The sequence below is a fragment of the Bufo bufo genome, chromosome 6 (genome assembly GCF_905171765.1).
Source record: "Bufo bufo chromosome 6, aBufBuf1.1, whole genome shotgun sequence".
NCBI lineage: Eukaryota > Metazoa > Chordata > Amphibia > Anura > Bufonidae > Bufo > Bufo bufo.
The window spans coordinates 236,267,535-236,339,623 of record NC_053394.1 but is presented as its reverse complement, the minus strand read 5'-3'; the positions used below and the strand labels follow the sequence as shown (position 1 = coordinate 236,339,623).

At 42.5% G+C, this 72,089-nt stretch overlaps 1 protein-coding gene and 1 long non-coding RNA gene across 2 annotated transcripts in view; one reads left to right on the top strand and one right to left on the bottom strand.

Moving 5' to 3' along the window:
- Nucleotides 1-31,028: 31,028 nt before the first annotated feature.
- On the bottom strand, nt 31,029-35,400 carry LOC121005337 (keratin-associated protein 5-5-like). The gene is made up of 3 exons (XM_040438009.1): nt 35,068-35,400; nt 33,762-33,788; nt 31,029-31,216 (listed from the first exon to the last, which is right to left on the bottom strand). The coding sequence occupies exons 1-3, from the start codon at nt 35,333-35,335 to the stop codon at nt 31,164-31,166; spliced, it is 348 nt and encodes a 115-aa protein (XP_040293943.1). The 5' UTR covers nt 35,336-35,400; the 3' UTR covers nt 31,029-31,163.
- Nucleotides 35,401-61,171: 25,771 nt separating this feature from the next.
- The window catches only part of LOC121005965, a 19,526-nt gene continuing 8,608 nt past the window's right edge, over nt 61,172-72,089 (top strand). The window contains exon 1 of the long non-coding RNA XR_005779990.1: nt 61,172-61,305. This is a non-coding gene — a long non-coding RNA (uncharacterized LOC121005965). The remainder of the gene's footprint in view (nt 61,306-72,089) is intronic.

Sequence of the window (72,089 nt, the reverse complement as noted above, 5' to 3'; positions counted from 1 at the left end):
CTGGTATCGCCGTACTCAGGAGAAGTTGGGCAATGTGTTTTGGGGTGTCATTTTACATATACCCATGCTGGGTGAGATAAATATATTGGTCAAATGCCAACTTTGTATAAAAAAATGGGAAAAGTTGTCTTTTGCCGAGATATGCAAAATGGGGTCACTTGTGGGGTAGTTATCCTGCCCTGGCATTCTAGGGGCCCAAATGTGTGGTAAGGAGTTTGAAATCAAATTCTGTAAAAAATGACCAGTGAAATCCGAAAGGTGCTCTTTGGAATATGGGCCCCTTTGCCCACCTAGGCTGCAAAAAAGTGTCACACATCTGGTATCTCCGTATTCAGGAGAAGTTGGGGAATGTGTTTTGGGGTGTCATTTTACATATACCCATGCTGGATGAGAGAAATATCTTGGCAAAAGACAACTTTTCCCATTTTTTTATACAAAGTTGGCATTTGACCAAGATATGTATCTCACCCAGCATGGGTATATGTAAAATGACACCCCAAAACACATTCCCCAACTTCTCCTGAATACGGAGATACCAGATGTGTGACACTTTTTTGCAGCCTAGGTGGGCAAAGGGGCCCATATTCCAAAGAGCACCTTTCGGATTTCACTGGTCATTTTTTACAGAATTTGATTTCAAACTCCTTACCACACATTTGGGCCCCTAGAATGCCAGGGCAGTATAACTACCCCACAAGTGACCCCATTTTGGAAAGAAGACACCCCAAGGTATTCCGTGAGGGGCATGGCGAGTTCCTAGAATATTTTATTTTTTGTCACAAGTTAGTGGAAAATTATGATTTTTTTTTTTTCCTTACAAAGTCTCATATTCCACTAACTTGTGACAAAAAATAAAAACTTCCATGAACTCACTATGCCCATCACGAAATACCTGGGGGTGTCTTCTTTCCAAAATGGGGTCACTTGTGGGGTAGTTATACTGCCCTGGCATTCTAGGGGCCCAAATGTGTGGTAAGAAGTTTGAAATCAAAATGTGTAAAAAATGACCAGTGAAATCCGAAAGGTGCTCTTTGGAATATGGGCCCCTTTGCCCACCTAGGCTGCAAAAAAGTGTCACACATGTGGTTTCTCCGTACTCAGGAGAAGTTGGGGAATGTGTTTTGGGGTGTCATTTTACATATACCCATGCTGGGTGAGAGAAATATCTTGGCAAAAGACAACTTTTCCCATTTTTTTATACAAAGTTGGCATTTGACCAAGATATTTATCTCACCCAGCATGGGTATATGTAAAATGACACCCCAAAACACATTCCCCAACTTCTCCTGAGTATGGCGATACCACATGTGTGGCACTTTTTTGCAGCCTAGGTGGGCAAAGGGGCCCATATTCCAAAGAGCACCTTTCGGATTTCACTGGTCATTTTTTACTGAATTTGATTTCAAACTCCTTACCACACATTTGGGCCCCTAGAATGCCAGGGCAGTATAACTACCCCACAAGTGACCCCATTTTGGAAAGAAGAGACCCCAAGGTATTCGCTGATGGGCATAGTGAGTTCATGGAAGTTTTTATTTTTTGTCACAAGTTAGTGGAATATGAGACTTTGTAAGGAAAAAAAAAAAAATCATAATTTTCCACTAACTTGTGACAAAAAATAAAAAATTCTAGGAACTCGCCATGCCCCTCACGGAATACCTTGGGGTGTCTTCTTTCCAAAATGGGGTCACTTGTGGGGTAGTTATACTGCCCTGGCATTCTAGGGGCCCAAATGTGTGGTAAGGAGTTTGAAATCAAATTCTGTAAAAAATGACCAGTGAAATCCGAAAGGTGCTCTTTGGAATATGGGCCCCTTTGCCCACCTAGGCTGCAAAAAAGTGTCACACATCTGGTATCTCCGTATTCAGGAGAAGTTGGGGAATGTGTTTTGGGGTGTCATTTTACATATACCCATGCTGGATGAGAGAAATATCTTGGCAAAAGACAACTTTTCCCATTTTTTTATACAAAGTTGGCATTTGACCAAGATATTTATCTCACCCAGCATGGGTATATGTAAAATGACACCCCAAAACACATTCCCCAACTTCTCCTGAATACGGAGATACCAGATGTGTGACACTTTTTTGCAGCCTAGGTGGGCAAAGGGGCCCATATTCCAAAGAGCACCTTTCGGATTTCACTGGTCATTTTTTACTGAATTTGATTTCAAACTCCTTACCACACATTTGGGCCCCTAGAATGCCAGGGCAGTATAACTACCCCACAAGTGACCCCATTTTGGAAAGAAGACACCCCAAGGTATTTGCTGATGGGCATAGTGAGTTCATGGAAGTTTTTATTTTTTGTCAAAAGTTAATGGAATATGAGACTTTGTAAGAAAAAAAAAAAAATCATCATTTTCCGCTAACTTGTGACAAAAATAAAAATTTCTATGAACTCACTATGCCCATCAGCGAATACCTTAGGGTGACTACTTTCCGAAATGGGGTCATTTGTGGGGTGTTTGTACTGTTTGGGCATTGTAGAACCTCAGGAAACATGACAGGTGCTCAGAAAGTCAGAGCTGCTTCAAAAAGCGGAAATTCACATTTTTGTACCATAGTTTGTAAACGCTATAACTTTTACCCAAACCATTTTTTTTTTTACCCAAACATATTTTTTTTTATCAAAGACATGTAGAACAATAAATTTAGAGCAAAATTTATATATGGATCTCGTTTTTTTTGCAAAATTTTACAACTGAAAGTGAAAAATGTCATTTTTTTGCAAAAAAGATCGTTAAATTTCGATTAATTAACAAAAAAAGTAAAAATGTCAGCAGCAATGAAATACCACCAAATTAAAGCTCTATTAGTGAGAAGAAAAGGAGGTAAAATTCATTTGGGTGGTAAGTTGCATGACCGAGCAATAAACGGTGAAAGTAGTGTTGGTCAGAAGTGTAAAAAGTGGCCTGGTCTTTCAAGGTGTTTAAGCCATGGGGGCTGAGGTGGTTAACATTATACACAGGTTATATTATACTCCATTATTGCTTGGTAGGTTTAAAAACAGCGCTAATGATAAATATCCTAAGTGTAGTTATGAAAAGGCAGACTTTAAACATATGTTATGGAATTGTCCAGCTATAAAAAATAAATTGGGAACAAATATATTAAGAATTATATAGAGTTACTTCCCAGAAATATCCAATGGAATTATCATTGGCACTGTTGGGACAACCACCAGGCACCATGATCAATAAACATCGTAAATTACTGTGGTTGAAAGGACTAATGATAGCTGGGGTTATTATTACTAGTGTCTGGGGCTCTGAAAAATACCTGAAATATGAAACCTGGAAAGGATTAATGAATAAGATCAAGAGTTATGAAAAGATATTATTTGAAGGATCCCAAAAGATACTCGATTGGGAACGAATCTGGGAAGATTGGTGATGGGCTCCAGGATAGATGGAACCCGGGGAAGGCGTGGGAGAAGCCGTTCTTTTTTTTTTCTTTTTTGGCTGTGCGGCGCTCCTGGCGACACAGGGGCTACAATAGGGCAACAACGAGCAAATGAAGGGGGGGGGGGGGATATATGGGTTTAAAAGCCTATGTTAATCTATATGATGATTGATTACTTTTCTTTTGTACTTTATGAATGAATTGACTGTAAACTTGTGTTGGTTGTGGACTGCTGTGTGGTCAGCACTAACATTTGTTGCTATTTTTTCAGCATAACTTTACGGTACTGTTATCGGTGTTAACTCATGTTGATGCATGCATGTCTTAAAGTGTATATATTATAAACACTGCATGTGGTTCCTACATATATATTGTTGGACACCCGCAGTGTACTCTTAACTGCATCACATGTGTTTATACCTGCTGGCAATATAGTACGGTTTAATAAATCTTTTGCTGATTTGACTTTTTATGCATTTGCACTTTATGTAATGCCTTGCTGACCACGCACTCCCAGCTAACCAGGTCTTTTAACTGTGTTTTTATTTAATGTGCCATGTTAACCATTATATTTATGTGTTATGTCAATCATGTGAAAATTAAAATTAAAATAATTTAAAAAAAAGGCTGGCAACTAAATTTTATTTTGCCCAAACGGCTGTTTCTTTAATAACTGAATTTAACAGCAGTATATAACCCTAGAATTTCACACGTGCTTATGCTGCAAGGCCTGAATAATTGTGTATTTTGCACAAAAAAAATTTGCTTTATTAATAAAAGAATCAAACCCCTGTATTTAAAGGGTGTATCTCACACGCCCTGAACCAGACTAGGCCTTCTTTTAATTTTGTTTGCCCAAAATGGCTATATTTCAAATACCTGAGTAGAACCCCTGTATATACAGGGTGTATCTAACACGCCCTGATCCACACTAGGCCGCAATTAAATTTGTTTGCCCAAAATGGCTGTATTTCAAATACCTGAATAGAACCCCTGTATTTAAAGGGTGTATCTCACACGCCCTGATCCACACTAGGATGCTATCAAAGAATTGTGCCCAAAATGGCTTTATTTCAAATAACTGAATAGAAAGACAGTATGTAAAGGCGGTATCTCACAATGACATCTGCAGCAAAGGCTGCCAACAATTTTTTTTTTGCCCAAACGGGTGTTTGTTTAATAACTGAATTTGAAAGCAATATATAACCCTGGAATTTCACACGTGCTGATGCTGTAAGGCCAGAAAAATTGTGGAATCTGACAAAAAAGTGTGTTTTTAAAAATCCTGAAAATTATGGCTGTATTTCTAGCTTGAATTGCACACTGACTAACACAGATGTTGTATATTGCCAAAAAAGTTTATTTTTGTAACAGAATATGAAAGCTGTATATATTAAACTTGAATTTAACACTTGCAGATCTGGAAAATAGTGTTTTTTGGCAAAAGAAGTGTGTTTTTAAAAACCCATAAAATAATGGCTGTATTTCTAGCTTGAATTGCACACTGACTAAGCCTGCAAATGCACCAGATGTTGTAAATTGCCCAAAGAATTTTGATTATTTGTGCTGTTTTTAAAGCTTGGATTTCAATGTACCAAAAGCTCAGATGCAGTGCTGGTGCACTGAGCTTGCATAAAATGGCCCCCGCCGCCGCCCACCTAACTGACTTATAAAAGTTTTTTTTTTCGGTCACTGGGCTCAGGGCAGTGTATGTAGATCGCTGAGTTAGATTCACGTTTTGAGCAAAGATTCTCTCCTATTCTCTCCCTGAAATCACCAGCAGCATCCTCTCCTTACACTAAGCACAGCAGAGTGACGTGCAGCGCTACGTGACTCCAGCTTATATAGAGGCTGGGTCACACGCTACACTGGCCAATCACAGCCATGCCATTAGTAGGCATGGCTGTGATTGCTTCTAAGGGCACACAGTTAAACGCTTGTTGATTTGCTGCTCTGCAGCCTTTCAAAAAGCGCCAAGAAATTTTACAGAAATTTTACTGAAATGTTCGGGTCCGGGGTCCAAAAATCCTAAAGTTCGGTACGAACCCGAACTTTACAGTTCGGGTTCGCTCAATCCTAGTTATATTCAGATATTTGAAATACAGCCATTTTGTGCACAAATCTTTAATTGCGGCCTAGTGTGGGTCAGGGACTTGTGAGATACACCCTTTAAATAGAGGGGTTCTATTCAGGTATTTGAAATACAGCCATTTAGTGCACAAATCTTTAATTGCGGCCTAGTGTGGGTCAGGGCGTGTGAGATACACCCTTTATATACAGGGGTTATATTCAGATTTTTGAAATACACCCATTTTGTGCACAAATCTTTATTGCGGCCTAGTGTGGGTCAGGGCGTGTGAGATACACATTTAAATACAGGGGTTCTATTCAGGTATTTGAAATACAACCCTTTAGTGCACAAATCTTTAATTGTGGCCTAGTGTGGGTCAGGGCGTGTGAGATGCACCCTTTATTTACAGGGGTTATATTCAGATATTTGAAATACAGCCATTTTGTGCACAAATCTTTAATAGCGACCTAGTGTGGGTCAGGGCGTGTGAGATACACCCTTTAAATACAGGGGTTCTATTCAGGTATTTGAAATACAGCCATTTAGTGCACAAATCTTTAATTGCGGCCTAGTGTGGGTCAGGGCGTGTGAGATACACCCTTTATATACAGGGGTTTTATTCTTTTCTTAATAAAACACCCTTTTTTGTGCAAAATGCTAAATTTTTCAGGCCTTGCAGCATCAAGACGTTTGAAATCCCAGGGTTATTTACTGCTGTCATATTCAGTTATTAAACAAACACCCGTTTGGGCGAAAAAAAATTATTTGGCAGCCTTTGCTACAGATGTCGTTGTGAGATACACCCTTTATATATTTGGGTTATATTCAGATATTTGAAATACAGCAATTTTGTGCACACATCTTTAATTGTGGCCTAGTGTGTGTCAGGGCATGCGAGATACACCCTTTAAATACAGGGGTTCTATTCAGGTATTTAAAATCCAGCCATTTAGTGCACAAATCTTTAATTGCGGCATAGTGTGGGTCAGGGCGTGTGAGATACACCCTTTATATACAGGGGTTTTATACTTTTATTAATAAAACACCCTTTTTTGTTCAAAATACATAATTTGTGGCGCCCTTGCAGCATCAATACTTTGAAATTCCAGGGTTATATACTGCTGTCATATTCAGTTAATAAACAAACACCGGTTTGGGCGGAAAAAAATTATTTGGCAGCCTTTGCTGCAGATGTCATTGCGAGATACACCCTTCATATATTTGGGTTATATTCAGATATTTGAAATACAGACATTTTTTGCACAAATCTTTAATCGCTGCCTAGTGTGGGTCAGGGCGTGCGAGATACACCCTTTAAATAGAGGGGTTCTATTCAGGTATTTGAAATACAGCCATTTAGTGCACAAATCTTTAATTGTGGCCTAGTGCGGGTCAGGGCGTGTGAAATACACCCTTTATTTACAGGGGTTATATTCAGATATTTGAAATACAGCCATTTTGTGCACAAATCTTTAATTGCGGCCTAGTGTGGGTCAGGGCGTGAGAGATACACCCTTTAAATTCAGGGGTTCTATTCAGGTATTTGAAATACAGTGATTTAGTGAACAAATCTTTAATTGCGGCCTAGTGTGGGTCAGGGCATATGAGATACACCCTTTATATACAGGGGTTTTATTCTTTTATTAATAAAACGCCTTTTTTGTGCAAAATACACAATTTTTCAGGCCTTGCAGCATCAAGACGTTTGAAATTCTAGGGTTATACAGTCAGGTCCATAAATATTAGGACATCGACACAATTCTAAAATTTTTGGCTCAATACACCACCACAATGAATTTGAAATGAAACGAACAAGATGTGCTTTAACTGCAGACTGTCAGCTTTAATTTGAGGGTATTTACATCCAAATCAGGTGAACGGTATAGGAATTACAATAGTTTGCCCTTTACGCCTTGGAGGTGCTGGACTGCCCTGCAGCCAGTGTATTATCTGAACGTGTGTTTAGCACAGCAGGGGGCGTCATCACAGACAAGCGCATCCGCCTGTCCACAGCCAATGTGGACAAGCTCACGTTCATTAAAATGAACCAGGATATTTCACACTCTTTTGGAGTGTACCCTAATTTTAAAGAATAAAATTAAAACCAAAAACCTGTGTTGGCTACCTCGTCCTCCTGCACCGCCGCTTCCACCTACACCGCTAAGTCCACTGCCTCCTCAAACTCCTACTCCATATGGAACTCCACCTCATAAATCAAATTTTTTTTTTGATTTGTACGCATTTTTTTTTATGTCATTTCAATACTTTGTCAGTTAAATTTTCGGGTGAAATTCACCAATTTTTGGGTGTGATGTACCACTGCTATACCTATTATACTGTTAAAAAAATAAAATAAATTTGTCATTTACATTTTTGGGTGAAATTCAACATTTTTTGGGTGTGATGTACCACTGCTATACCTAGTAGAACGGTAAAAAAATAAAAAAAATTGTCAGTTGCATTTTCAGTTGAAATTCAAAAATTTTTGGGTGTGATGTACCACTGCTATACCCATTAGAACGGTAAAAAAAATATAAATTTGTCAGTTACATTTACTGGTGAGATTCACCAATTTTTGGGTGTGAAGTACCACTGCTATACCTAGTAGACCGGAAAAAAATAAATAAAAAATTATCAGTTACATTTTCATTTAAAATTCAACAATGTTTGGGTGTGATGTGCCACTGCTATATCATACCTGTAAAAAAATAATAATTGTCAGTTGCATTTTCAGTTGAAATTCACCAATTTTTGGGTGTGATGTACCACTGCTAAACGTATTAGACTGGTAAAATAAAAAATAAAAATTGTCAGTTACATTTTCAGTTGAAATTCAACAATTTTTTAGTGTAATGTACCACTGCTATACCCATTAGAACTGTAAAAAATATATAAATTTGTCAGTTACATTTACTGGTGAAATTCACCAATTTTTGGGTGTGAAGTACCACTGCTATACCTAGTAGACCGGAAAAAAAAATAAAGAAATTTGACAGTTACATTTTCATTTGAAATTCAACAATTTTTGGGTGTGATGTGCCACTGCTATATCATACCGGTAAAAAAAAATAAAAAATTGTCAGTTGCATTTTCCGTTGAAATGCACCAATTTTTGGGTGTGAAGTACCACTGCTATACCTAGTAGACCGGAAAAAATAATAAAAAAAATTTGTCAGTTACATTTTCCTTTAAAATTTACAAATTTTTGGGTGTAATGTACCATTGCTGTACCTAGTAGACCGGTAAAAAAAAAAAAAAAATTGTCAGTTGCATTTTAAGTTGAAATTCAACAATTTTTGGGTGTGATGTACCACTGCTAAACCTATTAGAATGGTAAAAAATATATAAATTTGTCAGTTACATTTACTGGTGAAATTCACCAATTTTTGGGTGTGAAGTACCACTGCTATACCTAGTAGAACGGAAAAAAAAAATTGTCAGTTACATTTTCTGATAAAATTTACCAACTTTTGGGTGTGAAGTGCCACTGCTATATCATACCTGTAAAAAAATAATAATTGTCAGTTGCATTCTTAGTTGAAATTCACCAATTTTTGGGTGTGATGTACCACTGCTAAACCTATTAGACTGGTAAAATAAAAAATAAAAATTGTCAGTTACATTTTCAGTTGAAATTCAACAATTTATTTGTGTGATGTACCATTGCTATACCCATTAGAACTGTAAAAAAAATATAAATTTGTCAGTTACATTTACTGGTGAAATTCACCAATTTTTGGGTGTGAAGTACCACTGCTATACCTAGTAGACCGGAAAAAAAAATAAAAAAATTTGTCAGTTACATTTTCATTTGAAATTCAACAATTTTTGGGTGTGATGTACCACTGCTATACCCATTAGAATGGTAAAAAATATATAAATTTGTCAGTTACATTTACTGGTGAAATTCACCAATTTTTGGGTGTGAAGTACCACTGCTATGGTTAAATTCACCAATTTTTGGGTGCGAAGTACCACTGCTATGACTAGTAGACCGGAAATAAAAAATAAAACAATTTGTCAGTTACATTTTCATTTGAAATTCAACAATTTTTGGGTGTGATGTACCACTGCTATACCCATTAGAATGGTAAAAAATATATAAATTTGTCAGTTACATTTACTGGTGAAATTCACCAATTTTTGGGTGTGAAGTACCACTGCTATACCTAGTAGACCGGAAAAAAAAATAAAAAAATTTGTCAGTTACATTTTCATTTGAAATTCAACAATTTTTGGGTGTGATGTACCACTGCTAAACCTATTAGACTGGTAAAATAAAAAATAAAAATTGTCAGTTACATTTTCAGTTGAAATTCAACAATTTTTTTGTGTGATGTACCATTGCTATACCCATTAGAACTGTAAAAAAAATATAAATTTGTCAGTTACATTTACTGGTGAAATTCACCAATTTTTGGGTGTGAAGTACCACTGCTATACCTAGTAGACCGGAAAAAAAAATAAAAAAATTTGTCAGTTACATTTTCATTTGAAATTCAACAATTTTTGGGTGTGATATACCACTGCTATACCCATTAGAATGGTAAAAAATATATAAATTTGTCAGTTACATTTACTGGTGAAATTCACCAATTTTTGGGTGTGAAGTACCACTGCTATACCTAGTAGACCGGAAAAAAAAATAAAAAAATTTGTCAGTTACATTTTCATTTGAAATTCAACAATTTTTGGGTGTGATGTACCACTGCTATACCCATTAGAATGGTAAAAAATATATAAATTTGTCAGTTACATTTACTGGTGAAATTCACCAATTTTTGGGTGTGAAGTACCACTGCTATGGTTAAATTCACCAATTTTTGGGTGCGAAGTACCACTGCTATGACTAGTAGACCGGAAATAAAAAATAAAACAATTTGTCAGTTACATTTTCATTTGAAATTCAACAATTTTTGGGTGTGATGTACCACTGCTATACCCATTAGAATGGTAAAAAATATATAAATTTGTCAGTTACATTTACTGGTGAAATTCACCAATTTTTGGGTGTGAAGTACCACTGCTATACCTAGTAGACCGGAAAAAAAAATAAAAAAATTTGTCAGTTACATTTTCATTTGAAATTCAACAATTTTTGGGTGTGATGTACCACTGCTATACCCATTAGAATGGTAAAAAATATATAAATTTGTCAGTTACATTTACTGGTGAAATTCACCAATTTTTGGGTGTGAAGTACCACTGCTATACCTAGTAGACCGGAAAAAAAAATAAAAAAATTTGTCAGTTACATTTTCATTTGAAATTCAACAATTTTTGGGTGTGATGTACCACTGCTATACCCATTAGAATGGTAAAAAATATATAAATTTGTCAGTTACATTTACTGGTGAAATTCACCAATTTTTGGGTGTGAAGTACCACTGCTATGGTTAAATTCACCAATTTTTGGGTGCGAAGTACCACTGCTATGACTAGTAGACCGGAAATAAAAAATAAAACAATTTGTCAGTTACATTTTCATTTGAAATTCAACAATTTTTGGGTGTGATGTACCACTGCTATACCCATTAGAATGGTAAAAAATATATAAATTTGTCAGTTACATTTACTGGTGAAATTCACCAATTTTTGGGTGTGAAGTACCACTGCTATACCTAGTAGAACGGAAAAAAAAAATTGTCAGTTACATTTTCTGGTAAAATTTACCAACTTTTGGGTGTGATGTACCACTGCTATACCTAGTAGACAGGTTAATTAAAAATTGTCAGTTACTTTTTCTGGTGAAATTTGCCAATTTTTGGGTGTGAAGTACCACTGCTATGGTTAAATTCACCAATTTTTGGGTGCGAAGTACCACTGCTATGACTAGTAGACCGGAAATAAAAAATAAAACAATTTGTCAGTTACATTTTCTGGTGAAATTCACTAAATTTTGGGTGTGCTGTACCACTGCCATACCTAGTAGACCGTAAAAAAAATAAAAAAAATTGTCAGTTACATTTTCAGTTGAAATTCAACAATTTTTGGGTGTGATGTACCACTGCTATACCTAGTAAACAGTTTAAAAAAATTGTCAATTACATATTCTGGTGAAATTCACCACTTTTTAGTGGAGTGGTAAAAAAATAAAAATAAATTATCAGTTACATTTTCATTTGAAATTTAACAATTTATGGATGTGATGTACCACTGCTATACCTATTAGACCTGTAAAAAAAAAAAAAAAATTGTCAGTTGCATTTTAAGTTGAAATTCACCAATTTTTGGGTGTGATGTACCACTGCTATACCTAGTAGACCGGAAAAAAAAATTGTCAGTTACATTTTCTGGTAAAATTTACCAACTTTTGGGTGTGAAGTACCAATGCTATACCTAGTAGACAGGTTAAAAAAAAATTGTCAGTTACTTTTTCTGGTGAAATTCGCCAATTTTTGGGTGTGAAGTACCACTGCTATGGTTAAATTCACCAATTTTTGGATGCAAAGTACTACTGCTATGACTAGTAGACCGGAAAAAAAAAATTGTCAGTTACATTTTCTGGTTAAATTCAACAATTTTTGGGTGTGATGTACCACTGCTATACCTAGTAGACCGAAAATAAAAAATAAAACAATTTGTCAGTTACAATTTCTGGTGAAATTCACCAATTTTTGGGTGTGATGTACCACTGCCATACCTAGTAGACAAGTAAAAAAAGAAAATAATAATTGTCATTTACATTTTCTGGTGAAATTCACCACTTTTCGAGTATCATGTACCACTGCTATACCTAGTAGACCGGAAAAAAAATAAAAAAAATTGTCAGTTACATTTTCAGTTGAAATTCAACAATTTTTGGGTGTGATGTACCACTGCTATACCTATTAAACAGTTTAAAAAATTGTCAATTACATTTTCTGGTGAAATTCACCACTTTTTAGTGGAGTGGTAAAAAAATAAAAATAAATTGTCAGTTACATTTCCATTTGAAATTTAACAATTTATGGATGTGATGTACCACTGCTATACCTATTAGACCTGTAAAAAAAAAAAAAAAATTGTCAGTTGCATTTTAAGCTGAAATTCACCAATTTTTGGGTGCGATGTACCTATGCTATACCTAGTAGACCGGAAAAAATAAATAAAAAATTGTCAGTTACATTTCAGTTGAAATTCAACAATTTTTGGCTGTGATGTACCACTGCTATACCTAATAGACCGGTAAAAAAAAATAAAAAAAATGGTCAGTTACATTTTCTGGTTAAATTCACCAATTTTTGGGTGTGATGTACCACCGCCATACCTAGTAGACAAGTAAAAAAAGAAAATAATAATTGTCATTTACATTTTCAGGTGAAATTCACCACTTTTTGAGTATCATGTACCAATGCTATACCTAGTAGACCAGAAAAAAATAGAAAAAAAATTGTCAGTTACATTTTCAGTTGAAATTCAACAATTCTTGGGTGTGATGTACCAATGCTATACCTAGTAAACAGTTTAAAAAATGGTCAATTACATTTTCTGGTGAAATTCACCACTTTTTAGTGGAGTGGTAAAAAAATAAAATAAATTGTCAGTTACATTTTCATTTGAAATTTAACAATTTATGGATGTGATGTACCACTGCTATACCTATTAGACCTGTAAAAAAAATTAAAAAATTGTCAGTTGCATTTTAGGTTGAAATTCACCAATTTTTGGGTGTGATGTACCACTGCTATACCTAGTAGACCGGAAAAAAAAGAATAATAATTGTCAGTTACATTTCAGTTGAAATTCAACAATTTTTGGCTGTGATGTACCACTGCTATACCTAGTAAAAAAGTAAAAAAAAAATTGTCAGTTACATTTTCTGTTGAAATTTACAAATTTCTGGGTGTGATGTACCACTGCTATACCTATTAGACGGGTAAAAAAAAATAAAAAAAATGGTCAGTTACATTTTCTGGTTAAATTCACAAATTTTTGGGTGTGATGTACCACTGCTATACCTATAAGACCGGTAAAAAAAAAAATATTATAATAATTGCCAGTTACATTTTCAGTTGTAATTCAACAATTTTTGGGTGTAATGTACCACTGCTATACCTATTAGACCGGTAAAAAAAAAAAATAAAATTGTCAGTTAAAATTCACCAATTTTTGAGTGTGATGTACCACTGCTATACCTAGTCACGGGTAAAGTTGCAGATAGCTGGAACTTATAAAAAACTACCAACTGGCTTGATGCCAAACTAAGGAGCATATAGGTGAGCCCTATAAAACCTTAAGAGCTCTCCCTGACTGCTATGCACATTCAAGGGTCTCAATGGTAGACGATTGCATGCCCACGTACCTAAGACTGTGTGACACCTGAAAACCCTAGAATAGTGAGGGGACTCGGCCACCGGCTCCCTGCACTTAATCCGGACGGAGTCAGGGTCACCTAGAATCAAGCCAGCAAGGAAACACAATAAAGTAAAAGACTTATCTGAGCTAACAGCAGCAGCAGCCTCCAGCAGTGAACACTTCATCCAGGAAGTAGTATAAACCGCAAAGTGAGGCAGTATGGGAGGGAATATAAAGGAAGACGATTAGAATAAATAAGTGACACCTGGCAGAAGGAAAGAAGATGACAAAGTGAAACCAAAACAAAGAACATCATACAAGAGGTAGAGAACAACGTCTGCCAGACCTTCTCACAGAACTGGCGGTGACAGTACTCCTCCCTCTATGGGTGAACTCCGGACACTCAGAGCCCACCTTCTCAGGATGAGACCTATGGAAAGCCCTGATGAGACGAGTAGTCTTAATGTCCGCCACTGGGACCCACATCCTCTCTTCAGGACCATAACCCTCCCAATGAATGAGGTACTGAAGAGTACCGCGGATAATGCGAGAATCCACAATCCTAGAGACCTGAAATTCAAGATTACCATCAACAAAAATCGGAGGAGGAGGCAAAGAGAAGGGTACAGTGGGTTGGGCATAAGGTTTTAATAGGAACTTGTGAAAAACATTATGGATCTTCCAAGTCTGAGGAAGATCAAGACGGAAGGCAACGGGATTGATGACGGACAAGATTTTGTAAGGCCCAATAAACTTAGGACCCAACTTCCAGGATGGAACCTTCAGTTTGATATTCTTTGTAGATAATCACACCAGGTCACCCACATTCAGGTCCGGACCAGGCACGCGTCTCCTATCCGCCACACGCTTATATCTCTCACTCATCACGACCAAGACGAGGAAAATCTCTCCTCATCAGGTAAACCAGAAGACCCCTCTCCAGAGAATGTCCCAAACTGCGGATGAAACCCATATGCACCAAAAAATGGTGACCTATCAGAGGACTCCTGGCGACGGTTATTTAAAGCAAACTCAGCAAGGGAGAAAAAAGAACACCAATCCTCCTGATTCTCCACCACAAAACAGCGCAGATATGTCTCCAGATTCTGATTGACGCGTTCGGTCTGACCATTCGACTGCATGGGGGAAAAGCAGAAGAGAACAACAACCGAATCCCCAAGCGAGAACAGAAGGCCTTCCAGAATCTGGAAACAAATGTTGTGCCCCTATCAGAAACGATGTCTGAAGGAATGCCATGCAATTTAACAATGTGATCAACAAACGCTTGCGCCAGCGCCTTAGCATTGGGTAACCCAGGAAAGGGAATGAAATGTGCCATTTTGCTAAAACGGTCCACTACCACCAGAATCACAGTCTTCCCCACGGAACGAGGCAGGTCCATAATGAAGTCCATGGACAGATGCGTCCAAGGACGGGAAGGAATGGGTAACTTGAGGAGAGAACCCCATGGCCGTGAATGAGGGACCTGGCATGAGCGCAGGTCTCGCAGGCTGCCACAAAACCCTCAACCGTCTTACGAAGAGCCGGCCACCAGAATCTCCGAGCAATGAGATCCACTGTGGCTCTACTCCCCAGGTGCCCAGCAAGGACAGTATCGTGGTGCTCCTCAAAAACCTTGTGTCGTAAAGCGAGAGGCACAAACAACCTCTCAGGAGGACAAAGGAGCCTCTGCCTGGGCTGCCTGAACCTCTGCCTCCAAATCAGGATAAAAAGCAGAGACGACCACCCCTTCAGCCAAAATGGGACCTGGGTCTTCAAAGTTCCCCCCCCCCCCCCGGAAAACAACGTAACAGGGCATCCGCCTTCACATTTTTAACCCCAGGGCGGAACTTAACAACAAAATTAAACCTAGAAAAGAACAAAGACCATCTGGCCTGTCTCGGGTTCAGACGCTTGGCCGATTCTAAGTAGGCCAGATTCTTATGGTCGGTAAACACGGTAATAGGGTGTCTGGCTCCCTCTAACCAATGGCGCCATTCCTTAAAAGCTAATTTGATGGTCAACAACTCCCTATATCCCACATCGTAATTTCTCTCTGCAGAGGAGAGTTTCCTTGAGAAAAAGGCACACGGTTGCCATTTGGCAGGAGAGGGACCCTGAGATAAGACCGCACCCACACCCACCTCAGAAGCATCCACCTCAACAATAAAAGGTAGAGAGACATCAGGTTGTACCAAAATGGGAGCGGAAGCAAAACTCTCTTTAATACTAGAAAAGGCTTTAAGCACATCTACCGACCACGAGGAAATATCCACCCCCTTTTTAGTCATATCAGTGAGTGGCTTAACAACAGAGGAATAATTCAAAATGAACTTTCTGTAATAATTGTAAAAACCCAAAAACTGAATCAGCACCTTCTGATTCTCAGGAAGCTCCCAATCAAGCACAGCGTGGACCTTCTCAGGGTCCATCTGAAAACCAGAAGCGGAGAGAAGAAAACCAAGAAATTGAGTCTCCAGAACCGCAAACACACATCTTTCCAGTTTAGCGTACAATTTATTCTCCCGCAGAATCAGCAAGACCTGACATAGGTGGTCCCGATGAGTCTTGAAATCAGGAGAAAAAATCAAAATGTCATCTAGATACACCAGTACAAATTTCCCCATTAAATTATAAAAAATGCTGTTCACAAAATGTTGGAAGACGGCCGGAGCATTAATCAAACCAAAGGGCATAACCAAATTCTCGAAATGACCCTCAGGGGTATTGAAGGCCGTCTTCCATTCGTCCTCTTCCCTAACCCTGACTAGGTTGCATTCCCCTCTTAAATCCAACTTAGAAAAAACGTTAGCCCCAACAAACAGGTCCGGGATCAGAGGAAGCGGATATGGGTCACGAATCGTGATACAGTTCAGCTGTATCTTAAGGTCTTAAAGAAGCATCTGTTTTCTTAACAAAAAAATAATACAGCGGCAACAGGTGACTTCGAGGGTCGGATGTGTCCCTTTCTCAGGCTCTCAGAGATATAAGTACGCATAGCGACTCTTTCAGGTTGGGAGAGATTGTATAGTCGTGATTTTGGCAGCTTGGCGCCTGGGATGAGATTAATAGGGCAGTCGTACTCCCGGTGAGGGGGAAACTCCTGGACACCACTCTCGGAAAACACATCCGAAAATTCAGAGAGAAAAGATGGCACAGTCTTGGTAGAAACCTCTGAAAGAGACGCCGTGAGGCAATTCTCTCTGCAAAACTCACTCCAACCATTTATTTGCCTTGCTTTCCAATGAATGGTGGGGTTATGTTTAGTGAGCCAGGCTAGCCCCAACACTAGAGGAGTAGGTAATCCGCTTAAGACGAAACATGACATATCCTCAACATGAGCATCACCCACAGTCAAACGGATATTGTGAACTATGCCCTTTAACGATCTTTGAGAAAGTGGAGCGGAATCGATAGCAAAAACAGGTATATCCTTTTCCAAAGTGCATACCTGGAAACCATGCGTTGTTGCAAATTGATTATCAATGAGATTGACAGCTGCTCCACTATCTACAAAAATCTCACAAACAATGTTGTTGCTGTCTAGCGCCACCCTGGCAGGTAGGAGAAAACGGGAACTACAAGCAAACGGCAAACCTTCAATTTCCGCATCAACCTTGCCAATAGTAGCAAATGAAAAGTTTTGAATTTTTTTTTTTATTACGCTCAGAAAACTCCATGAATCTCCTAGAGGGACAAACATTAGCCAAATGATTTAAACCCCCCACAACAGAAACAAACCCTCCTCTGAGAGTTGAATCCTCTACTATCAGAGGCAAGCAAACCCAGCTGAATGGCCTCCTCCTCAGAGGGGATTGAGACAGACTGAGACCCCTGCGCACTAAATGAGACAACCCCACTGTCCTTGGGCTGAATATGACAGGAAAGAGTAGTCTCTTCTCTCTCTCTAAGACGCCTGTCAATATGAACAGCTAGAGACATGGCAGACTCTAACGACGCTGGTCTCTCATGAAAAGCGAATGCATCTTTCAATCTTTCCGAAAGACCATGGCAAAATTGACTTCGGAGTGCAGCATCATTCCAACCAGTATAAGCTGCCCATCTCCAAAATTCAGAACAATATATCTCTGCGGACTGTTTACCCTGGCATAAAAGAAGCAGTTTAGATTCAGCCAGAGAAATACGATCCGGGTCATCATATATCTGCCCCAGGGCTACAAAAAATTCATCCACCGAACGGAGGGGCCGTGCCCCCACCGGCAGCGAAAAGGCCCAAGACTGAGCGTTATCCCTGAGCAGCGAGATGATGATCCCCACCCTCTGCTCCTCATCACCAGAGGAATGGGGAAGTAGGCGAAAATAGAGTTTGCAAGCCTCTCTAAAGCGAACAAAATTTTCACTACCCCCAGAGAACGTATCCGGAAGCGAGATCTTAGGCTCGGAACAAAGTCCATGAACGCCAGCAGAACCGGTCACCTGAAACTGAGACACAGATTTACGGAGATCTGCTACCTCCAGCGAAAGACCTTGCATGCGGTCAATCAAGGCTGAAACCGGATCCATGCTTAAGACGGTTATGGTGGTTTATAATGTCACGGGTGAAGTTGCAGATAGCTGGAACTTATAAATAAACGACCGACTGGCTTGATCCCAAACTAAGGAGCATATAGGTGAGCCCTATAAAACCCTAAGAGTTCTCCTTGACTGCTATGCACATGCAAGGGTCTCAATGGTAGACGATTGCATGCCCACGTACCTAAGACCCTAGAATAGTGAGAGGACACGACCACCGGCTCCCTGCACTTAATACGGACGGAGTCAGGGTCACCTAGAATCAAGCCAGCAAGGAAACACAATAAAGTAAAAGACTTATCTGAGCTAACAGCAGCAGCCTCCAGTAGTGAACACTTCATCCAGGAAGTAGTATAAACCGCAAAGTGATGCAGTATGGGAGGGAATATAAAGGAAAGAGGATTAGTCTAAATAAGTGACACCTGGCAGAAGGAAAGGAGATGACAAAGTGAAACCAAAACAAAGAACATCATACAAGAGGTAGAGAACAACGTCTGCCAGACCTTCTTACAGAACTGGCGGTGACAAGTAGACCGGAAAAAAAAAAATTGTCAGTTACATTTTCTGCTGAAATTCACAAATTTTTGGGTGTGAAGTACCACTGCTATACCTAGTAGACGGGGAAAAAAAAAAAAATTGTCAGTTGCATTTTCTGGTTAAATTCACAAATTTTTGAGTGTGATGTACCACTGCTATACCTATTAGAACAGTAAAAAAAAAAATTGTCAGTTGCATTTTCAGTTGAAATTCACCAATTTTTGGGTGTGAGTGCTATACCTAGTAGGCAGGTTAAAAAAAAATTGTCAGTTACATTTTCTAGTGAAATTCACCAATTTTGGGGTGTGAAGTACCACTGCTATGGTTAAATTCACCAAATTTTGGGTGTGATGTAACACTGCTATATCTATTAGACCGGTAAAAAAAAATAAAAAAATTGTCAGTTGCATTTTCAGTTGAATTTCAACAATTTTTGGGTGTTATGTACCACTGCTATACCTATTAGACTGGTAAAAAAAAAAAAAAAAAGAATTTGTCAGTTACATTTTCTGGTGAAATTCACCAATTTTTGGTTGTAAAGTACCACTGCTATACCTAGTAGACCGGAAAAAAAATAAAAAAAAGTCCGTTACATTTTCTGGTTAAATTCACCTATTTTTGGGTGTGATGTACCACTGCTATACCTATTAGACCGTTTAAAAAAATAAAAAATTGTCAGTTGCATTTTCAGTTGAAATTCTCAAATTTTTGGGTGTGAAGTACCACTGCTATACCTAGTAGACCGAAAAAAAATAAAAAAATTGTCTGTTACATTTTCTGTTGAAATTCAACAATTTTTGGGTGTGATGTACCACTGCTATACCTATTAGACCGATAAAAAAAAAAAAAAAAAAAGAATTTGTCCGTTACATTTTCTGGTTAAATTCACCAATTTATGGGTGTGAAGTTGCTATACCTAGTAGACTAGAAAAAAGAATAAAAAAATTTGTTAGTTACATTTTCTGGCAAAATTCACCAATTTTTGGGTGTTATGTACCACTGCTATACCTAGTAGACAGGTAAAAAAAGATTATAATTGTCAGTTACATTTTCTGATGAAATTCACCAATTTTGGGGTGTGATGTACCACTGCTATACCTAGTAGACCGGAAAAAATAAAATAAAAATTTGTCAGTTACATTTTCTGGTTAAATTCACCAATTTGTGGGTGTGATGTACCACTGCTATACCTATTAGACCGGTAAAAAAATAAAATAAATTGTCAGTTGCATTTTCAGTTGAAATTCACAAATTTTTGGGTGTGAAGTACCACTGCTATGCCTAGTAGACCGGAAAAAAAATTAAATAAATTTGTCAGTTACATTTTCGGCTGAAATTTACAAATTTTTGAGTGTGATGTACCACTGCTATACCTATTAGACCGATAAAAAATATAAATAAAATTGTCAGTTACATTTTCTGGTTAAATTCACCTTTTTTTAGGTGTGAAGTACCACTGCTATACCTAGTAGACAGGTAAAAAAAAAATTGTCAGTTAAATTTTCTGGTGAAATTCACCAATTTTTGGGTGTGATGTACCACTGCTATACCTAGTAGATCGGAAAAAAAAAATAAAAAAATTTGTCAGTTACATTTTCTGGTGAAATTCACCAATTTTTGAGTGTGATGTACTACTGCTATACCTAGTAGAGTGGTAAAAAAATAAATAAATTTTTCAGTTATATTTTCTGGTTAAATTCACCAATGTTTGGGTGTGATGTAATACTGCTATACCTATTAGACCGGTAAAAAAAAAATAATAATTGTCAGTTGCATTTTCATTTGAAATTTAACAATTTATGGGTGTGAATGTACCACTGCTATACATAGTAGACTGGGAAAAAAAATTAATAAATTTGTCAGTTACATTTTCTGGTGAAATTCACAAATTCTTGGGTGTGATGGTACATTGCTATACCTAGTGGACTGGAAAAATAAAATAAAACAATTTGTCATTTACATTTTCTGGGGAAATTCACCAATTTTTGGGTGTGATGTACCACTGCTATATCTAGTAGACAGGTAAAAAATTAAAAATAATTGTCATTTACATTTTCTGGTGAAATTCACCTATTTTTGGGTGTGATGTACCACTGCTATACCCAGTAGAGTGGTAAAAAAAAAAAAAATTGTCAGTTACATTTTCCGGTAAAATTCACCAATTTTTGGGTGTGATGTACCACTGCTATACCTATTAGACAGGTTAAAAAAAATAATTGTCATTTACATTTTCTGGTGAAATTCACCAATTTTTGGGTGTGATGTACCATTGCTATACCGAGTAGACAGGTTAATACATTTCTGTAATTTTTCTGTTATATTCTTGGGTTCACATTATACAATTTTAGACGTGAATAAACCCCTGCTCTGCATAGGTGACAGGGAATAAAATTTCTGAAATTCTTCTTTAATATATGGGCACCACCTCCTTTGATTCAATGCTTAAACTTTAACAAGTTGTACCACATTTGCTCTTCAATAATTTGTCCCACATTTCCGCTTTACTCTTTTGGCCCACATTTGGGCTTCTGTAATTTGTCCCACATTTACGCCTCAATAACTTTCCCATATTTCCGCTTTACTCTTTTGGCCCACATTTAAGCTTCTGTAATTTGTCCCACATTTGCGCTTTAACAACTTTTCCCACATTTCCGCTTTACTCTTTTGGCCCACATTTGGGCTTCTGTAATTTGTCCAAAATTTTAAACTCAATAATTTTTCCCATAATTCTTCTTTAATTGATGCGCGCCACCTCCTTTGATTCAATGCTTAAACTTTAACAAGTTGTACCATATTTGCGCTTCAATACTTTGTCCCACATTTCTGCTTTACTCTTTTGGCCAACATTTGGGCTTCTGTAATTTGTCCCACATTTGTGCCTCAATAACTTTTCCCACATTTCCGCTTTACTCTTTTGGCCCATATTTGGGCTTCTGTAATTTGTCCCACATTTGCGCTTTAACAGCTTTTCCCACATTTCCGCTTTACTCTTTTGGCCCACATTTGGGCTTCTGTAATTTGTCCCACATTTGCGCCTGAATAACTTTTCCCATATTTCTGCTTTACTCTTTCGGGCCCACATTTGGCCTTCTGTAATTTGTCCCACATTTGCGCTTTAACAGCTTTTCCCACATTTCCGCTCGATCCCAATTTTCTAAAATAAATTTATCTCCTTTAAATTTGGTCTCTTTTTCTCACGCTCCCTCTCCGGCGTAAAACCCTGATTCGCGATAACCGTGATCAACATGGTGAGCTCAGAACAGAACATCGAAAGTTGATAGAGAAGATATCGAAATGGATGGTGGATGTCACTGGGGCACCTCTACATAGGTGACAGGAACATAAATTTAAAAAAATCGTCAATTTCATTGTCAGGTGATATTTTTCAAATTTTGCCGGATAGAAACCCCTGCTCTGCATAGTTGACAGGGAATAAAATTTAATAAATTCTTCATTAATTAATGCGCGCCACATCCTTTTAATCAATGCTTAAACTTTAAAAAGTTGTCCCACTTTTACCCTTTATAATTTATCCCATAATTCCGCTGTATAATTTCAAATTTGAAAAAATTAATCCTCCCTTGGATGTGGTATCTCTTTCTCACGCTCCCTCTCCGGCCTGGAACCCTGATTCCCCGCCACCCGTGATCACCATGGTAGGCGCATAAAAGAACATCGAAAGTTGATAGAGCAGATTGGATCGTGAAAATCATGGGGACGTGCGACATGGTGAGGCAGTAAGTGTGCACACGCCTACACGAACTGACTGACAGGGGTCAGCCCCTGCAACTTCTGGGTCTCCAAATTGGGCATATGGCCTGAGCTTGCCCTTTACCCCTTGGAGGTGCCGGCCTGCCCTTCAGCCAGTGTATTGTCTGAACGTGTGTTCAGCACGACTGGAGGTGGTTATCACAAGTTATATTTCCCAATGTTTTGGGGTGTATCCTAATTTAAAAAAATAAAAATACATTTAAACCAAAAAGCAGTGTGGGCTACCTCCTCCTCCTCCACCGCCACTTCCACCTACACCGCCTCATCCACCGCCTCCTCAACCTCGTACTCCATATGGATCTCGTCCTCTTAGATCAAGATTTTTATTTTTTATTTTTACGTATTTTATGTTATTTAAAGTCATTTCCCTATCCACACTTGCCATGCTCTTAACCGCATTTTGATACCATTTGCAGCCCTCTAGCTCTTTTCATGACATTTTTACAGCCATTTTGGTGCTCAAAAGTTCAGTTCTAGTTGTAAAGCTTCCAAAGAGAAGCTGCAACTTTGTAAATCTACTGTGATTTTCCTAGGTCACTGTATTTCTCCAGGTACTAAATGCCTTACATCTGAGAGGGTTACTGCTCTGCATGCCTTTATTGGACTTGTAAGTTACTGTCACCCCTGGATTAAGGATTGCTCTCAGATGATGCAGACACTATATGACTGCCTCAAAGGAGAGACTTTTGAACTAACTCCAGAAGCTGTGAGTGCATTCCATGCATTAAAACTAACTCTCACTACAACACCAGCATTGGGCATCCCCAATTACATACAAAATTTCACATTGTATTGTCATGAGCAAGGGGGATTTGTCTCAGGTGTACTTACACAGAAACACGGGGACCGTATGCTGCCTATTGCAAAATATTCTACCAGTTAGGGTAGTATTGCTAGAGCACTACCCACATGTTTCAGAGCTGTCACTGAAGCCTCTGAATTATTGCCTCTCATTGACTCCAATGCTAATGCATTGGAGTCTATAAGAAAAAGACTTGGTACTACAACACTCTCTTACATTACAAGTACCACATTCAGTTGCTGAACTACTACACACCACCAAGCTGAAACATTTGTCTCAAGCCAGAATTACAAAACATGAGATGACACTACTCAGTCCCCACATTACCTTACAGCAATGTACTGTTCTAAATCCAGCTACTTTGTTGCAAGTGGATTTAGAAGAGGAGGGGGAAGTGGGAGTAGTAGAAATGTCTGATCCAATTTCAACTCATGACTGTCATATATTGATGATCACAGAAACAAAAGGGTTACCAAATGTTACTGAAACACCATTAACTAACCCTGATGCTGAATATTTTGTAGATGGCTCCAGATGGTGGAATGATGAACAAGAACAATTTTTCCCCGGGTATGCGGTAATCCAAGATGGTAAGGTAATCAAACAAAAAAGTTGAAGGCACTCACTGATGCATGTACATTGGGTAAGGGACTGAGAATTAATTGTTACACTGATTCCAGGCATGCCTTCAGAGTAGCACATGACTTTGGTGTTATCTGGAAAACTAGGGGATTTCTTACTTAATCGGGAAAGCCAATTACAAATTGAGAAGCAGTACAGAGCCTCATGGAGGCCCTAGAGCTGTCCACAGAGGTAGCAATTGTTAAATTACCAGCCCATGTGAAGCAAGATGATCTGCTAGCCTTGGGAAACGCTCAAGCAGCCAAACAAGCAGCCGGTCTGCCGCTCTTGACATTGTTTTTACCAACTATGCCAGATTTGTCGCTCTTGCAGGAACTACAGGCTCAGATAACACCTCAAGACAAAAAGGTATAGATGGAGGCGGGGGCCACAAAGACAGGAGAGCTCTGGCAGGTAAATGGCAGAACATGTTTGCCTCTGAGTTTCTATCCAATGATGGCCAATTTAGCACATGGCCCTACTCATTTGTCAAAACGAGCTATTAGCGCACTAGTGTTAGAACATTGGTTTGCACCTGGAATTCAGACCCTCTTTGAAAAGTTTGTTCAGGGTTGTCTTACATGAGCAAGACATAACCCTGGGAGGTTCATAAAGACCCCCAAGAAACACACTCCCAAACCTTTGTGTCCGTTTCAAAGAGTGTAGGTGGATTACATACAGCTACCCAAGGTGGGAACGTATGAGTATGTCTTTGTAGCCATTGATGTATTCTCGGGCTGGCCAGAAGCCTGGCAAGTAACTACGGCTACAGCCAAAAACACTACTAAGAAAATATTGTCAGAAATAGTCTGCACATATGGGATTCCAGAGGTGATAGAATCAGACAGAGGTGCTTAGTTCACTGAGGAGATAATGGGACACATACTGAAGACCCTAGGGATTACACAAGCTCTGCACACTCAACAGTATGGAGACACTATAGTGGTGGTCCCAGATGGAATCACCCAGGTGGTACTGTTACTGCGTTTATCACTTTCTGTTCTGTATTGAGTAGCTCCAGGACCTAAGTGGAAGTTCGGATGGAGGCGCATCTTTGGCAGAAAGGAAGTGTCCGTTCCAGGTTTCCCATCGCCGAAGTGTCTGTAGCGTTGACTAGAGGAGGACGGAGGTGGACGTTCAAGGCAATTCCAGGCCTACTCACGTAGCTACACTTCCAGGTGCACCATATTGGTCAAGGGATATGCCATGGTTGATAGCACTGTCCAACCAAGGGACAGCAGCACCCAAGATGATGCTCACCTTCCTGATTCTACAACAGAGGACCACAGCTACACAGAGACTTTTAGGCTTACTGCTGATGCTCCTAGCGGTATAGTTGACCTACCAGCTCCTAGAGATTCCAACACAGGAGCAGAAGAAGGTGTATCCAGAACTATGGACAATGATGCATGGGACAACAATGCTGCACCCACATCTACTTAGATAGTGTGTGCTTGTGTTTCGTGTGTGGGTTAATAAAATGTATGCATGCTTAGTCAAATGACAACTACTAGACAGACTGGAATCGATTCTTGCATCGCATGGTCTATGCAGCTTATCTGTATACTCTGCGAAGTACAGGTTGTCTAAAGGGTCATTTGTTTGCTCAGGCAGGTTACTAGTTAGCAAGATACACATAAATAATACAATGAGCCTTCAGAAGAAACGTTCACCATGTGAAGAGATTCTTCAGCACCCACATAAAATTTAAACAAGAGGAGGGAAATGTTAAAGAAATTATCCAGCTTTCCTGAAACTGGATATTATAAAGAGACCAGACCAGTGCGGCCAGGTGGTAGTTTGGATTGCAGCAGATAATGCATCTAGTCGGTTAAGCACCACCCTTTCTTCCACCAAGTCCAGTCTCAGTAGCTCTTTTCAGCACCATTCCTTCATTTGGGCATCTCGACAAGCCTGCTTGAAGAGGGACATGATCTCTTGTGCCCTGATTCCCAGACTCTTGAGCATCCACAGTCACAAGTAGATGACGGTGGGGAACGGCAATTAGTGTTTCACGAGGTGGATGATGATGATGAGACACAGTTACCAATAAGTCAATGGCAATTAGTGTCTCAAAAGGTTGATGATGAGACACAGTTGTCAATAACTGAGGTTGTTGTTAGGTCAACAAGTCAGGAGAATGAGCAGAGTGAGGAGGTGGAAGAGGAGGTGGTGGACAATGAAGTCACTGACCCAACCTGGGAAGGTGGCAAGCTGAGCGAGGATAGCAGTACAGAGGGGGAGGGATCCGCAGCACCGGCATAGGCTGCAAGAGGCAGTGGGGTGGCAAAAGAGAGAAGGCGGGCCGCATCAAACAGGCCCATAACTGTTCCCCGGAGCACACCCTTGCGGAAATCTCCTTTGCCAAGGGATTGGTGTTCCACAGTCTGGCGCTTTTTTTTAAGAAAGTGCGGACGACAAAAGAATTGTAATTTGCAACCTGTGCCATACAAAAATGAGCAGGGGCGTGAACACTAGCCTCACCACCACCAGCATGATCCGCCACATGGCATCAATGCACCGTAATAGGTGGGCAGAAACACCTGAGTCCACAATCCTCTTCCCCTGTGTTACGTGCTGGCCAATCTCCTGTCGAAGGCGCAGTCCCGGATGCCTCCCACCCTGCACCTGAACCTTTGCAAGCACCATCAGCGACCACATCCACTTCCATGTCCCAGCGCAGCGTACAAATGTCATTACCCCAGGCATTTTACCGCAAGCGCAAATATCCAGCCACCCACCCACAGGTCATAGCTCTAAATGTGCAACTTTCCAAATTACTGGCCCTAGAAATGTTGCCATTTAGGCTTGGGACACTGAGGGCTTCCGCAACCTGATGTCGGCGGCCATCCCTCATTACGCAGTCCCCAGCCGCCACTATTTTTCATAGTGTGCCGTGCCTGCCTTACACCAGCATGTGTCCCGTAAGATCAACCATGCCCTGACTAATGCAGTTACTGGGAAGGTCCACTTAACCTCTGACACATGAACAAGTGCTTGTGGCCAGGGATGCTACATTTCCCTAACGGCACACTGGGTGAACGTTGTGGAGTCCAGGAGCGAGTCGTACCCTGGGATGGCTCAGGAGCTACCGACGCCAAGGATTGCGGGCCCTAATTCCATCAGGTTTTCCGCCACCACCTACGTTAGTGGTTCCAACCCCCCTTCTCCTCCTCCGCCTCCTCCTCCACTTCCACCTCAGAGTTATCCTCTTGTAGCACCAGTCAGCCATCAGTCGCTATCTGGAAGCAGTGTAGCACTGCAGTGGGGAAGCATCAACAGGCCGTGCTTGAGCTGATCTGCTTAGGTGACAAACAGCACTCCGCCGCAGAGCTGTAGCAGGGGATAAGAGACCTGACTGAGCTGTGGCTCTCACGACACAACCTAGAACTAGGCATGGTTGTGTCTGATAATGGCCGTAACTTGGTGGCGGCTTTGGAGCTCGGGAAGCTCACGCACATCCCATGCCTAGCCCACGTGTTCAACTTAGTGATTCAGCGGTTTCTAAAAACCTACCCCAATTTGCCTGAGCTACTGGTGAAGGTGTGCCGCATGTGTGCCTATTTCTGCAAGTCATCGACAGCTTCCGCCAGTCTGTCAACTCTAAAGCAGCGCTTACAATTGCCAGCTCACCGACTGTTGTGCAACGTGAGCTTGTCCTGGAACTTCACGTTCCACATGTTGGCCATGCTTTGTGAGCAGCAGAGGGCAGTAGTGGAATTCCAGCTGCAACATAGTTATTGCCTTTCCAGTCAGCTTCTGCTCTTCTCAAGCGAGGAGTGGGCAAGGGTGTCTGACCTCTGTGAGGTTTTAAGAAACTTTGAGGAATCAACACAGAGGGTGAGCAGCGATAACGCTATTATCAGCGTCACCATCCCACTTCTGTATCTACTCAAACATTCGCTGCTCACAATTAAGGCCGACGCTTTGCATGTGGAAGAGGTAGAAATGGGGGAAGACAATACACAGGTTGATAGCCAGTCCACCTTCAGTTAGTCTTCTCAGCGCAAATTGGAGGAGGAGGAGGACTAGTAGAGGGTTGCCTCCACTACAGAGGGTAGTACCCATGGAAGTTTAATTCCATCTGTTCAGCATGTATGGGCAGAAGAGGAAGAAGAGGATGAGGAGATGAGAGTCATCCTCCTGATGATGACAGCGAAGTCTTGCCTGTTGGGACTCTGGCACACATGGCTGACTTCAAGTTAGACTGCGTTTCTTGTTACCCAAGTGTTTTATGTATTTTGGACAACACTGATTACTGGTTGTTCACCCTTCTCGACCCCCGCTACAAAGAGAACTTCTCATCTCATTCCTGTGGTGGAGAGGACGAGCAAAATGGTGCAATACCAGAAGGTCCTTGTGGAAAAATTGCTCCAAAAATTTCCAGCTGACAATGCTGGCAGCAGAATACATAGTTCCTTGGGCAACCGAGGAGGAGAGATGAGGGCAACACACAGCAGTTCCAACAGAGGCAAGGCAACACTCTCCAAGGCCTGGGACAGTTTCATGACACCCCGCTAGCACCCTCACCCTGCTGCCAAGTGTCACAAGGAGAGCAAAGTTTTGGAAGATGGTGAAGGAGTAAGTAGCAGACCATGTCAGCATCCACAATGATCCCTCTGTGACTTACAACTACTGGGTGTCCAAGCTGGACACGTGGCACAAACTGGCGCTCTATGCCTTGGAGGTGCTGGCCTTCCCTGCCGCCAACGTTTTGTCAAAGTGTGTATTTACTGCTGCTGGGGGCATAATAACTGATAAGCGCATCCGCCTGTCAACTGAAAATGCTGACAAGTTGACACCTATAAAAATGAACAAGGCCTGGATTTCCCCTGACTACTCTACTCCACCAGAGGAAAGTGGCTGAACATAAAGGCACTTTAAATGTGTTTATTATAATGGACTGAATACAATGTATTCCCATGCACGCCTTCCACCACAAAAAAGGTATATGGTTCAATCTTCCTTTTCTTGCCCTTCCTCTTCCATCATATCAACATGCTTTTTAGTCTGCCCTCGCGTCTAATGTTATAGAGGGTCACCTGCAGGCACTCGCATATAATGTTTTATAAGATCAGTTCACCAGCAGGCCCTCACCTACAATCTTTTAGAGGGTCAGGTAACCTGCATGGCCCCCGCATGTAATGTTTTAGGGGGTCAGGTCACCAGCAGGCCCTCACCTACAATCTTATACAGGGACAGCTCACCTACAGGCCCTCACATGTAATATTTTTGAGGGTCAGATCACCAGCAGGCCCTCACCTACAATCTTTTAGAGGGTCAGCTAACCTGCAGGCCCTCACATGTAATGTTTTAGAGAGTCAGCTTAGCAGCAGGCCCTCAACCATAATGCTTTACAGGGTCAGCTCACCAGCAGGCCTTCACCTACAATCTTTTAGAGGGTCAGCTCACCAGCAGGCCCTCACCTACAATCTTTTAAGGGTCAGCTCACCTGCAAGCCCTCGCATGTAATGTTTTAGAGGGTCAGCTCAGCAGCAGGCCCTCACCTACAATCTTTTAGAGGGTCAGATGACCTGCAGGCCATCCCATGTAATGTTTTAGAGGGTCAGCTCACCAGCAGGCCCTCAACCATAATGTTATACAGGGTCAGCTCATCAGCAGTCACTCACCTATAATCTTTTAGAGGGTCAGCTCACCAGCAGGCCCTTGCCTACAATCCTTTAGAGGGTCAGCTCACTTGCAGGCCCTCTCATGTAATGTTTTAGAGGGTCAGCTCACAAGCAGGCCCTCACCGACAATCTTTTAGAGGGTCAGCTCACCTGCAGACCGCCGCATATAATGTTTTAGAGGGTCACCTCACCAGCAGGTCCTCACCTACAATCTTTTAGAGGGACATCTCACCTGCAAGCACACGCATGTAATGTTTTAGAGGGTCAGCTCATCAGCAGGTCCTCAACCATAATGTTTTACAGGGTCAGCTCACCAGTAGGCCCTCGCCCATAATTTATTTAATGATCAGCTCAGCAGCAGGCACTCGCCCCATAATTTTTTTGATGCTCAGATCAGCAGCAGGCACTCACCCCTAATGTTTTAGAGAGTCAGCTCTGCAGCAGACCCTCACCCCTAATGTTTTAGATGGTCAGCTCAGCAGCAGGCCCTCGTCCATAATGTTTTAGAGAGTCACCAGCAGGCCCTTGCTCCTAATGTTTTTGAGGGTCACCAGCAGGCCATCAATCATCATTTTTAAAAGGGTGTATGATGCCCTCCTTCATGTGTAATAAAGGGTGTATTGTAGTGCCGATTCCTTGTAATGTTTTGCAGCCCTTTCACTTAGTGCATAGGCTTTATGAGTGTAGGAGTCCCACTACCTGAACAATTGTACCATAATGTGATCGAGGCCCTCCATTATGTGATATACAGGTTGTATCGGAGTGCCTCTTCCTTGTCATTTTTGGCAGCACTTGCACTTTATATACAAGTAATACAGGAAAGAATGTTTCCTAACAATTTTTCCTCTAAAATCTATTTTATTTTCGGTTTTGTGCGTATTATTGTCAGTCTGTAAAAGTGGCATACTACTCAGACAATATCGATCCCAGCAGCGACCTGGGAGTCCAAGATGCATCCAGACATCATCCCCATGTTGTTCCCGAACCATTTTGGTGATGTTTCCATAAATTTCTGACCTTTTCCTATGAACCAAATACCCTCCCCTCCTTCAGAGCAGGGGGTGCCTTGTTTAATGCTCAGGTTCTCCCTTTGACTTCTATTGTGCCGAGGTGTTCGACCCAAGCACCCGAACACCCGAGCACTTTGGTGCTCGATCAGCACTAGTGGGGACAGTCACTCCCTGCTCAAGAACTCTAAGGAACTAATCATTTTGCTCATCTCTAATGGCCACCAATATATTACATGAACAGTTCGAGTTCACCAGAATGAAACGTGCTCTTATGGAGTGGGGGACCTCTCGCTTTAACATCCATTTGGTATGCCAATGATAATAGAAAGGTATTATCTTTATGAAACATACTTGACTGTATAAAACGGAGAAGACATTATGCAACGGGAAACTTTTATTAATAAGCAAGCGATATATTTAAGTTACATTTTTAATTTAAGGCATATAAGTTCTTATGAACATCAAAGGCAACATTGCTTCCTCTATGGCCTCAGGTTTGTCCTTTCATTAATATTTTCCTTGAGACTGGCAAGGATCAGGAACACAGGGGTTGCAAGGATCTGTCAAGGAAAGTAAGCATTTATATTACTTTTTATCTACTCCATTTATATACACTGTTTTAATTGTAGTGATATAAAACCACTATAAGTGTTCATATTTTATTCCAACCAGGACATTACTTGATTATATAGAATGGATGGTTTCTGTGTTTAAGTGAGTTTTCTCCGGCTGCTCTAGTTTCATCACAAAATGTAGTATCCTAGTTATGCAGTCAAAAGAAACTGCACTTTGAGTCCCTGAGAGAGTATGGAATTTATGTGGTATCTTTAATTGCAGTAAAGACATTAGGAGAAAGTGTACTCATCTCTCAGCATTTTACTATGCTGCTCCAAAAGAGTTAGGCCCCTTTCACACGGGCGAGATATCCGCGCGGGTGCAATGCGTGAGGTGAACGCATTGCACCCGCACTGAAACCGGACCCATTCATTTCTATGGGGCTGTGCACACGAGCGGTGATTTTCACGCATCACTTGTGCATTGCGTGAAAATTGCAGCATGCTCCTCTTTGTGCGTTTTCCACGCAACGCAGGCCCCATAGAAGTGAATGGGGCTGCGTGAAAATCGCAAGCATCCACAAGCAAGTGCGGATGCTGTGCGATTTTCACGCACGGTTGCTAAGAGACGATCGGGATGGAGACCCGATCATTATTATTTTCCCTTATAACATGGGTATAAGGGAAAATAATAGCATTCTTAATACAGAATGCATAATACAATAGGGCTGGAGGGGTTAAAAAAAATAATAATAATTTAACTCACCTTAATCCACTTGTTCGCGCAGCCGGCATCTCTTCTGTCTTCATCTTTGCTGTGCGCAGGAAAAGGACCTGTGGTGACGTTACTACGCACATCACAAGGTCCGTCATATGATCCATCACTATGGTAAAAGATCATGTGATGGACCATGTGATGAGCACAGTGACCTAATCAAAGGCCCTATTCCTCAAAGAAGAAGACAGAAGAGATGCCGGCTGCGCGAACAAGTGGATTAAGGTGAGTTAAATATTATTATTTTTTTAACCCCCTCCAGCCCTATTGTACTATGCATTCTGTATTACGAATGCTATAATTTTCCCTTATAACCATGTTATAAGGAAAAATAATACAATCTACACAACCTTGAACCCAAACCTGAACTTCTGTGAAGAAGTTCGGGTCTGGGTACCACATTCTGTTTTTTATCACGCACATGCAAAACACATTGCACCCGCGCAATAAAAACTGAACAACGGAACACAATCGCAGTCAAAACTGACTGCAATTGGGTACCTACTTGCGCGGGTTTGCCGTATTGCACTCAGGACGCCTCCGGAGCCAAAACGTGATGCACATATGAAAGAGGCCTTAGGGTGGGTTCCCACTAGCTTTAGGGATATCGTTATGGCTTTTGGTTATAACATAATTATAACAGAAAATAACGGAATCCATAAGACGGAAGGACGGAGCCGTTCTTCTGCCTATAAACTTGTATTATGACGGAATGCAAAACTGAAGCCTTTAAAAGGCATTCCGTTTGCTTTCCATCCTAATAGAAGTCTATGGGAATCAAAACGGATCCATCTGGGTCCCGTTATGCAAGACGGAAAACAAAGTCCTGTCGACAGGACTTTGTTTTCCGTCTTGCATAATGGGACCCAGATGGATCCGTTATGCTTTCCCATAGACTTCTATTAGGACGGAAAGCAAACGGAATGCCTTTTAAAGGCTTCTGTTTTGCATTCTGTCTGTGTATTCCGATATTTTCCGTTATAACTATGTTATAGCGGAAAGCCTTAACGGAATCCCTAACGCTAGTGTGAACCCACCCTTAGTGATATAAAAAAGCTAAGCTTATAATGGTAACATAGTAAACTGTAGTCCTAAATCAATGAACTAGCTCTGACTCTACATAGACATATAAGATAATACACCAGCATTACCATATACAAAAGCTGGCTTGTTAAGAACAAATGTTGAAAACTACATGGTAGAATGAACTATAAGAGTAATTTTATAAACTAACATTGAAAGTCTTCGAACATTTGAGTTTAGAATTGTTTTACTATCGCAATTGGAATACACATGCTAATCTTTTCCTACGAATAAGGCCTCATGCACACAGCCGTGTTCCTCGGCCGAGAGCGGTCCGTGGTAACCCGGCCGGGATTCCTTCTGACAGCAGGAGCGCATGGCGTCATTGGTTGATATGACGCGGTGCGCTTCATGCCGCCACTGCTGTACAGTGATACACTCGTATACGAGTGTATCACTGTACAGCAGCGACGGCATGAAGCGCACCGCGTCATATCAACCAATGACGCCATGCACTCCTGCTGTCAGAAGGAATCCCGGCCGGGTTACCACGGACCGCTCTCGGCCACGGAACACGGCCGTGTGCATGAGGCCTAACTGCTTTGGTATTTGGTTTTAAAACACATAGCACAATAGTAAAATCAACAAAAAGGAAACATGTTGAATTAAAACATTTTCTCATTAAAATATCACCTTTTAGAGTGGAATTCATAATTTTTATGTAAATTAAAATATAATCTGTAGTGTACATACCTTTGCACTGCTGTACCGGCTTGCAGGCTAAAAGAAACAATATATGTCAATAGCTGTTATGTAATATGCCTTGTTAAATAACCAAATGGCTGCTTCTAATAGAATATGGTATCCTTTCATATTATTTCCCATATTTAACCCCTTTCGTACTGGGCCCATTTTTAGTATTACATTTAGTTTACCATGTAATGTACTGTAAAACGGGAAAAAGACATTCTTTGTGTGGTTAACTTGAAAATAACCACACACGCCAATGGTTTTGGGGTTTTGATATTGCAGCGTTCACTGCATGCTAGAAATGAAGTCCTTGTTCTGCAGCTCAATACGAATACGACGATACCAAACTTATAAATATACCGGTATATATATATTGTAAGGCAGTGAGAGGCCTCATGGTTGTAAGGGGAGATATATGGCAGGATTTGCTGTGTCTTTCCCACAATCACCAGGTCTGAAGAAAGACCAGGTGCAGTAATCACCTGGGGATAAAGGAATCCTCAGAGTTAGAGGGGGTGGGATCTTGCACACAGAAGGCTGGAGTGGTTCTGTATGGTCTGAGCTGGGAGGGCTGAGAGACCACTATCCCCCAAGAAATCTGACTTAAGAGTTAACTTTTCTATATCAGTAAGCACACCTACAGTCACATCCACTTTTCAAAATTAGTGGTGTAAAAATGCAAAAGGTTGCTAAACCTTTTTTTTTTTTGTTTTCTTTTTTTTTTTTTACAGACAGAATTTTTTGAGTGCAGGGCTTGATTAATCCCTTCCATGTATACTGCGACATTTAGTTGCCTTTTGTTTGTAGAATACCATAACCTGCCTGATTCATGGACATGCATGTGCTGTCATCAGTTTCTGATTAGTAGGGGTCCAACTCCCAGGACCCCTGCCGATCAGCTGTTTGAGAAAGCCACGGTGCTCCAGAGGATAGGTCATTTCAAAAGTCTTGGAAAACCCCTTTAAATAAAGGAAATTGTAATATAATGGTCATCCATAATAGAACAGTCCTATCTTTGTCCATAATGTGAACAATAAATAGGAAATGTTCTTTTTTTTTTGGTGGAACAGATATGGGGAAATATGGACTCCGAATGCACACAGTCTTTTGAATTTTTTTGCGACCCCATTGAAGTGAATGGTTCTGCATACGGGCTGCAAAAAACCTAAATCCTAAATGAAAATATTCACAATTTTTGTGCTGAAATGTCCATAATGTGTAGCCTTCTATATTACCAAAAGCTACAAGAAGACTCTACTTTGATTCTTGTCTTTTAATTAGTACTTAAATTTATATTAATATTACTTACGATCCTGGCATGGGTCTTGGCAGATGGTCTGCTTCTGGCATGGATCCTGGCAGATGGTCTGCTTCTGGCATGGATCCTGGCAGATGGTCTGCTTCTGGCATGGATCCTGGCAGATGGTCTGCTTCTGGCATGGATCCTGGCAGATGGTCTGCTTTTGGCATGGATCCTGGCAGATGGTCTGCTTCTGGCATGGATCCTGGCAGATGGTCTGCTTCTGGCACGGGTCCTTGCATTGGGCTTTCTGATGTCCTCCTTTAACTCCAGACATGTTTGCTTTGGGATCTTTGCCTAGGACAGCACAAGATAGTAAGATTTGCAGTTGATTGTAGGAATCCTTTGCAAAATCTCCTTTTATATGCACAATTTGGTATGCTGTGTGGCATGCGTAAACAAAACCGCTTTTTACAAGATGGAAAATCAGGATAATCCTGACAATGTTTATTGTCATATAATTATATTCTTGTAGTTGGGTGTTTCTAAGAGAACAGCTCATGTCATATACATCCTAGAATAATGTGCTTTTATGGCTAATGATTTAGATACCCAGGAATTTTGAATACACCTGTTGAATAATGTACTGAAATATAAGGAAGATCTTAAATAAATAATAGGTTAGGGAGATGTGATTGTATTTTGCTGACACATTTAGCAAATTCCATCCTAAGCTATTTAAAAATCAACAAGGTTTATGTCATTAGTATCAGTTTTGATTGTATAATGCTACATAGTTACATAGTTACATAGTTACATAGTTAATACGGTTGAAAAAATACATAAATCCATCAAGTTCAACCAAAGGATAGGTCGGGATGCGAATCCCAGAAGGAAGTGAGATTTCTACACGTTTTCATAAGCATTGATGTCATTTACTTTAAAAAAAATTTAAAACTGTCCACTCTTCCTGCTGTGACCACGTCCTGAGGAAGTCTATTCCACAGATTCACAGTTCTTACAGTAAAGAAGTTTTAACGCTTCTGGAGACTGAACTTTTCCTTCTCCAGTCGGAGGCAGTGCCCCCGTGTCTTTTGAGTGCATTTGACATGGAACACTTTTTCACCATATTTTTTGTATGGCCCATTTATATATTTGTATAGGCTAATTATGTCCCCCCTTAGACATCTTTTCTCAAGACTAAATAAATGTAATTCTTTTAATCTTTCTTCATAACTAGAGATGAGCCTCTCAAAGTTGATTTTAGGTTTTATTCGATTTGCACCGCGATTCGTGGTAAGGAATAGCATTTTTTTTTAATATGGCTGCTGCTCGTATGAGGACATGGAGCAAGGAATTCTGGGAAGGCGGGATCACCCATAATGCTATGCATGCAGCCAATCAGCAGCCAGCCAGCCCTGTGATGTCACAGCCCTATAAATAGCCTCCGCCATCTTGGATTCTGCCATTTTCCAGTGTACTTAGTGTAGGGAGAGACGTCAGCAGGCGCTAGGGACAGTGCTAGAAAAAAACTTAATTGTGCTAAAAAAAACATTTATAAGTGCAGGGAAAGATTATTCAAGGTGTGGGGAACGGATAGGGAGGAATCATTCCACAGCATTTATGTTGAACAGGGTTAAGTAGGGGAGGTTACAGCCTGGGTAATAGGAACAATCCTATTACACCTTGCTGCACTGACTGGGCACCCAAATTGCCATTATACAGCTCTGTAATTCCAGCAAACCATTCTTGTTATTGGGGTGCAAGTGCTGTTTGATACAGCCATTAACAGGGTTTATTACAAGGAAATATTTATACGTCTTATTTGCCCTTGTACGGTGCAGTTATATGTTCTAAAGCATTTTTTGGCTTGTATTAGTGGGGAAAAATGGACTTATTAGCCGTTGTGTGGTGAAGTGCTAAAATTACAGCCCTTTTTGTTGTGTATTAGTGGCAAAAGTAAAATATATTTGCCGTTCAGCGGTGCCGTTATATGCTCTAAAGCCTTTTGTGGCATGTATTAGTGGAAAAAGAAAAAATATATTTGCCGTTGAGCAGAGCAGTTATATGTTGTAAAGCACTTTTTTGCGTGCATTAGTGGCACAAAAAAAGTATTTGCCGTTCATCGGTGGAGTTATATGTTCTAAAGCCCTTTTTGGCGTGTTTTAGTGGGGAAAAAGAAGAAGGGCTTATTAGCCAGTGTGTGTTGAAGTGAGAAAACTACAGCTATTTTTGGTGTATATTAGTGGCAAAAAAAAGTATTTGCCAATCACCGGTGAAGTTCCATTGTACTATAGCCATTTACAGGGTGCATTAATAGGATAGATATGTCCTATTAGCTGTTCTGTGGTGAATTGTGATTGTTATATTTATTCTTTTGGGGTGTATTAATAGGAAAAAAATATATATCTTATTATCCGGTCTGCAGTGAACCGACATTGTTATACTGCCATTGTTGGGGTGTATTAATTGGAGTGTTATTAGCCGTTCTGCGGTAAATGTAAATTGTCATTCAGTGGTCATTTGTTTGTGATACAGCCTTTTTTGGGAAAATTGATGAGTCATTGTAGACTTCCTTTTGCTGTATGGACTGAATTACGTAGATTATCCATTCAGTAGTGACATTTTTTTGTGAAACAGCCTTTTTTGGGAAAATGTATTGCTGATTGTAGACTTCCTTCTGCTGTATGGACCGAATTACATCGATTAGCAATTCAGTGGTGAATTTTTCTTTGTGAAAAAGCCATTTTTGGGAAAATTGGTCGGTAGCTGTAACTACGGTCAAGGACAATATATGTCCTTTATGGCCCACTGGGTAAATGTGGTTCCTGACCAGCCACACCAACAACTTGGCCAGGTGACGCTGCTTCCGCCACCATGTTCTCACGCTGTTGGTCCTGCAACAATGTTCGCCTCTGCCTCCTCATCCTCCACCGTGGTCCTCAGCCTCCATTGCAGGGACAATTCACAGTGCTCCTCCAGCATACCACATGTGCAGGGCATGGCGGTGTCAGTCTGTTCTACACCTCGTTTGCCTGGGCGAACGGAGTCACACAGGGGAGGAACTGCTCTGTGACCTTCCTCAAGAAATCAAATCCTGGCTTTCTCTGAGACAACTCAAAATCGGAACCATGGTGACCATCAAAGAGAAGAACATGGTGTCGGCGCTGTGTCAAGGAGGGCTGAGCCATGCACCCTGCATGGCACACATGTTCAATCTGGTTGTCAAGCAATTCCTGAAGTCTTCCACTCACCTGCAAGACATCCTAAAAACGGGCAAGAAACTTTGCATGCACTTCAGCCATTTGTATACCACAAAGCACACCCTCCTTGAGCTGCAGCGGCAGAACGGCATCCCCTAACATAGGCCGATATGCGATGTTTCCACCCATTGGAATTCCACCCTCCATATGTTGGACCGATTATACGAACAGAGAAAGGCCATAAATGATTTCTTGATGATCCAAGTGGACAGGAGTATTCGCCTGTGTAACTTCGATTAGTACAAACACTAGATATCACTTGTTATTTTGCTTGATAAAGGCTACTATGTAGCCGAAACGTTGCTGTCTGCCTTTTTGTATACACACTCTTTGAAGTACGATCAATAAAGAAAGAACTGGAGATGCTGCCGTCACCTTTTGTTGATTACTGTGTAACTTCGATGTCAGCTAGTGGCAGCTCATGCGTGACACCTGCCAGTTGCTCAGGCCCTTTGAGGAGGCCACGTTATTTGTAAGTAACCAGAACTACAGGATGAACAATGTCTTTTGACAGCTTCATGTCCTGGAACAGATGCTGGTAAATCTGACCGGTTCAGGAAACTGGAGACGTGGTGCCTACATCTCACGGCCACATGAGCCCTGTGGGGGCAGAATTAGAGGAAGAGGAGAACATTGGAGCACAAGCAATGTGTAGCAAAATGGGTGGTTTTTCTACATAGGTGACAGGAGAGAAGGAGCAGGAGCAGGCAGAGGAGCTAAAGGGCGATGAGGAAGACTAGGCAGAGGACCCAGACACACCGTGGCAGTATGCAGTGGAGATGGAGGCAGGGAGTCCCTCCCAGTCACTTTCACAAATGTCCCGATGCATGCTCTCTTGCTTGAGTAGTGACAGCCGAATTGTCACCATTCAGCAGAGGGATGACTTCTGGCTCTCAAAATTGTTGAACCCTCGCTACCGGTCCAAAATGGGGACCTTTTTTACATCCGCTGAGAGGGAGGACAAACTAAACTACTATAGAGACATCCTATGTAGTCAGTTGGCCGCTGCCTATGTATGCCATCGCCCATCCTCACGCAGGTCTGACTGGGGGCCCCTCTGCGCTAACATTCCACTGCCATGACTGCTGGAGGGGGGTGGCAGGAGCAGTACCACCATCATCAGCAGCAACTCACTGATGAGCAGTTTTCTTCACCCGCCTACTGAAGAAATTAGTCACCAGCAGCAGCAGGTAGACTCAAAGCAGGACCTGAACCAGCAGGTGGTGGCATACTTGGACAGTACCCTGCCACCCCAAGTTGAAGATACGCTGGATTACTAGGCAGACAAATTGGATTTGTGGTCGCAAGTGGCCGAGTTTGCCCTGGAAAAGCTGTCCTGCTCAGCCAGTAGTATGGCATCAGAGCGGGTATTTAGTGTGGCGGGGGCCATAGTTACCCCAAGAAGGACTCACCTGTCCACCCAAAATGTGGAGAGACTGACCTTTGTCAAGATGAATCAGGCGTGGATCAGCCAGGATTTCCACCCACCAATGCCTGATGCATCAGACTAGCTCATCCATGGTGCCACACCAACACTTTGACAAAAGAGACCGGTTTCTTCTGGCTACCTGCCTTAGCTACTATTCTGATGCTGCCATCTGCATGATGCCACACATCTGATGCCAAGTGCTCCTTCTTTCAACCACCATCTTCAGTGGGTACTGGTATTGCTACCCACCTCCACACTATCTCACCTTGCCACTCTGTGGCCCCCTGATGCTGCTGACACCTCCACACTATGTCACCTTGCCACTCTGCGGCCTCCTGATGCTCCTTCCACCTCCACACTATGTCACTTTGACACACTGTGGTCTTCTGATGCTTCTGCCACCTCCACACTATGTCACCTTTCCACTCTGTGGCCTCCTGATGCTGCTGACACCTCCATACTATGTCACCTTGCCACTTTGTGGTCTGCTCATGTTGCTGCCACCTCCACACTATTTCACCTTGCTTCTCTGTGGTCTTCTGATGCTGCTGCAAACTCCACACTATGTTACCTGGCCTCTCTGTGGTCTCCTGATGCTGCTGCCACTTTCACACTATGTCACCATGCCACTTTGTGGTCTCCTCATGCTGCTGCCACTTCCACACTATGTCACCTTGCCACTCTGTGGTCTCCTCATGCTGCTGCCAGGAATCATTGACCACAAATCTCTGGACACGGTCCTTCAACCAGTTTTCAATCCAATTACAAACTATACTTTCCAAGCCTTTAGGTCTATAATTACCTGTGGAGGACTTAGATCCTTTTTTGAATATGGGCACCACTTTTGCCTTGCGCCAATCACTTGGCACTGTACCAGTACCTAGAGAATCTTAAAAAATTGAAAAACACAGCAATGACTGAACTGAAACACTTTTGGGTGTATTCCATATGGACCCAGAGCCTTGTTCACATTTACCTTATTTGACCTCTTCCTGCATTATCACGTACATGTACTTGAGCGAATGCGGCTCCTTGCTGCATCCTCACGTGCACGGGCCCGGATGTTACTGATAGCCGGGCCCCTGCTGCATCTGCCGGAAGCGGATTAACCCCTTCACGTGCAGCGGTCAGCGCTGACCACGGCACGTGCGGTGTATACAGAGGGAGGGGCTACCTCTGACTCTATCGCCCCCTGCACTGCACTGGCAGGGGGTCGATGGTTTCCATAGCAGCTCCAATGCCTTACACGGGCATCGGAGCTGCCAGCCTACGGAAGCCCAGGAGATCCAACCTGAGTGCTGGGTCTCCTAGGCAACTGTTAGTTTCTTACTGTGTGAGTCGCTGACAGTTCAATTAAGTACTAGTAATGGACGAACATCGTGGCACAGTGCGGGGTGAGGGTCACAGTAAGGGGTGGGGGGCACAGTCACATGACCCTGTGACATTAAAAGGTCCGTATGGTGAATGCGGTTCATACGCCACCATAATGAGAGGCAGAGGAGTGAGACAGAGGTTTGATTATGTGCCTAGAGGTAAAAAATTTAACTGTCGGCCAGTACAGGCCCCAAAAATTAGCCAATAGGCATTCACCAGACAGCAAAGAAATTTGGATTCTGTGGCTGGAGGTACATTAGGCGGTCACAGGATAAAAATGTAACTGTCGGCCAGTATAGGCACCAAAAATTAGGCAATAGGCATTCACTTGACAGCAAAGAACTTTGGATTCTGTGGCTGGGGGTACATTAAGTGGTCACAGGATAAATATGTAACTGTCGGCCAGTACAGGCCCCAAAAATTAGGCATTCACCTGACATAAAAGGCCTTTATACCGCAGTATATACATAAGGCAAGGACCATTCTTTGTTCTGGGTAGTGGCAGATATGTATGGGCTGGCTTGAGGAAATTCAATTAAATGTGGTCATCACAGGTGTTGAATTCCTCCCATATACATGCCTCCTTCATTTTTAGAAATGTGAGGTAGTCCACACTGTCGTGAGCTAGGCATAAGAGAGAAAGAGAGAAAGTATGAGGGTCAAACGGATCTCTTGGAATGGCTTTCCACTAGATCTGAAAGACTTGAGGCGCCTCGGGTGGATAGGAGCGGGGTGGAAAGAAAGTTGGGTGATAGATGCTAGAGGCTGCTCCGGGTTTGGTCAGGTCGACAAGGAAGTCTGCCTGTATAGGAGGTAGTGAGCCAAAAAAAGGGGGACTGGTGGGTGGGGATACCCTCCAAATCTCGCCTCTTTTTTAATAAACCCTTGTGGGCGCCAATAGTGGTGGATGTTGGGAATGGTGGATTTGTGTTGGGCTGCTAGAGTGTGTGATAGCTTGTCGTTAGCGTTATGTTATAGTAATATGTAAAGGGATATCAAATGTATAGGAAAAAATTGTACATACATGTATGTAAAAAAATATGTTAACGAGCAAAATAAACAAAATCTGCATACAAAGAGCGAGTGATAGTATACACATATAAAATCTGCTGAGAGAATAAAAGGATAAAAAATAGATTGTACATAAAAGTGGGATCACTGCATACAGTCTCTATTGCCTAAGAGGCCGTGTTCTGCAGCGTCGTACACAGTATGATGTGGTACAGTAGGATAGAACAATGGATAAAAGGTTTTTTTGTGTTTAAAAATACTGACATATATATTATAATATTGTGGTATCATAAGTAAGTTTACTCACTTCACGAGGGGGGCGGTTTACCAGGATAAGCATAATACACCTGTAAACCGAGTACCCCCCCAGCCTGGATCGCTTCTAGAGTTATAACGGATGAAGGCAGCCAAACAACACGGGTGCTTCTCTTCAAAGGTCTTTATTTGCATGTAAAAAAATCCGGCTCAACGCGTTTCGGGACAGGCACGTCCCTTCATCAGGAGCTAGGCATACACCGCACTCCCTTCATCAGAGCTAGGCAGACACCACACTCAAAGAGGGGCAAGCCAAGAGTTCAATGGCAAATTGTGCCAGCTCTGGCCATAGGTCAAGCCTGCACACCCAGTAGTCAAGAGGTTCCTCGCTTCTCAGAGTGTCCACATCAGTCGTTGACTCGATGTAGTAGGACAACTGTGGGTTTAGGCGTTTCTCTGAAGCTGGATCCGGAGGGCGGCTGTCAATTGGTTGGCTGCAAGAATGATCTCATATCCAAAGTGACTTACACATATTCAAACCACCCACTTTTTGCAGGCACGGTAGGATTGGTACCCGCACCTGTTTCGCTGTGGGTGGAAATTCCTATGGCAGTGCCAGCAACAGCAGAATGCAGCATCTCTCGCAGCAAGGCCTGGAAATGCTGCATTCTGACAGCCCTCTGTGATGCTGGTAACATGTTTGCCATTTTGTTTTTGTACCGGGGGTCTAAGTACATTGCCACCCAGTACAGATTCTTGACCTTTATGCTTTTTATACGGGGGTCCCTCTTCAAACACTGGAGCATGAAGGCCCCCATTTGCACTAAATTGGAAGCGGTGGAGCGCCCTGTCTCCTGCTCATCGCTTAGGAGAATGTTGTCCTCGGTCTCCTCCCCCCAGCCACGGACAACACAAGGGATCCACGAAAAGTTTAAAGCCTGATTTTCTTGCTCCTCCCCCAGCCACCATCCTGCTCCTCTTCAGACTCCTGCTGACTTGTCTCAGATGGAGTAGCCCCCCCCCCGGGAATTCATTCAGCATTGCAACTTCCTCATCTTTCAGCTCCTGCTCCACGACGGCTTGATCAATGACATGACGCAATGCACGCTCCAGAAAGAAGGCGTAAGGTACAGTGTCACTGATGGCGCCTTGGCTGCGACTGACCAGTTTTGTGATCTCATCAAATGGCTGCAGAAGTCTGCATGCGTCGCGCATGAGCAGCCACTGGCGTGGTGAAAAGAAACCAAGCTTCTCATAACTTGTCCTGCCGCAGAGTTCATATAGATAGTCGTTAACAGCACATTTCTGATGGAGCAGCCTATCCAACAGTGCAGGACTGGTGTGGCTCTGGTCCTCCAGGCACAACAGCCGCAGCACAGCATGGCAACATCTCACCTGGCACGTCGAATAGGTTCTGGGGAGCTTGAGGGGTGCAACGGAAGAGGCGGTAGCAGTGGAAAAGGAGGAGTCAGCCGAGGAGGACACGGAGAATGGAGTAGGAGGAGGAGGAGGAGAAGAGGCAGGCCTGCATGCAATCCATGGCGCTATCACCAAATCCACACGGGTGCCACAGGTTACATGCTTGATGGCCATCAGAAGGTTCACCCAGTGGGAAGTAAAAGTTATGTACCTTCCCTGCCCGTGTTTGCTAGCCAACGTGTCTGCGGTCAGATGTATCTTGGCACCGACAATGTGTGCCAGAGATATATTAACTTGCCGCTGAACGTGGCCATATAGTTCGAGTATGCCCTTCTGAGAGACATATTTTCTTCCGGGGACCTTCCATTGGGGTGTGCCAATCGCCACAAATTTTCTAAAGGTCTCCGAGTCCACCAGTTTATATGGCAGTAGTTGGTGGGCTAGCAGTTCTGACAAGCCAGCAGTCAGCCGTTGGGCAAGAGGATTATCCGGCGCCATCTTTTTTTTTTACGCTCAAACATTTGGGCCACGGAAGCCTGCCTTTTGCCAGATGAGCGCGACGACTGCACGGTGGAAGGTGGAGTGGAGGAAAAATGGGAGGAGAGAGGAGTAGGAAAAGAAGCAGGACGTGGAGCACCGGGAGTGTGGCTTTGTGGGTTCTGACGGCATTGCTCCCACTGGGCTTGGTGATGGGAGGGCAGGTGCCTTCTTAAGGCAGTCATCCCTAGGTGAGCCTTAGGCTCCGGCCTGGTGCTCCTGTATGACCCATACCACTCCTGCGGAAGAGCCTGCCTCTTCTTCTTCCTGTGATTTTCAAAATTACCCTGTGTCAAAGTCCCTAGAGAAGAGCAGTATATGTGGAAGCTGATATATGAAAGGCCTCAATCAGTTGTTAGTTGAAGTTGGTATATCACCCTCAAGCAGTAATTTTGTTGACGCAGGTATATGGAAAACCTCTATCACTATTTTGTGGAAGCTGATAGAAGCTGATATATGGCAGGCCTCAATAATTTGTTAGTTGAAGCTGGTATATCACCCTCAAGCAGTAATTTTGTGGATGCAGGTATATGGAAAACCTCTATCACTATTTTGTGGAAGCTGATATATGGCAGGCCTCAATCAGTTGTTAGTTGAAGCTGGTATATCACCCTCAAGCAGTAATTTTGTGGACGCAGGTATATGGAAAAACTCAATCACTATTTTGTGGAAGCTGATAGATTGCACCCCTTAATCAGTATTTTCTGGAAGCATACAAATGCACTAGAATATACTTTCTATGTTAGAAAGTATATTATAAGTATATCACACCCCTCTGTGTATCACACCTATCGATAGCACACAGCTACCTTAAAAGTACTTTTGTGGCCCTATTAGCTAGCGTTTGCTGTCCCTAAGTTCATAACAGCCTGTCCCTGCTCCAAAATGCAACCTCTTCCTACACTGGCAAAACACATAATGTAAAATAGCTGCCAGATCGGGTTCTGTTCTAGGGTTGGGGGTGTGTCCAAGTGCTGAAACGTCTCAATTGGCTGCCCTGTCCCACCTGATGAATGTGTCATGGGTCAAAGTTCGGTGCAATGCAAAAGAATATGGCGCTCACAAACGAGCAAAGTTCGCCGCGAACCGACCACCAGGCGAACCTCGAGGCCATCACTATTCAGTACAACACAGAATGTATTGTAATGAATTGAAACAGGGATCAAACCCTGAATAGATGAAGTCCCACAGTGGGACAAATATAAAAAGTAAAATAAAGTGAAAAAATTAAATTTTATAATAAAAAAAATTGTTTCTAGTAAATAAAAAAGCATCCTTTTTCCAAAATACAGTAAAAAAAAAATGAAAAAAATAGGGAAAAAAAGAAAAGTAGACATATTACATATTGCTCCGTCCACATAGACCAGCTCTATAAAAATATCACATGACCAACCCCTCAGATGAACACTGTCAAAAAAGTTATATAAAAACTGTGCTAAAAAAACTTTTTTTGTCACCTTACTTCACTAAAAGTGCAACACCAAGCGATAAAAAAGGCATATGCCCCCCTAAATAATACCAATCTGTCACCTCATCCCGCAAAAAATGAGCCCCTACATAAGACAGTCGCCCAAAGATAAAAAAAAAACTATGGCTCTCAGACTATGGAGACACTAAAACATAATTTTCTTTGTTTCAAAAATGCTGTTATCGTATAAAACTTTAATATATAAAAAAAGTATACATATCAGGTGTCAAAAAAGCCATTTTTTGTCACCTTAATCACAAAAAGTGTAATACCAAGCTATCAAAAAGTCATACACACTCCAAAATTGCACCAATAAAACCATCATATCATCCTGCTAAAAATGAGACCCTACATAAGACAGTAGGCCAAAAAAATAAATAAAAATGTATGTATTTCAGAATATGGAGACACTAAAAAATATTTTTTTCAAAAATGCTTTATTATGTAAAACTGAAACAAACAACAAAAAAAGGCATATTTGGTATTGTCACGTTTACAAAAATCTGCTATATAAAAATTCTACATGATCTAACCTGTCAGATGAACATTGTAAATAACTAAAAATATAAAAATGGTGCCAAAACAGCAATATTTTGTTACCTTCAATGACACTGCTGTCTCTCTCAGAACTGCAAAAAACTGCAGAAAATGGCTGCATGGAAGGTTCTTATATAGTAAGGGGTAGGCAACTTTCCTATTGGTTGCTAGGGATGTTGCTAAGCTCAGACAAAGACATTGCAGCCTTCTCATTGGTTCACAAGCAAGAAGGGAGATTACTGATGAAAAATAAATATAGAATATTTGCGAATACGAATATATAGCACTATATTCTAAATCTTCGCAAATTCTCGAAGTGGCGATATTCACGATTAAAATTTGCGATACGAATATTCGCGCCCTGTTTCTGACCGTTTGAGCAGACACATGCACATTTGTGGCCTGCTGGAGGTCATTTTGCAGGGCTCTGGCAGTGCTCCTCCTGTTCCTCCTTGCAAAAAGGCGGAGGTAGCGGTCCTGCTGCTGGGTTGTTGCCCTCCTACGGCCTCCTCCACGTCTCCTGATGTACTGGCCTGTCTCCTGGTAGCGCCTCCATGCTCTGGACACTACGCTGACAGACACAGCAAACCTTCTTGCCACAGCTCGCATTGATGTGCCATCCTGGATAAGCTGCACTACCTGAGCCACTTGTGTGGGTTGTAGCCAAGTAATCCACAGAGCCTACAATACACATAGACATTTAACACATCCCAAAATGACGGGGAAAGTAGTCCTCTCCAAGCACTCGTGGCAACCTCAAAAGAGGGGAGTTTGTCACAAATACATTAATTAATAAAACATAGTAGCAATGCAAGTGAGCGCTGCAACAAGCAGCTCACCTGCTATAACAAAAAGAGCCAGATCCCCACAGCCGCAAATGCTCAATTCAATAGTAAATGAAAGAGCAATAATAGCTATAGCATCCCAAGGTAACTCCAGCATCCACCCAAAATGCCATATATGTGATACTCCACCATAGGGCTCAATCATAGGTCCCAACTGTGTATACACAAATGAATAAAGGCAAACAAGAAATATAATGCTAGGAATACCTAGCCAATACGTTTGTCATAATAACAATTGTATCCATCATGTGACATGTGACGTCACATCTGGCGAGATCCCGTGAGATTACGCTCGGGAGAAGGCAAATGTATTAGCCTGCATCCATTGGTCCCTGCACAGATGTTTTCCCTTGTTTTAATCAATGCTTAAAATGATGGTGGGGTCAGATAGGCCCTTTGAGAAAGCGGAAGAATTATATGGAAAGTGGTCAAAAATAAAACTTAACGTTTAATAAAGATATTTAGAATAAATGGGTCCCAAGATAAGAGATGAACAATTTATATAAATATACACACGCGGAGCACCACGGCGGTTTACCAGACAAATGTAGATGGTGCCAAAACCAAAAAAGCAATAATGTAAAGTGCTCGGCGGCACCAGAAAAAAACCGGTTGGTCCTACCGCACAGATGGGGTACTCCAGAAACAGCAATTAACCGGCCGGTGTTGATAGATAGCACAGGGAGGTTTGTAGAACTGGCTGGCCCTAGAATAGCCCTGGAGCCCTACACTCGCCTATGTGACCGGATGACGGAAACCCGCCACCAGTCACCTACAGGAACCTCACCCTGGAATTAATGCGCCCTAGAGAAGCCCTTGCTTACCTAATCCCTACATGCATGTTTCGCTGGGGAGGGATGAGTAACAAGCTCATCAGGGGAAACATGGGAGCTTGGGCTGAATCTGTGCTGGGTGCACTGACAATAGTGTCGAAAGTGCACTCTGCACAGAGACAAGAAACACCACAATCCAGATATGGATCTTAAGTGGGCAAATTAGCTATGAGAGGAAAGGGGAATCAGGATATGGAGCCCCTCTCCTAACAGCTGAGACGCATGGGCTGATGTAGCCTGGGTAGCAGTTGACAGGCGCTACCTTTTAAAGTGAAAGCCAGCCTCAGAATGAGGCTTGGCTAGAGCACGCCCACCTCAGTCCGAGCGAGTGATGAACGCCCGCGCATGCGCGGAGCGATACAACGCACAGAGAGAGGAAGGCAGGGAGGTGGACGTATGACAGAGATGACGTCACCACGTCCCATCTCGCAAATACACGCGAGATGACGCGACGGTTACCAAGCCAACGGGACGCGTTCACAGGCATCGTCGGGCCGCGCAGCTCCGGGTATGTTGCTGCGCTCAAAATGAACCTGGTATTATATGGCAAAATGATAAAGTAATATATGATTCAAGACTATGTTGGCAGTATATGGACACATATAGGAGGGGCATAAGGGGAGATGGTAAAATTGAAGGAAGGGACAGGTAAACGAGGAAGGGGGGAGGGGGAAGGAGATGGTATATACTTAAACACAAAATGTAACTATGAACATATATGGGGGCAGTAGAGGGCACCCCACATATATTCAATGGGTGATCAGTCCTTGGGCTATATGAAGCAGCCGAAATTGAGCTGTTCATTGAGCCCCATGGGTGAGACTGTGCCCAGCATAAAAATCCAGCGGGATTCCTTCCGGAGCAGCGTGCGGTCCCAGTCTCCCCCACGGGCCGGACGAACAACTTGCTCAATTCCTACTGCCTTAAGGCAGTTTGGATTCCCCTGGTGGTGATCATGTACATGCCTCGACACTGCTGTGTCCCTGTTATTGGCAATGTCGCCAAGATGCTCACCAAGGCGTCTACGTAGCTCACGTTTTGTTTTTCCTACGTATTCCAAACCGCAGGTGCAGGTGATCTTATAAATGACGCCCTGTGTCTTGCAATTGATAAAATCTCTGATAGGAAATGTTTTTGACAAATTGGAGCTGTAAAAGGTTTTGCCTGGTTGAATGAGCCCACAGGCTACACAGCCACCACACCTGAAGCAGCCTATTGGCCTACGGTCAAGCCAAGTGCCTTGCCTAGGAGCAGGTGTAAAATGGCTGTGAACAAGGAGATCCTTCAAATTGCTGCCCCTTCTAAATGTAATTTGAGGGTAGTCATGTACAGCTTCTTTAATATCTGGGTCCATCAACAAGATGGGCCAATGCTTACCGAGGATCCCTCTTATCTGGTCAGCACATCCATCATAAGTACCCAGCAGTCGGATCTTCTGGTCCTGGGGCGGTCTCACCCTAGGCACCAGGAGAACCGAACGGGCCGTACCGGTCGCCCTACGGTAGGCCTGTCTAAGTACATCATCGGGGTACCCCCTATTGAGAAACCTGGTCCTTAGGTCATTGGCCCTCCTTTTGAATTCAGATCCCCCGGAGCAGTTACGCCTAAGGCGTAGATATTGGCCACACGGAATACCCCTTTTTAGGGGGGTAGGGTGGCTACTGCTCCAATGGAGGACTGAATTGGTGGAGGTGGGTTTTCTAAAGATGGTTGTAGAAAGCTCATCATTACCTTTCCTTGATATAGAAACATCCAGGAAAGGGAGGCTCACTGGATCAGATTCGTGCGTGAACCTCAAACCTATGTCATTACAATTTAGTTTGGCGACAAAGTCAGAGAAGGATGACTTTGAATCGTTCCAAATGAGGAAGACGTCGTCGATGTAACGGGCCCACAGGCCTATGGGCCCGGTACTCGACGACATCTCCTCAGAGAAAACATAGGTAGACTCCCACCAGCCCAGGAGCAGGTTAGCGTACGCCGGCGCACAGGAACAACCCATCGCCGTGCCCCTGAGCTGGTGGTAGAGTCTCGGGCCAAAAAAGAAGAAATTGTGCGTCAACAGATACTCGAGAAGCCTCAGGACAAAGGTGTTATGTTGAGAGAATTGACAGCCCCTCATACTAAGATAGTATCCCACTGCCTTGAGACCAGCTGTGTGGGGGATAGAAGAGTACAAGGCCTCGACATCGATACTACCTAAAATGGCCTGTGGTTCGATGCTTACCCCATCCAGTCTCTTAAGCAGGTCCATGGTGTCCCTGACATAGGATGGCAGGGACACCACGAAGGGCATAAGGACTTTATCGATGTAAATACCCAGGTTCTGGCTGATACAGCCAACACCCGAGACAATTGGCCTACCTTTAAGGGGAGTTGTCCCCTTATGCACCTTCGGTAGGCTATAGAAGGTGGCGATCACCGGGTGTTTGGGATATAAAAAGTCCAATTCCTCTGCAGAGATTAGTTTCTTGGTTTTGGCATCCTGTAAGATGTCCAGAAGTTCAGCTAAATACGAGTCTGTTGGATTATATGACAAAACCTCATAACTTTTTTTGTCCCGGAGGATCTGTTCACACATACCCTTGTAATCAGCCGTGTCCAGGATCACCGTGTTGCCCCCTTTGTCTGAGGGCTTGACGGTGATCGTGGAGTCATTTTTAAGTGAGGAGATGGCTTCCCATTCTTCCCTAGTGCAATTATTGCAGGAGGGGAGAGATGTGATTTGTTTCAGATCTGCTGTCACCAGTTGGAGAAAGATATCCAGGCATGATATATCGCCTGAAGGAGGCATTCTGGTACTTTTGTTCTTAAGGGTCGTGAAAGGGCCCAGACCAGATGAACCTCCAACTGCTTCCTCCAGACTGCACAGCAATCTGACATCAGACAGTATATCCAAGGGAATGCCCAGTTCCAGACACTGCCGTTCATCCTTGTGTCTGAAAAACTTACGCCACCTGAGTTTCCTTATAAATAAATTTAAGTCCTTTGTCCAGGTAAAGGCATCAAACCGGCGGGTGGGGACAAAAGATAGACCCTTGCTAAGGACAGCCATCTCGATGTTATTTAATGTTCTCTGAGACAAATTAATTACCTGGGGGCCTGCTGATCCCGTGTCCGAGATCTGTTTCTCAATGGGTAGGGGATGGCCTGATCTAAAAAACCCTGTGGTAAACCCCTTCCCCTACCTCCACGTCCCCCGCCCCTCCTAGATTGAGTCTTCCTTCTAGATGCTGAGCTAGTTTGCTCACGTTCACTATCAGAGTGGTCAGTCTCCGTAGTGGATAAATCGGAGGCCACCTCCCTGACCGTGGCTTTATCTTTGAGAACGGAATACGCTTTATTTTCTTTAAATTCGGCAAGATCCTTAGTGAATTGACGGTGTTTCCGCTCTCTAAGATAAAACTGATATTTTTCTATGGACGATTGCAGCAATTTCTCTTTATTAATGAAATCAGGGTCCTGGGTGAAGGTTTTGGTGACTTCAATCTGAGCCTTTAGTCGCTCTCCCAGACTCTCAAGATTCAATTTCTCCTCCTCCAATAATAAGCCCATGAACTGAAGAGAGCTAGCGGTGGCTAATTGTTCCCAGCGGTTACCAAAGCCAGGGCTTCTCTGTCGACTGACAGGAGTGATTGAAATCCTCAGGCCCCTGGGAACAATACCATGCTTAATATAATTATCGAGGCTCTGCACCTCCCACCAGCTCGATAGATGTTCTTTATATAGCTTATTCAATTCCTTGAATGCAGTTTTGAAGGAGGGAACAAATTTCTTTTGCACATATGATTTGTCACAGAAGACCTCCTTTGCCTCGTCCAACCACGTGTCCGTATTGAGACCAACAGACAAGAAACCTGCCATACCAAGTAAAATTAAGTACAAACAGACAATATAGATAATGAGGGTGACCACCTGAGTCAAACAGAAGAATTATATGGAAAGTGGTCAAAAATAAAACTTAACGTTTAATAAAGATATTTAGAATAAATGGGTCCCAAGATAAGAGATGAACAATTTATATAAATATACACACGCGGAGCACCACGGCGGTTTACCAGACAAATGTAGATGGTGCCAAAACCAAAAAAGCAATAATGTAAAGTGCTCGGCGGCACCAGAAAAAAACCGGTTGGTCCTACCGCACAGATGGGGTACTCCAGAAACAGCAATTAACCGGCCGGTGTTGATAGATATTCACACCGTTGTAGACGGTAATCACGTAGCACAGGGAGGTTTGTAGAACTGGCTGGCCCTAGAATAGCCCTGGAGCCCTACACTCGCCTATGTGACCGGATGACGGAAACCCGCCACCAGTCACCTACAGGAACCTCACCCTGGAATTAATGCGCCCTAGAGAAGCCCTTGCTTACCTAATCCCTACATGCATGTTTCGCTGGGGAGGGATGAGTAACAAGCTCATCAGGGGAAACATGGGAGCTTGGGCTGAATCTGTGCTGGGTGCACTGACAATAGTGTCGAAAGTGCACTCTGCACAGAGACAAGAAACACCACAATCCAGATATGGATCTTAAGTGGGCAAATTAGCTATGAGAGGAAAGGGGAATCAGGATATGGAGCCCCTCTCCTAACAGCTGAGACGCATGGGCTGAGAAAGCGGTAGCGATCCCTTCACTGGCCGATTACCAAGGTATTTCTAGCATTATATTTCTTGTTTGCCTTTATTCATTTGTGTATCCACAGTTGGGGCCTATGATTGAGCCATATGGTGGAGTATCACATACATGGTATTTTGGGTGGATGCTGGAGTTACCTTAGGATGCTATAGCTATTATTGCTCTTTCATTTACCATTTAAATGAGCATTTGCGGCTGTGGGGATCTGGTTCTTTTTGGTACAGCAGGTGAGCTGCTAGTCGCGGCGCTCACTTGCATTGCTGCTATATTTTATTAATTAATGTATTATTTGTTTGTAATTATTTATTATTTAATAAAGTTATTATATGTAATGTGTGTCCCCCCTGTGGATTTCTTTCGGTACTACGTGATCAAGCAGGAAGTGCGCACAATGATGTCATACAGAGTGCTTTAAATGTTAACTATACAATAAAAACAAATACATCTATAATACAGGCAGTCTGTTAACTGTAAATTCACTGTTAAACCAGGCACAATGCTTTGTAGGGATAGCTCAGCTAAGTGTAATTATTAGTGGTGAGCAAATCAAAATATCCAAAGTGGACTTTGATCCAAATTTTATGGAAAATTTTTATTTACCGCAAGACCGAATTTCCTTCTGTTTCGTGGGAACCAATGAATTTTCCCTGAAATGGCATAAAAAAATACATACTTCATCTCGTGAGCGGTGATGTATTATGGCCAGCATGATGACGTCTTCACGCACCGCACAAGATTTCAATCCAGATGGCCATGGCAGCCTTTTCTCGCTTAAAAGAATAAGGCGAGTATTATTTTTAATTTTTTACCCCTGAAAGGCCTCCATTTTTACATCAGATAATGCGATGAAACCGAATCAAAGTTTTCATAATCTCGTTCAACACTAGTAATGATACCTTTCACTAAATAATTCCATTGCTTCATTTTTGAGAAAAAGTTCTTTCAAGCCATATTCAAATGAGCAGTTAAGTGCACCAGGGTTCAGGCCCAAGCCATTCTGAGCACCCTTGCTCCTCCTTCTTCCTCTACTAACCCCTCCCTTTCCTTAATGGGCAGGAACAGGTTCATGCATAGTTATCTGACCTGGTTTAACAGTGAATATGCTGTTGTTGAGATTGTGTGCAGTGAAATTGTAACGCCCCGAGTGGTATTACTACTCCTATGCCCTGCTTCTATCTGTGAATGCTAATATAATGTTATTTTATGCATTTATTTCCAGGTCCCTAGACACTGTGCATTTATAATAATGTTATGTAATTGTTCATGTAATGTGCCTGGTTCACCAGCAGGTGGCAGCAACTATGGCAGAGCTACACTTAGAGAGAATGGAACTCACCATTCCATTCTCCCCTCCTTTCTTGGTCAGAAGTGGGCCAGTCCTATTTGCTACCAGAAGGAGTTAGGGAGTTCTGGTGTGTTCTGGTTGAGAGTCCATGTTGGAGTTGCCAGGATTCTAACCTATTCCCTGGCATAATCCAGAGTCAGACTACAGAGAGAAGTTGCATCATCCTGCAGAAGCAGGGATTCCATTCAAGTCTGTTAGTACAGCACAGCCAAAGAGAAATCGATGTAGCAGAATTTAGATTGTTTGCCTGCCAGAGTTAATGCTAAAGTCTGCTGGAACCAAGATAATGTCTGTAAACCGTTTGGAGGAATGTAAAGTAAAGCTGCTATTGAACTTTATCACAAGGTGTGGACTCAAATATTTCTACAAAAACCCTCAATTGTTCACCTTATTTGTCTGCTTCAGAGCCAATGCCTGGGGTTCCAGAATATCCAGGTAGGAGCACAGTGACACGTGCACAAAACATTAAGGGACATTGTAGGCCACCCTATATCACTCAGCCATTCCTACACCTGTGTACCAACACCAATTCTTAAAGGGACTCCATCCTGTTATTGCTTCATTGCAACTGGCATCGCAAAACACTTATCTCATCTTAAAGAGACCCCTTGCGGACTGCTGGAGTTGCACAATCCACACGTAACTTAACATGCAGAGCAGATTTTCAAGCCACACTATATCTTTTTATAATTGCAGAAATCTACTGCTGATTTTAACCTTTGCAATGAAGAGGGTGAAATCTAAGGAAAAATGCACTGCGTTTCCACACCAAAATCTGCACAGTTTTGTGCGGATTTTATCACTGCACATTTCAGCCGTATCCAATGTAGATTTTTCATTTCGGGCATGGCACATGTGGCTACAACCTTATATAACAGATCAACATTTTCATAGATTATTTGTCATTAATTGACTCTTAAAATTTTAGAATGTATATACTATAGCTGACTTTATATCTCAGTGATAACATGTCTCGTATCAGGCTGATGACTAACATTGCCACATGACTGCAATATTTTATTGATGCACAAAAAGACTTCCAGGAATGTTAACAATCATGCTCTTCATATTTAGTCTGTCAGGTTGTTATAATTGTGGGTGTCACCGAATTAATGATTTTCTTGATTATGGTATGCACGTGTAAGGCATTTAACCCTAGCTGACAAGCCCATTGACCCATGTGAGGCAATTGTGGGGTGCCCATGGTGGCTATGACAGCTGGGAGCATAAAAATTTGTTTGCCCTCCCTTCCAGCCAGCTATATCTGTGGAGACATCCATACGCATCAGATCCCTGCCTTTTCGTTTTACCTCTTCAAGACTCTTTTCACTGGACTTATCCCCATCTGTCAACTGCTGCATGGACAGGATCATGTGCGCTGCTGTAGCCAATGACTGGTCTCAGCACAGAAAAGTCCCTGCATGGGAGTCAGCAATGGCAAGTTTTTTGGGACATATTACTCCTGAGGCCACTCCTTGTCTGCGGCATTGCATGTGATCCTGTCCATGCGGGAGATAACAGACTTGGACTGGAATTTTAGTGACAGGGAACAAAGTGGCAGGGAGCAAGTGAATAGTATTTAAATTCAGTGCACACGCAAATGTGAATCAACATTGGATACTTTTTTTTTTTTTGGCAAGATATTTGTACATAATTTCTATTGTCTCAGTAAAAAGAATAAAAAAAAGGGAGAACATTCATAATTTCAATAATCTTTTCTCTGCATGATGATGATGACGTTTCGGTCGTGGTGACCTTTTTCAAGTCTCATCTGCACAAAGGAAAGAATAAGAGGCAATGAAAAATAAGTAGAGTTCTGAGAAAACAAAAGATCAATCTAATACAGTGGATATAAAAAGTCTACACACCCCTGTTAAAATGTCAGGTTTCTGTGATGTAAAAAAATGAGACAAAGATAAATCATTTCAGAACTTTTTCCACCTTTAATGTGACCTATAAACTGTACAACTCAATTGAAAAACAAACTGAAATCTTTTAGGTAGAGGGAAGAAAAAATATAAAAATAAAATAATATGGTTGCATAAGTGTGCACACCCTTAAAGGGGTTATCCCATCATAATGATCACTGTTAAATCTGTTAATGATTTGACAGTGATCATTTTTGTAAATATATTTGATTAACCCATTCCCACCATTTACGAGAAAATTCATCCCCACTTACCTCATTGTTGTCATTCGGTCTCCCCTGGTTACGGCCACAGCTCTTGTCCGGAATCCCAGTGGTCGCGATTGCGCAGAAGACTCCTTCTTTTCTCCCTGCCGGGCCGCTCGCTGTCCTGAACGCGCCCGCCGCCACGCATGCGCGATGGTGACTTCTTCCTGGCCAGAATAGTACAGAGCCGCGAACGCGCACTTCGGCTCTGTACTATACTAGACAGGAATAAGTCACCATAGTGCATGCGCGGCGGCGTGCGCGTTCAGTCCAGCGCACGGCACGGCCGGGAGAAGACTTCAATCAAGATGAAGCCCGCCGCCAGCCAGAATCCAGGAAGTGAACGGCGCGCAGGCAGCAGGTAAGTATGAAAATGCAAAGTGGGATAACCCCTTTAAACTAATACTTTGTTGAGGCACCTTTTGATTTTATTACAGCACTCAGTCTTTTTGGGTATGAGTCTATCAGCATGGCACATTTTGACTTGGCAAGATTTTCCCACTCTTCTTTGCAATAACACTCCAAATCTGTCAGATTGTTAGGGCATCTCCTGTGCACAGCCCTCTTCAGATCACCCCACAGATTTTCAATCGGATTCAGGTCTGGTCTCTGCCTGGGCCATTCCAAAACTTTAATCTTCTTCTGGTGAAGTCATTCCTTTGTTTATTTGGATGTATGCTTTGAGTCGTTGGCATGCTGAAAGATGAAGTTCCTCTTCATGTTCAGCTTTCCAGCAGAAGCCTGAAGGTTTTGTGCCAATATTGACTGGTATTTGGAACTGTTCATAATTCCCTCTAGCTTAACTAAGGCACCAGTTCCAGCTGAAGAAAAACAGCCCCAAAGCATGATGCTGCCACCACCATGCTTCACTGTGGGTATGGTGTTCTTTTGGTGATGTGCAGTGTTGTTTTTGTGCCAAATATGTCTTTTGGAATTATGGCCAAAAAGTTCAACCTTGGTTTCATCAGACCATAACACCTTTTCCCACATGCTTTTGGGAGACTTCAGATGTATTTTTGCAAAATGTAGCCTGGCTTGGATGTTTTTCTTCGTAAGATAAGGCTTTAGTCTTGCCACTCTACCCCATAGCCCAGACATATGAAGAATATGGGAGATTGTTGTCACATGTACCACACGGCCAGTACTTGCCAGTTATTCCTACAGCTCCTTTAATGTTGCTGTAGGCCTCTTGGTAGCCTCCCAGACCAGTTTTCTTCTCGTCTTTTCAGCAATTTTGGAGGGACGTCCAGTTCTTGGTAATGTCACTGTTGTGCCATATTTTCTCCACTTGATGATGACTGTTTTCACTGTGTTCCATGGTATATCTAATGTCTTGGAAATTCTTTTGTACCCTTCTCCTGACTGATACCTTTTAACAATGAGATCCCTCTGATGCTTTGGAAGCTCTCTGTGGACCATGGCTTTTGCTGTGGGATGCGACTAAGAAAATTTCAGGAAAGGCCAACTAGAGCAGCTGAACTTTATTTGGGGTTAATCAGAGGCACTTTATATGATGGCAGGTGTATGCTGACTCCTATTTAACATGATTTTGAATGTGATTGCTTAATTCTGAACACAGCTACATCCCCAGTTATAAGAGGGTGTGCACACTTATGCAACCACATTATTTATTATTTTTTTTCCTTCCCTCCACCTAAAAGATTTCAGTTTGTTTTCCAATTGAGTGGTACAGTTTATAGGTCACATTAAAGGTGGAAAAAGTTCTGAAATGATTTATCTTTGTCTCATTTTTTTACAGCACAAAAACCTGACATTTTAACGGGGGTGTGTAGACTTTTTATATCCACTGTATAAAAAGCTGAGTGCATGTGTGTGTGTATGTCCGCTAAAGGAATCGGCACCGTCACATTTATTATCACGAAATTTGGCACGCAGGTACATCAGGTGTCCGGGAAGGTTTTAGACCAGGTCTCAACTCTCTAGGACTTACCGTTTTCAAGATATTTCCAAAAAATGCATTAGCCAATAGAAGCTTGCTTACATGACCATCATCAGCCAATAAAAGCTCGCAGGCCGTTAGCCTCCACATTACAGTTTTACTCCAGGTTTCTAAACAAACCCAGCCATTTTTCTTCAATGCTGCAGGTCAACTTTAAAGGAAATGTGTCACCAGGATAATCACTATTAAAGTAAAGCCATGGCCTAATAGCACTTAGTACCTTATTCCTTATTTCCAGATGTGTATTTGTTCCAGCAATAGATGTTTTTATCCTCTGAAAATCCAGTTTATTTGGTATGCAAATGAGCCAATATGGTGCCCAGAGGGGCGTCACTCTTGCAGGAAGGAGCCCAGACATGCCCCCTGCCACAATGTGCCCACTCTCAAAACCCCACCCCAGGTCCTGCTAAGCCACGCCCAGAACTGGTTAGGCCACACCCCCTCCCACTATTGAGCCGACGGGGATTGAAAAAATGAAGGTAAAAATCTACTTCTGTCAGCTGCAGCGGTGGGAGGGAGGGTGTCTTTCTCCCTGAAGCTTACACTCAGACAGCACATTGCTGCTGTCTTAGAATGAGCTGTTCAAAAGGACATGCCCCCGATCCGGTTAGGCCACGGCCCCTTCCACTACTCAGCCGACAGATTGAAAAAATGAAGTTAAAAATCAACTTCTGGTCCCGCTAAGCCACGCCCCGATCTGGTTAGACCATGCCCCCTCCACTCCTCAGCCAACAGAGATTGAAAAAATGAAGGTAAAAATCTACTTCTGTCAGCTGCAGAGGTGGGAGGGAGGGTGCTCACACTGAGCTGTTTAAAAGGACACGCCCCCTATCCAGTAAAGGCCACTGTTAAGGGGGCGGGCCCCTGTGGAGGTCACTTTCAAGTGATAAATGAATGTACTTATGTATCACAAAAAAATGAACCTCAAAACTTCTTGTATCAGACCGCAATTTCACCCCAGAATCAGGGATGACTTGATGTACTTATATATAACAAAAAACACTCCAAAACTTGTTGTATCAGGCCGCAATTTCACCCCAGAATCGAGGATGAATGCATGTACTTATATATAACAAAAAACACTCCAAAACTTGTTGTATCAGGCCGCAATTTCACCCCAGAATCGAGGATGAATGCATGTACTTATACATAACAAAAAACACCCCAAAACTTGTTGTATCAGATCGCAATTTCACTCTAGAATCAAGGATGAATGGATGTACTTATGTATCACAAAAAAAAAACTATACAAAAAAATATATAAAAAACCCACTCCACAACTTGCAGTATAAGTCCGCAATTTCACACCACAATTAGGGATTGATGGATATACTTATATACTATACAACTTGAGCAACCTAAAATGTGTAGTATAAGGATTAACAGATTGAATTATATATAAAACACCATGAACACCCCAAATTCTGTAGTATCAGACGGCAGTTTCGCCCCAATAACCAAATCAAGGATTACTGGAATTACTGATGTATCTGTGAGATGGGGAAACAGCTCTCCTTGTCTGAACACTGTTTGAGGAGATTAAATTAAATGTTCTGGACTGACATTCTGCTCTTTGGCCACAAGATTTCCTAAACACAGCTACAGACTGCACATATATCTCCATATTCATTAAGAGAGGTGGGGATTACACAGAGAAGGAGAGAGCAGCCATCTTAGATGGAGGTGAAAATAAGGAACCATGTGAGCAGAGAATCTGACGGCATCCAGGTGGGAGAACATCCCTCAGATACCAGAGCTGCAGCTAAGTGAAGCTGATCGTTTCCAAGACCCAGATTTTGTCCAGAGGAAGGAGGATTGCTGCCAGGAAAACTGATGAGAGCAGAGGAACAAAGCAACATACACTGCGGTACCGCATGCTTGTTGGAAAGACTTTTTTTCTGTTCAGATTCAACAGCGGATGCAAAGCAGACCCGGGTCGGTAAGATTGTGCACGCACCTCATCCCAGTGTTGGCACCTAGAGACTGAGAACAGGCCTGTAGTTAGTTAGTTAGGATTTCTGTTTGTGTCAGGCCACAAGTGTTACTACTGTTCATTTCAAGGACTCCATAACTTAAAGCGATTTCACATTGGGGAGCTGATAAAATTCTTGCAAACTTAAGCCAGGCTGGCGCTTTCTTGCTCAGGAGGAATACTCACGCATGTGCTATAGGACCAGTTATGGGAGGGGGAATATTGTAGAACTTGTTAAGATTGTAAGCTGTTGTGCTGCACCGCAGGATAGCCTGTAATACACACTCATACAGTGGTTCCTGTTTTTTAGGGTAATAACAGGTAAGGTGTGGCAGTTAAGTTGTGCCTGCCAGTAGGTGAATTACATCACTTTTCTCCTTCATCCATTGGAGAGTGCCGTGCTGTGCAGCACAAGGGTTTCAACCCTTAGGCCTGGGTTTATGTAAATTGATTGTATGTTCCCAGCATTTGTGGTTGTGTTTATTTCCAAATTTAAGTAAAATTGTTTTGTTCTGTTTTGGCAAAAGCTGGTGTTGGGGTTGCTCTCCTTGTTCGTAACTTCACTGTATTCTGAGGAGCTCTCCCCGATACACAGCTTACAACTTGGCATAGTCGGCAGGATACAGCGACCGTTGTGGATGGGAAGATGGCGCCGGTCTAGGACCCAGCTCAGGATGCGCCAATGCAAGACCAACTTGCCCCAACACTGCTGATACAGCTTGCCACGCCATGCCTGTACCAGTAGGGTACATCCCCATGGGGGCACTGTTGTGTCATCTGCTAAAATTTGAAGGTAAAAATATGATGTTGCAGGTCTGGACTGAAAGGGTGCAAAGTGCGGTTAGAATGTGTAACCTGAGCCCCGGGCTGTGGGCAGAGATTGCCTTAGGGGCTCTAGAGGGTGACGTCAGACAGACAGTAATGGTAAGGCCCAAATCCGAGAGAGACACCATAGAGAAAATATTCTCATTGCGTGCTAAAGTAGTGCAGCTGCCGAGCCACTTCTTCAACCTACCACTGCGAGAGGACAAGACCCTAATGCAATATTCCAATGCCCTACAGGAGACGCTAAATTAAATACAGCTGCAAGATCCAGAGGCCATGGGAGCCTTCCTGGAGGGGGACTGGCTACTATGAGACCAGTTCATAATGGGGCTCTCCAACAAATTCTTACAGGAAAAATTGCAAGAGATTACCCGGACAACGCCCGACATGACATTCTACAGCATCTACCTAGCCACCGTGGAGAGTACATGCCTGTGGCTGTGAGAGTAGTGAGTAGCACCCATGCTACAGGAGGTTGGCCTGCATCTGAAGACTCAGAGTCCATAAAGGATGTGGTCCAGGCCCTGCGAACAGAATTAAGAGAACTTCGGCTGTAAGTGTCCCAGATGAGGGCAGGATCACCCAGGCCTCCAGAAATGGATGTGTGCCCGTATGCTGCCTCAATGTTGAAGACTGCGAGTTAACCGTTCCTGCGAATACCTTGTTGGCCAAAGTTTGTGTCTGAAGGGGATATTCGTTGATAAAGGAGCTTCATGCTACAGCCAGATAGGAGGTCAGCCTATGCTGTAGAGGCCTATCAAAGGGAGACCCCGACATGGAGTGGAACAGTCGAGTGATCATTGCCCGGATGGGGGTGGACTGAAATACCCTGATTCCAGGACAGCAGAAGTTGCTATAAGACACCCTTTGGGAATTTTAGGATGCATTCTCGAGACATGATGAGAAAATCGGGTGTGCTTCCGCCATCGAACATGAAATTCCCACCGGCGATGCTGCACTGATTAGGGAACGTTACTGGCAAATCCTGCCTAAAATGTACTAGGAGGTGAAGGATATGGTGGCCAGCATGTTGGAAAACCAGGTGATCCAGGAGAGTCAAAGTCCTTGGGCTACTCCTGTAGTCTTGGTGTGGAAGAAAGATGGGAGTCTCCGGTTCTGCGTGGATTATTGGAAGCTGAATGCCCAGACCGTCCGAGATGCCTACCTCCTTCTGCGGATTGAGGAGTCGTTGCACGCCTTGAGTCATGCAAAGTTCTTCTCGACTCTTGACCTGGCCAGGCCAGTGTGTATTGGCAGGTACCGGTGGCCAAGAAGGACAAAGCAAAAATGGCCTTCATCCTACCTATGGGACTCTACGAGTTCAACTGGATGACATTTGGCCTTTCCAATGGCGCGGGAACATTCCAGAGGTTGATGGAGCACTGTCTGGGACATCTCAACTTCGAGTCGGTATTGATATACCTGGATGAAATAGTAATGTTTGGGGCCTCCTTTGAGGATCACCTCCAGAAGCTGCGACAGGTCCTTAGACGGCTGCGAGACCATGGGCTCAAGATCAAGCCCAAGAAGTGCCACCTGTTTTGACAGCAGATAGAGTTTTTGGGACATTTGGTCACCCAGGAGGGGTAAAACCGGACCCAGCAAGGTAGAGGTCGTCCAGAAGTGGGTCCAGCCGAGTACACTATGAGAGGTGCGGGCGTTCGTGGGACTGGTCGGCTACTACAGGAGGTTTATACCAAAATTTGTTCATTTGGTGGGGCCCTTAAATGAGTTATTAAGGGGCACTGCGGGGGGCCCAAAGAATCATCCCATCGAGTGGGGACCCCGGCAGCAAGAGGCCTTTGAAGCAGTGAAGGAGGCACTGACCAGTGCCCCATTTCTGGCTTATGTACAGTTTGACACCCCATTCCTGCTGTACACTGACGGAATTCTACATGGTCTGGGGCCGTGTTATCCCAAGTCCAGGATGGACGTGAGAGAGTCATTGCCTATGGCAGCTGGTCTCTGAGGGAGTCAGAGCGCAAGCCTGACAACAATAGCACCTTTAAATTGAAATTACTGGCACTGGTGTGGGCCATGACCAAAAGGTTTGCAGAGTACCTGACAGGTGCAGAGATGACCGTGATGACGGATAACAACTAGTGATGAGCGAGCATGCTCAGCCGAATACCTGTTCGGCTCGAGCATCGCTATGCTCGGCACATGGCTATACTCGGCCAAGTACCATATGTGCTTCAGCGGCATGCTTAAGTCTCCTCCCCGCATGTTTTGCGGCTGCTAAGCAGCCCATAAACATGCAGGTAAGTACTGCCATCACTGTAATACCAGTAGCCATATGGCCCGGAACACATCATCGGGTGCTATATAGCACACGATCACGTGGGTTTGGCTCATTGCGAGTCAGGGAGAGCTGCGCTTAGGAAGGGTCAGATAGTGTAGGGAGATTGTGATTGCAATATATTCCAGTGAATAACGTTTCAAAGACCCAAAAGTCCTCTTAAGGACTATTGTGTGTGGTGGTGGCAGCAATTTAATTGTGCAAAGTAGTACTCAATATTTTTTTTTATACTTTGTTAAATAGCGATTCTTTTGCTATATAGGTGTCTGAAATGACTTGTGACATCTGTGCAGCAATACCTTCTGTGTGTCAGGGGCAGAGATAAGAAGAATATTAGTGTAAACAATATTTTTTTTCCCATAATCCACATTTTTGCTGTCAACGGTGTAATCCGTGAATTGTGTGATCTGCGCTTCAACACTTTGTGTGGTTGTCAGGCCCAGATATAGGGAAAAATATAAATATAAACTAAATCCGAAAACAATGTCTGTACCGCAGATCCAATAATCTGGGACTAAAATATTGTCCATATTCTATGGTGTTCTGTGATATATACAGTATGCCATCCGAAAACTGCTTCTTTAGGGGAAAATTTAACTAATCTGGGCCTAATATAGAGTCCATTTTCTGTGTGTTTATGTGGCATGTACTGTCCTGCATCTGAAAACTGAGTTTGTATTGCAAATTCCAAAAATCTGGGCCTAATCTAGTGTCCATAGTGTGTCCTTTCTGTGACACATACAGTACTCTATTAAAAAAACTGTTTCTTTAGGGCAAATTTACCTAATCTGGGCCTAATATAGTATCCAAATTCTGTGTGTTTCTGTGATATATACTGTCCTGCATCCAAAAACTGAGTTTGTATTACAAATTCCCAAAATCTGCGCCTAATCTAGTGTCCATAGTGTGTGGCTTTCTGTGACATATAGAGTACTCCAACCAAAAACTTTTTTCCCATAATCCACATTTTTGCTGTCAACGGTGTAATCCGTGAATTGTGTGATCTGCGCTTCAACACTTTGTGTGGTTGTCAGGCCCAGATATAGGGAAAAATATAAATATAAACTAAATCCGAAAACAATGTCTGTACCGCAGATCCAATAATCTGGGACTAAAATATTGTCCATATTCTATGGTGTTCTGTGATATATACAGTATGCCATCCGAAAACTGCTTCTTTAGGGGAAAATTTAACTAATCTGGGCCTAATATAGAGTCCATTTTCTGTGTGTTTATGTGGCATGTACTGTCCTGCATCTGAAAACTGAGTTTGTATTGCAAATTCCAAAAATCTGGGCCTAATCTAGTGTCCATAGTGTGTCCTTTCTGTGACACATACAGTACTCTATTAAAAAAACTGTTTCTTTAGGGAAAATTCTAATAATCTGGGCCTAATATAGTGTCCATATTCTGTGTGTTTCTGTGATATATACTGTCCTGCATCCAAAAACTGAGTTTGTATTACAAATTCCCAAAATCTGGGCCTAATCTAGTGTCCATAGTGTGTGGCTTTCTGTGACATATAGAGTACTCCACCCAAAAACTCTTCCTTTAGGGCAAATTCTAATAATCTGGGCCTAATATAGTGTCCATATTCTGTGTGTTTCTGTGACATATACTGTCCTGCATCCGAAAACTGAGTTTGTATTACAAATTCCAAAAATCTGGGCCTAATTTAGTGTCCATAGTGTGTGGCTTTCTGTGACATATACAGTACTCCACCCAAAAACTGTTCGTTTAGGGCAAATTCCAATAAACTGGGCCTAATATAGTGTCCATATTATGTGTCTTTCTATGACACATACTTTCCTGCATCCAAAAACTGAGTTTGTATTGCTAATTCCAATAATCTGGGCCTAATCTACGGTCCATAGTGTGTGGCTTTCTGTGACATATACAGTACGCCATCCGAAAACTGTTTCTTTAGGACAAATTTAACTAATCTTTGCCTAATATAGTGTCCATAGTCTGTGTGTTTCTGTGACATATACTGTCCTGCATCCGAAAACTGTTTATTTAGTGCAAATTCCAATAATCTGGGCCTAATATAGTGTCCATATTCTGTGAGTTTCTGTGACATATACTGTCCTGCATCCGAAAACTGAGTTTGTATTGCAAATTCCCAAAATCTGGGCCAAATCTAGTGTCCATAGTGTGTGGCTTTCTGTGACATATAGAATACACCACCCAAAAACTCTTTCTTTAGGGCAAATTCAAATAATCTGGGCCTAATATAGTGTTCATATTCTGTGTGTTTCTGTGACATATACTGCACTGCATCAGAAAACTGTTTCTTTAGGGCAAATTCCAATAATATGGGCCTAATATAGTGTCCATATTCTGTGTGTTTCTGTGACATATTCTGTCCTGCATCCGAAAACTGAGTTTGTATTGCAAATTCCAAAAATCGGGGCCTAATTTAGTGTCCATAGTGTGTGGCTTTCTGTAACATATATAGTACTCCATCCAAAAACTGCTTCCTTAGGGCAAATTCCAATAATCTGGGCCTAAACTACGGTCCATAGTGTGTAACTTTCTGTTAAATATACAGTATGCTATCCGAAAACTGAGTTTGTATTGCAAATTCTAAAAATCTGGGCCTAATCTAGTGTCCATATTCTGTGGGTTTCTGTGACATATACTGTCCTGCATCCGAAAACTGAGTTTGTATTGCAAATTCATAAAATCTGGGCCTAATCTAGTGTCCATAGTGTGTTGTTTTCTGTGACATAAACTGTCCTGCATCCGAAAACTGTTTCTTTAGTGCAAATTTAACTAATCTGGGCCTAATATAGTGTCCATATTCTGTGTGTTTCTGTGACATATACTGTCCTGCATCCAAAAACTGAGTTTGTATTGCCAATTCCAATAATCTGGGCCTAATCTAGTGTCTATAGTGTGTGGCTTTCTGTGACATATGCAGTACTTAGAGTTGAGCGGACACCTGGATGTACGGGTTCGACGAACTTCACAAAAAAGTTCGAGTTCAGGTCCCAAACTTCACCCGAACTTCACCCCGAAGCCCATTGAATTCAATGGGGACCCGAACTTTTGAGCACTAAAATGGCTGTAAAAATGTAATGGAAAGGGCTAGAGCGCTGAAAATGGCATCACAATGTGGTTTAGAGCATGGCAAGTGCTCTGCAAACAAATGTGGATAGGGAAATGACTTTAAATAACATAAAATACGTAAAAATTTTAAATAATAATCTTGATCTAGTAGGACGAGGTCCATATGGAGTAGGAAGTTGTGGAGGCGGTGGATGTGGCGGTGTAGGTGGAAGCTGCGGTGGAGGAGGAGGAGGTAGCCTACACTGCTTTTTGGTTTTAAATTTATTTAAATTTTTTAAATTAGGGTACACCCCAAAAGATTGGGAAATATAACCTGTGATAACCCCCCCCAGTCGTGCTAAACAAACGTTCAGACAATACACTGGCTGCAGGGCAGGCCAGCACCTCCAAGGCGTAAAGGGCAAGCTCAGGCCATGTGCCCAATTTGGAGACCCAGAAGTTAAAGGGGGCAGACCCATCATTCAGTACGTGTAGGCGTGTGCACACATACTGCTCCACCATGTCGCACGTCCCCGTGATGTCCACGATCCAATTGGATATCTTCTCTATCAACTTTCGATGTTCTTTTATGCGCCTACCATGGTGATCACGGGTGGCGGTGAATCAGGGTTCCAGGCCGGAGAGAAAGCCTGAGATATGGATACCACATCCAAGGGAAATGTGGAACAAAGTATTGAAGCATAAGCTTCCAAGTTAAGGAGGGGGCGCGCGACAATTACTCACTCCCGACTCGGGGAGGTAGTGACGATAAATAACAATGCAGGACTCTTAAGATGCCCTGTTATTTAAATGATTAATTAAAAATTACAGGGAATGTCACTGGGGTATTTTGGATTAGGAAACGTTAGACAGGAGAGGCCCTGCTGCCGCTTTGTTGACTCTAGATAACTTTTTCCTGATTGCACGTCCCTGTGACGTCCACCATCCATTTGGATATCTTCTCTATCAACTTTTGATGTTCTTTTCTGAGCCTACCATGTTGATCACGCTTATCGGCGAATCAGGGTTCCACGCCAGAGAGTAAGAGTGAGAAAGGGAGACCTCATCCATGGGAGGTCAATGGCTGCAATGGGATAAAGCAGAAATGTGGGACAAATTATTAGAGCAGAAGGATTGAAGGAAAGGGCCAATTAAAGATGAATTTTAGAAATTTAAGTCCCTGTCACCTATGCATAGCAGGGGTTTCTATCCGGCAAAATTGGTAAAATGTCACCTGACAATGTAACAGACGATTTTTTGAAATGTATGTTCCTGTCACCTATGCAGAGGTGCCCCCGTGACGTCCACCATCCATTTGGATATCTTCTCTATGAACTTTCGATGTTCTTTTCTGAGCCTAACATGTTGATCACGGTTATCGGCGAATCCGGGTTCCACGCCGGAGAGGGAGCGTGAGAAAAAGAGACCACATCCAAGGGAGATAAATGGATAAAATTTAATTTTGATCGAGCGGAAAAGTTATTAAAGCAGTAGGATCAAAGTAAAGGGCCAATTAAAGACGAATTTTAGAAATTGAAGTCCCTGTCACCTATGCAGAGCAGGGGTTTTTCATCGCCAGAAATGGGTTAATGTCATCCACCAATGGAACAGATTATTTTTAAAAATTTCGGTCCCTGTCACCTATGCAGAGCAGGGGTTTATTTACTTTCAAAAATTGTAAAATGTCAACCCAAGAATGTAACAGAAAAAATTGTGAAATTTAATAACCTGTTTACTAGATAGAGCAGGGGTCTATCACAGCGAAAAATTGTTTAATGTCACCCGAAAATGTAAAATAATATTTAGTGAAATTTATTAAGCTGTCAACTAGGTAGAGAAGGGGTATATCACAAACAAAAATTGGTTTATTTCACCCAAAAATGAAATAGACAAATTAGAGTTTTGTTTTTTTACCTGTCTACTAGGTATAACAGTGGTATATCACACCCAAAAAATAGTGAATTTCACCCGAAAATGTAACAGACAAATTACTGATTTTTTTTTTACCTGTCTACTAGGTATAGCAGTGGTATATCACACCCAAAAATTGGTGAATTTCACCTGAAAATGTAACAGACAAATTTGTGATTTTTTATTTTTTACCTGTCTACTAGGTATAGCAGTGGTATATCCAACCGAAAATCGGTGAATTTCACCTGAAAGTGTAACAGACAAATTAGTGATTTTTTTTTACCTGTCTACTAGGTAGAGCAGTGGTATATCACAGCCAAAAATAGGTTAATTTAACCCGAAAATGGAATAGACAAATTAGTGTTTTTTTTTTTTACCTGTCTACTAGTTATAGCAGTGGTATATCACACCCAGAAATTGCTAAATTTCACATGAAAATGTAACAGACAAATTTGTGAATTTTTTGAACCTGTCTACTAGGTATAGCAGTGGTATATCAAACCCAAAAATTGGTGAATTTCCCCCTGAAAATGTAACAGACAAATTTGTGATTTTTTTTAAACCTGTATACTAGGTATAGCAGTGGTATATCACACCCAAAAATTGGTGAATTTCACACGAAAATATAACAGACCAATTAGTGAAATGACACAAAATAAAATACATACAAATAAAATAAAATAAACTTGATTTATGAGGTGGAGGTCCATATGGAATAGGAGTTTGAAGCGGCGGTGGAGGAGGACGAGGTAGCTAACACAGGTTTTTGGTTTTAATTTTATTTTTTAAAATTAGTGTACACTCTAAAAGAGGGTGAAATATCCAAAAAACAAGAAGAATGAGCAATTGTGCTGCAGTATAACAATGGCTGGTTAGAGCCGGTATACATGTCTATTCTGCACAAGGTACGGACAAGTCCTGAGGGATCCATGCCTGGTTCATTTTAATGAAAGTGAGCTTGTCCACATTGGCTGTGGACAGGCGGCTGCGCTTGTCTGTGATGACGCCCCCTGCTGTGATAAACACACGTTCAGATAATAAATTGGATGCAGGGCAGACCAGCACCTACAAGGCGTAAAGGGCAAGCTCAGGCCATGTGCCCAATATGGAAACCCAGAATTTGAAGGGGGCAGACCCATCATTCAGTACGTGTAGGCGTGTGCACATGTACTGCTCCACCATGTTGGTGAAATGCTGCCTCCTGCTAAGACGTTCCATATATAGAGTTGAGCGAACACCTGGATGTTCGGGTTCGAGAAGTTCGGCCGAACTTCCCGGAAATGTTCGTGTTCGGGATCCGAACCCGACCCGAACTTCATCCCGAACCCGAACCCCATTGGAGTCAATGGGGACCCGAACTTTTCGGCACTAAAAAGGCTGTAAAACAGCCCAGGAAAGGGCTAGAGGGCTGCAAAAGGCAGCAAAATGTAGTTAAATCCCCTGCAAACAAATGTGGATAGGGAAATGAATTAAAATAAAAATAAAATAAATAAAAATTAACCAATATCAATTGGAGAGAGGTCCCATAGCAGAGAATCAGGCTTCATGTCCGCAGAGAATCAGTCCTCATGTCATAGCAGAGAATCAGGCTTCACGTCACCCACCACTGGAACAGTCCATTGTCAGATATTTAGGCCCAGGCACCCAGGCAGAGGAGAGAGGTCCCATAGCAGAGAATCTGGCTTCATGTCAGCAGAGAATCAGTCTTCATGTCATAGCAGAGAATCAGGCTTCACGTCACCCACCACTGGAACAGTCCATTGTCAGATATTTAGGCCCAGGCACTCAGGCAGAGGAGAGAGGTCCCATAGCAGAGATTCAGGCTTCATGTCAGCAGAGAATCAGTCTTCATGTCATAGCAGAGAATCATGCTTTACGTCACCCAACATTGGAACAGTCCATTGTCATATAATTTAGGCCCCGGCACCCAGACAGAGGAGAGAGGTCCCATAACATAGAATCTGGCTTCATGTCAGCAGAGAATCAGTCTTCATGTCATAGCAGAGAATCATAATTCACGTCACCCAATATTGGAACAGTCCATTGTCATATAATTTAGGCCCCGGCACCCAGACAGAGGAGAGAGGTCCCATAACAGAGATTCAGGCTTCATGTCAGCGACTCAGCAGAGAATCAGTCTTCATGTCATAGCAGAGAATCATAATTCACGTCACCCAACATTGGAACAGTCCATTGTCATATAATTTAGGCCCCGGCACCCAGAGAGAGGAGAGAGGTCCCATAACAGAGATTCAGGCTTCATGTCAGCGACTCAGCAGAGAATCAGTCTTCATGTCATAGCAGAGAATCATGCTTCACGTCACCCAACATTGGAACAGTCCATTGTCATATAATTTAGGCCCCGGCACCCAGACAGAGGAGAGAGGTCCCATAACATAGAATCTGGCTTCATGTCAGCAGAGAATCAGTCTTCATGTCATAGCAGAGAATCATAATTCACGTCACCCAAAATTGGAACAGTCCATTGTCATATAATTTAGGCCCCGGCACCCAGACAGAAGAGAGAGGTCCCATAACAGAGATTCAGGCTTCATGTCAGCGACTCAGCAGAGAATCAGTCTTCATGTCATAGCAGAGAATCAGGCTTCATGTCACCCACCACTGGAACAGGCCACTGTCAGATATTTTTAGGCCCCGGCACCCAGACAGAGGAGAGAGGTCCCATAACAGAGATTCAGGCTTCATGTCAGCAGAGAATCAGTCTTCATGTCATAGCAGAGAATCAGGCTTCACGTCACCCACCACTGGAACAGTCCATTGTCATATATTTAGGCCCCGGCACCCAGACAGAGGAGAGAGGTCCCATAGCAGAGAATCTGGCTTCATGTCAGTAGAGAATCAGTCTTTATGTCATAGCAGAGAATCATGCTTCACGTCACCCACCACTGGAACAGTCCATTGTCACATATTTAGGCCCAGGCACCCAGGCAGAGGAGAGAGGTCCCATAGCAGAGAATCTGGCTTCATGTCAGCAGAGAATCAGTCTTCATGTCATAGCAGAGAATCATGCTTCACGTCACCCAACATTGGAACAGTCCATTGTCATATAATTTAGGCCCCGTCACCCAGACAGAGGAGAGAGGTCCCATAACAGAGATTCAGGCTTCATGTCAGCGACTCAGCAGAGAATTAGTCTTCATGTCATAGCAGAGAATCAGGCTTCATGTCACCCACCACTGGAACAGGCCACTGTCAGATATTTTTAGGCCCCGGCACCCAGACAGAGGAGAGGTTCATTCAACTTTGGGTTGCCCCGCAATATAATGGTAAAATGAAAATAAAAATAGGATTGAATGAGGAAGTGCCCTGGAGTACAATAATATATGGTTAAGGGGAGGTAGTTAATGTCTAATCTGCACAAGGGATGGACAGGTCCTGTGGGATCCATGCCTGGTTCCTTTTTATGAACGTCAGCTTGTCCACATTGGCTGTATACAGGCGGCTGCGTTTGTCTGTAATGACGCCCCCTGCCGTGCTGAATACACGTTCAGACAAAACGCTGGCCGCTGGGCAGGCCAGCACCTCCAAGGCATAAAAGGCTAGCTCTGGCCACGTGGACAATTTGGAGACCCAGAAGTTGAATGGGGCCGAACCATCAGTCAGTACGTGGAGGGGTGTGCACAGGTACTGTTCCACCATGTTAGTGAAATGTTGCCTCCTGCTAACACGTTCCGTATCAGGTGGTGGAGCAGTTAGCTGTGGCGTGGGGACAAAACTTTTCCACATCTCTGCCATGCTAACCCTGCCCTCAGAGGAGCTGGCCGTGACACAGCTGCGTTGGCGACCTCTTGCTCCTCCTCTGCCTTCGCCTTGGGCTTCCACTTGTTCCCCTGTGACATTTGGGAATGCTCTCAGTAGCGCGTCTACCAACGTGCGCTTGTACTCGCGCATCTTCCTATCACGCTCCAGTGCAGGAAGTAAGGTGG

What these genes read in the sequence shown, in the direction of transcription:
- LOC121005337 (XM_040438009.1), bottom strand. Translation starts at nt 35,335, where the DNA reads ATGTCTGGAGTTAAAGGAGGACATCAGAAAGCCCAATGCAAGGACCCG. An exon ending in CCAAGACCCATGCCAGGATC is followed by an intron (nt 33,789 to 35,067) that starts GTAAGTAATATT and finishes TGTTTCTTTTAG; the next exon opens with CCTGCAAGCCGGTACAGCAG. An exon ending in GCCGGTACAGCAGTGCAAAG is followed by an intron (nt 31,217 to 33,761) that starts GTATGTACACTA and finishes TTTCCTTGACAG; the next exon opens with ATCCTTGCAACCCCTGTGTT.